Below are 72,089 nucleotides of genomic sequence, written 5' to 3' on the forward strand. Positions count from 1 at the left end.
TGCAGTTGCCCTCCCTCCTGCTGTACAGGTGGATGTGTCACAGCACTCTGTTGTGGAGCTCCACGTGTCAGAGGTGGACGGCGTGGCCGGCGAGGCTGGTGATGGTGTTCGCCCTCCGAGGAGGTCATGACTGCAGCTACAGCGGCCCCCATCCGGAAGATGTACATCTGAGGGGGTCCGCAAGGTAGGTACATATCTCTGGACACCGGGGTAAGTGTGCAAGTTGGTGAATTTTCTTGTTAGGAGGAGGGAGGTGGAGGCCAAACTTTGTCCAAAGTGACTGTGTGGCCTCCTGCAATGAATGAGGATCTCCCCCCCACCACCTGTCAAATGGACCTTTGCAGCTGCCACAGGCTGATAGCTGCAACACGTCCATTTGAACTGGGAGTGTTTCCCCCAGTACAGGAAACAGTCTCAGTTGTCTGTAAAATCCCAACCCTCCTAAAATATTTTGTTGATCAGGTCTGTAAACGACCTGAAATACCAAAATAAATACCTTAAGTGGCACCCCGCCGGCTTTAATTGCCGGCGGGAGTCCCACATGCGGGGGCTGCGCGCGCATGTCAGCGCATCAGTGGGATACCTGGAAGTGGGCGGGTTGGAGCCGGGCTCCCGACCTGCCCCGGGAATCCCCGATTTTCGTGGCCCCCCGCCAGGAACGCACCCGATCGCGGGTGCTAAAATCGACCCCAATGTTACAGGTCGATAACCCTTTGTCAGAACTGGAAGAAGTTGAAGATTAAATTGTTTTTAAGCAAGTAAAGAGCCATGGGAAAGGTGGGGGTGGGGGGAAGCAAGGAGAGGGGAGGAAAGAACAAAAGGGAAGGTCTTTGAAAGGGTGGCGGGCAGGAGTGATTAAATGACAGAAGGGATATTGGTGCAAGGCAATGAGGGTGGCAATGGGACAAGTAAAGAAACAAAAGATGGGTTTAGAGGAGCTGTAAATGGCAACATAAGAACCATCACCAGCACCTGCTGTCTCAAAAAATGGGAGCAGTGATTTTGATCTGAAGTTATTGAAATCAATGGTGAGTCCAGAAGGTTTTAAAGTGCCTAATCGAAAGATGAGGTGCTGTCCTTGAGTTTCCATTGAGCTTCATTGGAACAGTGTAGGAGGCGAGGACAAAGAGGTCAGAGTGGGAGTGGAACGAGGAATTAAAATGGCAAGCGACCGACAGGTCAGGGTCACGCTTGCAGACTGAGCGGAGGTGTTCAGCAAAGCAATCACCCAATCTGCGTTTGGTCTCCCCAGTGTGGAGGAGACTGCATTGTAAGCAGCGAATACAGTATGCTAAATTGAAAGAAGTACAAGTAAACTGCTGTTTCACCCGGAAGGAGTGTTTGGGGCCCTGGACTGTGGGAAGGGAGGAGGTGAAGGGGCAGGTGTTGCATCTCCTGCGCTCGCATGGGGGAGGAGAGTGGGTGTTGGGGGTGATGGATGAGTGGAATAGGTTGTTGCGGAGGGAGCAGTCCCTTCAGAATGCTGGAAGGGGAGGGGAGGGGAAGATACGTTTGGTAATGGGATCACGCTGGAGGTGGCGGAAATGGCAGAGGATGATATGTTGAATGTGGAGGCTGGTGGGGTGGAAGATGAGGACACAGGGGACCCTATCATGGTTCTGGGAGCCATGATGTGGAGATGCCGGTGATGGACTGGGGTTAACAATTGTAAACAATTTTACAACACCAAGTTATAGTCCAACGATTTTATTTTTAATCCCACAAGCTTTCGGGGGCTTTCCCCTTCCTCAGGCGGTGTGGAGGTGAGAATTTTGAATCCTTCGCATTTTAATGTGATCTTAAAATGCGAAGGATTCGAAATTGTCACTTCCACACCGCCTGAGGAAGGGGAAAGCCCCCGAAAGCTTGTGGGATTAAAAATAAAATCGTTGGACTATAACTTGGTGTTGTAAAATTGTTTACAATGGTTTTGGGAGTGAGGGGAAGGAGTAAGGGCAGAAGCGTAGGAAATGGGATGGACAAGGTCAAGGGCCCTGTCAACTACAGTGGAGGGGAAACCTCAGTTGAGGACAGAGGAATACATATTGGAAGTATTGGAAGGTGTATTGGTATTGGTCATATTTGCACAGGAGGATGTTGAATTCCATTAAATATGTCCTACTCAATGCTGTTTTCAAAAAGTATTGTGTTACCTCTTATAAATGAAGAATAGGGCACCAGCATACGTCACACCGAAGAGTTCTTTTGTGACTGAAATATGTCATGAGTACTAAAGGAACAAGCGAGCTATTTCTTTTGCACAATTATTGTGACTGTATACTTATTCTGTGCACTCTGAAAGGCATTTGCATTGCCAACTGTTAGGTGATAATTAACTGCAGTTATTTGTCAGTGTTATTTTCAGTGCAGTTAATTATCACTTCCTAGTGCTGCAGAATTATCACCTGTACGTGTATGATCATTAACTATTTGAACATTAAAAAACTCTTTCAAAACATGCCTTTTTTCTTTCACAGTACGTAACGTTTAGTGGTGATTTTTTTTTCTAAATTTGTGTTTACTTTGTTGGTGTTGGAGGAGGATGATGAAGGTGAGTAACATTACTGCTGAGGAGCAGAACACTTTTCCACTTTTGGTGCCTAAGGGATCATTTCACAAATCCACACTACTAGCCTCGCCCGCCAGTCACACATATTAGGAAATCAAGGGTGTGCTGCTCACGATCTCCCATTGTGTGTGGCAGAAAGGCAAGGCTGTCCACCAGTAGGATGATTTGTAAAATTGCCCTCTAGAGTCAGCATCAAGGACTCTCAGGTTCGGTCAAATTTGGGTGAAACTTCCCTGACATGGCTACAACAATGTGCCTTATCCCAACCTGACCCATTCCCATCCCCAGGGCCAAGTTGACATTCTGGGCTATAAATTCAACTGTGTAGTGCCTGTTTTGATGTTGTTACATGGCCTCCTCAGGTCCCAAAATGGCGTCCAGAATGTGTGCACTTGCTTCTAGCACGACGTGCACCGGACACCATCTTGGTAAAGAAGTTTGCGCACGCGCAGATAACGAACCATGTAAAGTAAGGAGAATATGCATTAGGTCGGTGTGCAATGCTGATATGAAGGGATAGATACCACTTTGGCATGCTCCAGCCAATGCACTGTCTTAACCACGAACAGCTGAATATGTCGTAGATGGCCTGGAGGACCCCCACCAGCGCTACTTAAAGGAACCATGCCGGTTTTACAGGTTAGTTGCTGGGTTATTGCTTCTGGTTGCTGATGTATTTGTACCTGTTTTTGGACGTCTCATATACTTGAATACTAGGAAGAGAGGACATAGCCTAACATTTAGAGCCAAGACTTGCAGGAGTGAAGTTAGGAAATGATTCCACATGCAAAGGGTGGTAGAAGTTTGGAACGCTCTTCTGCACATAGCAGTTGATGCTAGCTCAATTGTTAATTTTAAATCTGAGATTGATAGATTTTAGTTAACGAAAGGTATTAAGGGATATGGGGCTAAGGCGGGCATATGGAGTTAGGTCACAGATCAACCATGATCTCATTGAATGGCGGAATAGGCTCGAGGGGTTAAATGCCACTGCCATTTGCTGCCTCCTGTTATGTGCACCTTCTCCTGCAAGAAAGTGGGATGTGTCGGTGAGTGTCCTGCAGGATGTTTGGGTGATGTGCCAGTCATGGTTGAATAGCTGCCAGTGTGTGTGATCTATTAGTTGTGGGTGTGCAGCTTGCAACAGTGGTAATGTGTGAGGGTGAGAGGAAGCATCTGATTGGAAGAGTTGAGTACTGATTGAGTACTGATTGTTGGTAGGTGTGTGTTGGAGGGTTTAGTACATGGAGCAGTGGATGCGGCTAGTGGTGCAGTTGGTAGGAGATGCCACTTGACAGTTGACCTCACACACCTTGACCACTCGTGTCAAAGCATCAAACTTTTTCCTGCACTGCATCCATGTTCGTGGTGTTGTGCCTGGCATTGATTTCGTCCCCTACTGCCTCCCACTGCCTCTTGAGCATATGTCTGGAGGGCCTCTTGCCCCCTGCGGACATAGGATGCCCCTCCTTCTGTTCACCTCTTGCACCAAGGTCTCTAGTGCATCAACAGAGAACCTTGGTGCACACTCTCTCACAGGCCTGGTACAAACTCAAATTGGCAGATTGGTGAGGTCTGGTGTGCAAATTGGAGGATGTGGGATTTAGTAGTGCAGAACCTTTATTCAATGTTTTACTATAACTCAACAGTTTGTAAACATAGGGAAGGGATCTGCATCTGTGTTTTACATGTGTGATGTCTGATCTCTGTTCAGACTCCGTGCGTACCCGTATCTTATATTTTGCACATAAGAGGGGCAAGCTGCCTTTAAGAGGTGCAGGCTGCCTTTAAGAGGTGCAGACTGCCTTTTAGAGGTGCTGGGCACTCATGCGATATCAGGCGCCCCTGCTGGTGAGAAGTCATTCAACATCACAGCTAGGCCTGGCTTCTCGCACTGGAATCAGGTAAATAACCAGGCAGCATGAATCTCACATGCTGCCTGCATCGGAACGACTAGGTCAATCGCACACCGCGATCCCCGTGCCCGGATTCGGGGGTTATCGAATTTAACCACCTCTAACTTTCCACAATTACTTTGTGCTTCTCTCCCTGAAACTGCCAGACTAATGCCAGATACTTGAATGTTTGCATGCCGGATTGTGCCCAATAGGGATTGAATTTAGACTGGCCACATTTGTTTTATTTAGCCTCAGGATGTTTATAGCCATCGTGGAGAGCAGACTTTGATCTCATCATTCTTGGACCCCAATAAAAGGGTTGTGAGCTATTCCAATGTACTGCCCAGAACTCCAATTCTTTATATATTTCTAATGCTGAATATTTATTATAAATCAGAATCTGGCATCCATATTACAAAATGGATAAGCGATACTGGAGAAGGTGAAAAAAAGATTTACAAGGATGATATCAGAACTCAGAGGTTATAACTAGCAAGAAAGACTGAACAGGCAGGGGCTCTTTTCTCTAGAAAAAAGAAGGCTGAGGGGTGACCTGATAGTGTTCTTTAAAATTATGAAGGGGTTTGATAGGCTAGACATAGAGAAGATGTTTCCACTTGTAGGGGAGTCCAAAATTAGGAGCCATAAATATAAGGTAGTCACTAATAAATCCAATAAGGAATTCAGGAGAGTGGTTAGAATATGGAACTTGCTACCACATTTTTTTTTTATTCGTTCACGGGATGTGGGCGTCGCTGGCGAGGCCAGCATTTATTGCCCATCCCTAATTGCCCTTGAGAAGGTGGTGGTGAGCTGCCTTCTTGAACCGCTGCAGTCCGTGTGGTGACGGTTCTCCCACAGTGCTGTTAGGAAGGGAGTTCCAGGATTTTGACCCAGCGACAATGAAGGAACGGCGATATATTTCCAAGTCGGGATGGTGTGTGGCTTGGAGGGGAACGTGCAGGTGGTGTTGTTCCCATGTGCCTGCTGCTCTTGTCCTTCTAGGTGGTAGAGGTCGCGGGTTTGGGAGGTGCTGTCGGAGAAGCCTTGGCGATATGCTGCAGTGCATCCTGTGGATAGTGCACACTGCAGCCACGGTGCGCCGGTGGTGAAGGGAGTGAATGTTCAGGGTGGTGGATCGGGTGCCAATCAAGCGGGCTGCTTTATCTTGGATGGTGTCGAGCTTCTTGAGTGTTGTTGGAGCTGCACTCATCCAGGCAAGTGGGGAGTATTCCATCACACTCCTGACTTGTGCCTTGTAGATGGTGGAAAGGCTTTGGGGAGTCAGGAGGTGAGTCACTCGCCGCAGAATACCCAGCCTCTGACCTGCTCTCGTAGCCACAGTATTTATATGGCTGGTCCAGTTAAGTTTCTGGTCAATGGTGACCCCCAGGATGTTGATGGTGGAGGATTCGGCGATGGTAATGCCGTTGAATGTCAAGGGGAGGTGGTTAGACACTCTCTTGTTGGAGATGGTCATTGCCTGGCACTTATCTGGCGCGAATGTTACTTGCCACTTGTGAGCCCAAGCCTGGATGTTGTCCAGGTCTTGCTGCATGCGGGCTCGGACTGCTTCATTATTTGAGGGGTTGCGAATGGAACTGAACACTGTGCAGTCATCAGCGAACATCCCCATTTCTGACCTTATGATGGAGGGAAGGTCATTGATGAAGCAGCTGAAGATGGTTGGGCCTAGGACACTGCCCTGAGGAACTCCTGCAGCAATGTCCTGGGGCTGAGATGATTGGCCTCCAACAACCACTACCATCTTCCTTTGTGCTAGGTATGACTCCAGCCACTGGAGAGTTTTTCCCCTGATTCCCATTGACTTCAATTTTACTAGGGCTCCTTGGTGCCACACTCGGTCAAATGCTGCCTTGATGTCAAGGGCAGTCACTCTCACCTCACCTCTGGAATTCAGCTCTTTTGTCCATGTTTGGACCAACGCTGTAATGATGTCTGGAGCCGAGTGGTCCTGGTGGAACCCAAACTGAGCATCGGTGAGCAGGTTATTGGTGAGTAAGTGTCGCTTGATAGCACTGTCGACGACACCTTCCATCACTTTGCTGATGATTGAGAGTAGACTGATGGGGCGGTAGTTGGCCGGATTGGATTTGTCCTGCTTTTTGTGGACAGGACATACCTGGGCAATTTTCCACATTGTCGGGTAGATGCCAGTGTTGTAGCTGTACTGGAACAGCTTGGCTAGAGGCGCAGCTAGTTCTGGAGCACAAGTCTTCAGCATTACAGCTGGGATGTTGTCGGGGCCCATAGCCTTTGCTGTATCCAGTGCACTCAGCCGTTTCTTGATATCACGTGGAGTGAATTGAATTGGCTGAAGACTGGCTTCTGTGATGGTGGGGATATCGGGAGGAGGCTGGGATGGATCATCCACTCGGCACTTCTGGCTGCAAACGCTTCAGCCTTGTCTTTTGCACTCACGTGCTGGACTCCGCCATCATTGAGGATGGGGATGTTTGCAGAGCCTCCTCCTCCCGTTAGTTGTTTAATTGTCCACCACCATTCACGACTGGATGTGGCAGGACTGCAGAGCTTTGATCTGATCCGTTGGTTGTGGAATCGCTTAGCTCTGTCTATAGCATGTTGCTTCCGCTGTTTAGCATGCATGTAGTCCTGAGTTGTAGCTTCACCAGGTTGGCACCTCATTTTTAGGTACGCCTGGTGCTGCTCCTGGCATGCTCTTCTACACTCCTCATTGAATCAGGGTTGATCCCCTGGCTTGTTGGTAATGGTTGAGTGAGGAATATGCCGGGCCATGAGGTTACAGATTGTGCTGGAATACAATTCTGCTGCTGCTGATGGCCCACAGCGCCTCATGGATGCCCAGTTTTGAGCTGCTCGATCTGTTCTGAATCTATCCCATTTAGCACGGTGGTAGTGCCACACAACACGTTGGATGGTGTCCTCAGTGTGAAGACGGGACTTCATCTCCACGAGGACTGTGCGGTGGTCACTCCTACCAATACTGTCATGGACAGATGCATTTGCGACAGGTAGATTGGTGAGGACGAGGTCAAGTAAGTTTTTCCCTCGTGTTGGTTCGCTCACCACCTGCCGCAGGCCCAGTCTAGCAGCTACGTCCTTCAGGACTCGGCCAGCTCGGTCAGTAGTGGTGCTGCCGAGCCACTCTTGGTGATGGACATTGAAGTCCCCCACCCAGAGTACATTTTGTGCCCTTGCTACCCTCAGTGCTTCCTCCAAGTGGTGCTCAACATGGAGGAGGACTGATTCATCAGCTGAGGGAGGACGGTAGGTGGTAATCAGCAGGAGGTTTCCTTGCCCATGTTTGACCTGATGCCATGAGATTTCATGGGGTCCAGATGTCAATGTTGAGGACTCCCAGGGCCACTCCCTCCTGACTGTATATCACTGTACCGCCACCTCTGGTGGGTCTGTCCTGCCGGTGGGACAGGACATACGCAGGGATGGTGATGGAAGTGTCTGGGACGTTGGCTGTAAGGTATGATTATGTAAGTATGGCTAGGTCAGGCTGTTGCTTGACGAGACTGTGGGACAGCTCTCCCAATTTTGGCACAAGTCCCCAGATGTTAGTAAGGAGGACCTTGCAGGGTCGACTGGGCTTGATGTTTTGCCGTTGTCGTGTGCGGTGCCTAGTGGTCCGATGCCGGGTGGTCCGTCCGGTTTTATTCTTATTGTGACTTTTCGTAGCGAGATTTTACAACTGAGTGGCTTGCTCGGCCATTTCAGGAGGCAATTAAGAATCAACCACATTGCTGTGGGTCTGGAGTCACATATAGGCCAGACCAGGTAAGGACGGCAGGTTTCCTTTCCTGAAGGACATTAGTGAACCAGATGGGTTTTTACGACAATCCGGTCGTTTCATGGCCACCATTACTGGTACTCGTATTTTAATTCCAGATTTTTATTTAATTAAATTTAATTAATTCATTGAATTTAAATTCGCCAGCTGCCGTGGCGGGATTTGAACTCATGACTCTGGATTTTAGTCCAGGCCTCTAGGATTACTAGTCCAGTAACATAACCACTATGCTACCGTACCCGAGTGGCATAGTAGATGAGGGAGAAAGGAATAGAAGGATGTGTTGATAGGATGAGATGATGTAAGGCGGGAGGAGGCTTGTATGGAGTATAAACATCGGCATTGACCTATTGAGCCGAATGGCCTGTATCTGTGCTGTAAGTTCATGTAATTCTATGCATACAAAACCATATATATTGTGAAATTTTAAATAAACAGCTGAGCCTCCTCAGATCAGAATGGAGTACGGCCAGATTGTACAGGAGGGGGGAATTCAACTTTGGCTTCAGGTAAGAAAATTTGTGTATTTATGAAGCCAGGCATTAGTTCAAAAGATCATCAGGAAATATGAATTCAATCCTGCCTCCCCCCATCCCCCACATGATATCATCAAAATATAATGATGTATAGCCACCTCCACATTGCCAGCGACAAGATGCAGAGAAAGCAGCATCTAACATACTCTAACGGTAACTTTATTTGCAGTCAGCATTGGCTTTGGTGAGTGATGCACTCATTATCCAGCACTTCTATATTATCAAATAACATTTTGGAGCAAACTGGTGCTGGCAATCAGGTAATTGCTTCAGCCAATTTGATACTGGCTATAATATTCAAAAATAAAATATTTCAAGAAAGGTAAGTTTGAATTTCATTTACCGCATTACCATTTTCCAGTAAGTAAGGCAAGGGTACAATCTTCCTGGAGTATCCTTTAAACCTAACTCAGAAAAACAATTCCTAGTCCAACAGTATAACACAGGCATTGTGCACACTTTTCATCCTTGTGGTTTCTGTGAATGTAATTGTCAATTGACATTGAACATTGAGGGCAATTTTGTAGTGTGGATATGTGTCCACTGAGAACCATATTGACATGCCAGGAACATATATGACTTTAGACTTAATTACAGTCATCAAAGACTGGGGATTTTCATGTTGTATTCTCTAAGTTGGATATGAACTCATAACCATAAAGGCAAAGTTCTAGTGTGATGGCAGGTAATTCAGTGGGCCATTCCCTTAACTGACTGACACGCTATATGATCTGGTAAATCTTTTGAGAATGGCACAGAGGCCTTTTGAATCCCTGGTAGGTTATGGATTTAGATTGTTAGGCTTTTATTTGTTTTCTGAGTGGAAAAATTGATACTCAACTTTGATATATGGTCTTTTATAAATGCTATCTTGGTGAGACCATGCAATGCTACAAAATAGTTACAATAGTATAGATGGCACTTACTTGTTATTTTATATGCATCTTTTTAAAAATTAACTATTGAATAACACTGACAACATAGCTTATATTTTCTGATCCGGCGAAAGTGAATCGGGTCTGCAACTTTCAGTGTCCTGATCCCATGCAAAGTTCAGGGTGAGCCTAATATGATAGTGAGTTCCTGGCATGGGAAATACCTCTGATTGGGATCACTCATTGGGGAGTGGGCGAGGGAATGTATCTCTTAAAGGGTTTAAATACATGTTTCTCTGATGTGGCAGTAGAGAGTCTTCTGGAAAAAGTGAGACAGAGGAGGGAGTCTCATCAGCAGTGAATGCCACAGGTTTGAAGGAGAGCAGCCCAGGGGGAATGGGAGAAGGTTGCCTCCAGTGTGAATGCTACCTCCACAGCACCGTGCATATGGAAGTAGTGCAGGCAAAAGTTCAATGACTTTAATCAGGTCAGGCAAGATATGAGAATCCACTATGACCTTACATTAATGCAGTATTCTAAGCATTATAGCACTTACAATTTCCTCAAAAAAGTCTTTACATTACAAACCCTATTCTGAGTGTCTAAGAGGTAACATGGTGCTTCTTTCACCCCCAGCCTTCAGTAGAGAGTGTTCCTTCGCTCATATCCTTACATGCCCTTACATACCCTAGAGGAAATTTTGGGAAAGAACAGGGGAATGGGACTAATTGGATAGTTCCTTCAAAGAGCTGGCACACACATGATGGGCCGAATGGCCTCCTTGTGCGCTGTATTATTCTATGATTCTAATGTAAGTGTCTATTGCATGTAGATGTCATCACACCCAATATGAAATGCAAGCTGACATTTTGCTATTACTGATTGTCATCCTAACAATTGCAACTTCTCACTTCTGTGCTCTTCTTAAAAGGAAAAAACAGCCCATAACAACAGAGAGCGATCTAAGACAGGTGGTGGACACCCCTCCCCCCTAAAACTTCAGAACTCTTACCCTGTATTTGGAAGAAGCCCTTGAAATTATTGGAAAGGAAGCCATAGAAAGTAAGAGAGATGGAGTAGGAGAAAAGCCCGCAGCTCAGGGATCAGTATCAACTTCTGCTGTTCTTTCTTCTCTTCCTATTCCCTTACTCACTAACTGCTAGCAAAATATACACTTGAAGTCATTTATTATGTCAGTCCTTCTTCTGAAAACTCTATGTGAAGCCTGCTTATCAGGACACTATTGTAACCTGTTTTCAGCATATGCCAAACAACAGTGAACCAAGCTCCAATATATCCAGCCATACCATCAGTCACTCTCCCTCCTAAGCACCAGCTCAGATATATCCATCCAGTGGAATTTAGAGAATGAGCCAGAGGAAAGTGCAGTGGGTGAAATACACAAAATAATGTACGAGGAGTTGGTGGTAGCCCAGGAAGAGGAGGAACTTGCCATCCAGAAGACCAGCTTCTGTTGCACCTTGGCTAATGAGCCTGGGGATCTTCATATCATGGGTCCTGCTTTTAAAAGGCTATTTTCTGAACGTCAAATCTTGGTTCACGGATTTGGAGCCATGCAAAATACTGTGCTGTTTTTAGGATTCTAAAGGGACTAGTTAATGTAGACCATGACAAGCTGACCACCTTGTTCAGAACACTAGAACCAGAGGACATGGCCTGCATTTGAAGGGGGATAAATTCAAAACTAATTTGGAGAAACATTATTTCAATGAGAGAGTGATAAATGTATGGAACAGGCTCTCTAAGAAGATGGTGGAAGCAGTTAGTATTGATTCATTCAAAAGCAAATTCAGAAAATAATATTTTGGGATACAGTATATGAGTAATTTAAGGCATGACATATGGTATGGGCTGATAAATGGTAAGTAACATTTATGCCACACAAGTGCCAGGCAATGACCATGTCTGACAAGAGAGAGTCTAACCACTTCACCTTGACATTCAACGGCATTACCATCACCGAATCCCCCACCATCAACATCACCAATGGTCACCATTGACCAGAAACTTAACTGGACCAGCAACATCAATACTGTGGCTACAAGAGCAGGTCAGAGGCTCGTTGTTCTGTGTTCTGTAGCGAGTGACTCACCTCCTGACTCCCCAAAGCCTTTCCACCATCTACAAGGCACAAGTCAGGAGTTTGATAGATCCCTCTCCACTTGCCTGCATGAGTGCAGCTCCAACAACACTCAAGGAGCTCGACACCCTCCAGAACAGAGCAGCCCACTTGATTGGCACCCCATCCACCACCTTAAACATTCACTCCCCCAACCACCGGCGCACCGTGACTGCAGTGTTTACCATCTACAAGACGCACTGCAGCAACTCAACAAGGCTTCTTTGACAGCACCTCCCAAACCCGTGACCACTACCGCCTAGTAGGACAAGGACATCAGGCACATGGGAATAACACCACCTGCACGTTCCCCTCCAAGTCACACACCATCCCGACTTGGAAATTTATCACCGTTCCTTCATCGTCGCTGGGTCAAAATCCTGGAACTCCCTACCTAACAGCACTGTGGGAGAACCTTCACCACACGGACTGCAGCGGTTCAAGAAGGCGGCTCACCACCAACTTCTCAAGGGCAATTAGAGATGGACAATAAATGCTGGCCTTGCCAGCGACGCCCACATCCCAAGAATGAATAAAAATAAAGTATAGGAACTGGTAAAACAGATGACTTTGGACCTATGGTTCCCAATGATATCCACCACTGAGGGTTTCCTTACCCAATTTTTGGGCCTGTTTTAGACTAATTGATAGAAATTGATTGCCATGATTAGTCAACAACTCCATTATCGTTGTATCATGCGACTACTAGGATGGTAGAAAGCGAGCTAGCTGGAGCTTGGTTTCTTTCGTCTAGCAATTCTTATGTTCCTAAGGATTTGTACTGTAAATACATAATTAGAATGTATGTCTGTTACTTACGTTCTTGTTCATTGCTTATAAAATAAATTTGCTTGATATTTTAAACATAAAACAATGTCTGATGTGATGCTCTACTGCTTTTGAAGACTGAAGTAAGATCTTATGAAGGCATATAATAAGTCCAGTATTTTACTTTGGGTTGGCTGTTTGTTTCCTGGGAACAGTACCAAAAGCTGACCTACATCACAAGGCAAGGAGAGACACTCTAGTTGTTAATTAAGAGTGTTCTAAGATAGTATAACCGATAGTAATAATCTAGGATAGGCAGGTTAGAAAAGACCCAAAAATGTAAGAATGCCATTATCCTTTCATTTACATGCATCTGCCCACAAACTGATGGATGTTTCCTGAAACCAGCAGAATTCTGATTGAAAAATTGGATGGGGGAAAGGAAGAAAACAAATCTTATGTAATGGTACTGCTCTTTCATTGTGGGGCAGAAATTGCTCAGAGCGGCGAAATAACTGTTACCACCACTCCGTAGTTTTAAATTAACAAACTTACTTTACATCGGGTACTTCCTGTAATAGGAAGCGGAGCGGACCCATGCGTTAGTTCAAGCAAAGCTAGGGCCCTGGGAGAGGCGAGAGGGCCCACTCTCCCCTCGACCAATCAGATGGCAGCATTTTTGACATGCTGCAAAGAGTTTCTGCAAGCTTGGAACGTGAAAACCAGGAAGTGAAAGGTACACATTAAAATCATTGTAAAAACAGTTATAGACAACGAAAAAAGAAAGGGTAAGAAATAATCAAATTAAATAGAAGAGACTGAAGAGACAAGTTAAAAAAATAATAACTTTTTTAATTTTTAAAAACTTTTTTTTAATGACCAAAAACTATTAAAATAAGGAATAAAGTGACTCCACATTTCTAGAAGTTAATTTTTAATTGTTTGGTAGTCATTAAGACTTACCACGTAAACTTAGTTTAGACCTGGTATTTCTATTTTGTGATGATATTACTTACTTTCCAGCTGGGCAGATGAGCTAGTTGGCGCTTTTTCACTGATTGCAGCCAGCGATATACCTTTAATTCAAAGCTGTCGTATCGCCGACGAACCAGCAAGTTCCGGATTTCCGTGTTTCACTGCGCATTTGCGAACACCCAAACTTGCTCCTCCATTTTGCCACTAATAACGGTATGCGCTGTTGAGCTTATCATTCTATTCCAAGCAATTTCTGCCCCATTATTTTACATCAGCATCACAAGTGGAATACAATTCAACCCCTTGTTTTATAGAAGGACTGGTAGTACAGTGTAGTTGTAGTTTTTATGTTATTGAAGTTATTCAAACCACAGGAACTTATTTCAATTAATTACTTTCAACTTCAACAGAACCCAATAAAAGTTACTTTTGCAGCTGGCCACCAAAGGCTGTAATTCACCACTACATTGGAATTAAATTCAAGGGAAAATCTGGCTGCGGTTTTCATTGCACATTTCTAAAACATGGTATATTTTTTAAACAATATGTTGGATTACTGTTCTGGAGTTCTGTACCTCTTATGAGTATGGGAACTAGGCCTAATTAAAAAAAAAGAAATCTCCAGACACAAATGTCTTTTGCAGAGTTCCTTCCTCTGACCCTACCCTACTAAAAAAAATATATTTTTACAGCCGTTTGGATTGCTTATTTTTAAAGGCACTTGCATTGGTCTCTGGCCAAAGGGCTAGACCCATGAGGTGAGAAAATAGTTTGTTTAAAACCATCAGTACCCACAGATCTTTCCACGTGATTTTAATGCAATGAAGATTGTTTTTTTGTCTGTTACTGAGTTCCTCAGAGATTCAGTGGTCCATCCCAGGCCACTATTTACAAATTATTTTTGATTATAAAATTTCCCCTTATCTAAGTGATAATGGGAATCATGTGAGTGATATACCTTTTTGGGAATGGGAGTGACATAAATTGCACAGCTTTCCTTGGTAATAGGAATGAGACACCTTTCCTGGTGATTATGGAAATTAAGGAAAGTGGTGCTTGCCTTTCACATCAGGGAACAATTTTAATGAAATATTTGCTGATGGATACAGAAATGCTAGAACCTTCACAGTACAGTTGCAAATTTCTGTAAGAATTATCCAATTCAAGTTTGTGTTGTGCTTGTTTTCTATACTCTGTAAACTTTTAAGTTAGTTAACCTATTGAGTACTTTAGTTTTCAACTACAGCTTTGAAAACAAGCCATTTTTTTTAACATATTAGTTCATCGTCTGTGGTATTGCATGTTATGTTGGAGAATATGGTCTCCTTTACCTGTCACTGCTATCTTTGTGTTACTGTTTCTTTCTCCTCTTCTGCATCTGTCTCTCTTTATCTTCTCTTCTGCTTCTCTCTCATTAACTTCACTTTTTGCTTCTCTCTCTGTCTTTTGCTTTTCTTCTTTCCATTTGGGTAGCAGGTGGTGGGCATGGCAGAGAAAGGAGAAACCATGGGCATTTGGGTGGGAGTTGCGGGGAAAATGTTGTCCTCAGCAGCTCCCTTCCCATGCCCTCCTACAATCACTTTTGCATTCCTCCGCCCCTTGCTCCCATTGCATTTCCTACCCCTTCACCCTCTCACTACCCTTACCCATCTCACTACTCCCTTACTCCTATCACTATCCTAACTCTTCCCTTTCAAACCAGTCATTCAACACCTGTAACCTGTTCTCCCTCTTACTATGCTGTCACTGACCTCACCCTATATCCTCCATCCACTTCCCCTCCACTTTCACTTGCTCCCCCCAAGGGCAGGTGATGAGAGGCCAATTGCTCCCTTCCACTCAACCAGTTTCCCTCCTCACCTTCCACCTCATAGTCTCCCTTCCTATGTGTTTCCCTCAAAGAGGTTTTGTTTGCTTTCAAAATTCAACTTACATTTTTTTTCAAAGAAATCAAATTAGAATGTGGTAAAACTGTGTCTGCCTTTCTCTTTCTCTCTCTCTTTCATAGGTGTTAGCAATTAGAATCTCTCCCTCACAGATGTAAGTAATCAAAATTCGACTGTTTATTTTTTTGAAAATTGAGCATTAGCATGAAAAAAGACACTCTCTCACCTCTCTCTCTACCCCAGTGTCTCTCTCTCTCCCCCATGGCTCAGTACACTTCCTGAAGCTTATGGAACATAAAATAAAAGCTACAGCAGGTGTGTAATTGATAGACTGTCATTTTTACTCACTTCCTCAAATGTGCACGCACATACCAAGCAGCCCAAAATCCAGGGGCTATGATCACGGTGGTTATACTGGGAGCAGATGTACTGGTTCCTTCCAGCGCTGACCCTGGTGGAGTTTGTGGGGTTAGTGGGAAGGGACTAATTTCCATGAGTCAGATGGGCGCCTCCATGGTGCCTGCTTCATGTAGCTGGAAAATACGCTGACTGGTTATAATATGGTGGAATGATTGCCCAAACCCTTCCCTGATACCAGCCATGTTCCCTTTGGCCCTCTGTATAAGAGGGCTGATCAGTAATCTAAAAAGAAAATCTCCAGGTTGCCAGGTGGGGCTCACTTATACCCATCTCACTAGATGTACTGGCCTCCAGTTTTACACTTAATGAACCAGGGAAGCGTAAGGACTCCTCAAACCAGGTTCCTTGCTTCTCCCTCCCCCCGCCCCCCCTACACACACACACACACACACACACACATTTGCCTTTTAAGAGGCAGGCAGAAGTTCTGCCCCTTACAAGGCAACTGGAAAATCACAGAAATAGCAAATATCTGCCACAAAACAGGTCTCTGCCATTTCCCATTGAGTTCCACTGGTGTGCCACTATTATAAATTTTACCTTTATAAAAAGACAATTGGATGGATAAATTTTAACATGCTATTGTGAAATATGTAATTTTTTAAATTCTTTTTCCATTCGTTTAAACCCTTAGTTGAACATTAGAAATTTCAGTTACTGAAAAAAAATGGCAGATCAAAAATATTCAGATAAATCTGCTTAACAATACCACCCAGTGGTCCGAGTATGTACCTACATGCAGTCGCAAACCAGGTATTTTTAATATAGGAATTGCATCGAGTCAAAGGGGTTTTGTGACAGTGACAACATGATTAAGGGCTAAGTGCTCTAAATGACAAATCTCTATTAAAGCATCGCATACATCGCATACAGTGTCACATGCAATTACAACTATAACAGGGGTGTGGACACAATTAACACTGAGAAGTCCATAGGAAGTGTTTATAGGTAACAGAACATACCGATTGTATTAATATAAGCTGGATATAAACCTTATTTCCTATGAATTTCTAATGCTGAATATTATATAAAAAAGAACAATCTGGAGCTATAAAATGGTTCTTAATTGACAGTATACTCTGTATGAAGTGTCACTTGATTTCATAACTCTATCTATTATATAATGTGAATAGTTTGAGTTGCACAATCCTTATCCATGATTGGCACAAAGGGAGTAGGGAGGCTACGTGAGATGGCAAGGTCAAGGGGTTGGCCTTAAAGGGACACAGGTTTACTGTAGCAGAAGGCTGATACATTATGCATTACATCACATCAGCTCCTGATAATAGGGTCTTCAATTTCCAGACAAGGCTCCAATATGGTATATATATATAGAACAGAGTGTAGTTAATGCTAACCAGTAATAATGATACAAGTCAGTGACAGCAACAGCACCTTTTGTCTCTCTGGGGTCAATTTTAACCTTAGCGTGTTTTGGGGTGGCAGGTGGGTGGGGTGAGTTCAAAATGCGCTCACAGGGCTAAGTTTGAGGCCTAGGGTATCTTAACTCCTGATCATCATCTGCCAGTCAACTGCCCACGCCAAACGAGTGGAAAGCGGCAGCTGGCCAGCGGGCATGAGAGGAAGTTCGGGCAGCTGGAGGACGCTGGCTGACAACAATGGATGGCTCACTGGCAAGCAGGTAACACATGGGGAGTGGGTATCGGGAGAGTCTTGCAGAGGGTGCAGGAGGGGAGTCGGGGGCAGGGGAGGCCACATCTGCTCCTCCTGGCTCCACAAAGGAAAGTTTTCCATTTACCTTGGAGGGCTTCTGCGTCCTTCTCAACAACTGCCGACTTGCCTTTACCTGGCGCAGTTCAGGCTCGGGTTAAAATGCAATCAGGGTCCCATTGATGTAATTTTTAAATTAATTCTTGGGATCTGGGCATCGCTGGCAAGACCAGCATTTATTGCCCTTCCCTAGTTACCCTTGAGAAGGTGGTGGTGAGCAGCCTTCTTGAACCGTTGCAGTTCGTACTGTGAAGGTACTCCCACAGTGTTGTTAGGTAGGGAGTTCCAGGATTTTGACCCAGCGGTGATAAAGGAATGGCGATATATTTCCAAATCAGGATGATGTGTGACTTGGAGTGGAACTTGGAGGTGGTGGTGCCCCCATGCGCCTGCTGCTCTTGTCCTTCTAGGTGGTAGAGATCACAGGTTCGGGTGATGTTGTCGACGAATCCTTGGCGAGTTGCTGCAGTGCATCCTGCAGATAGTACGCACTGCAGCTATGGTGCGCCAGTGGTGGAGGGAGTGAATGTTTACGGTGGTGGAGGGACTATCACTCAAGCAGACTGCTTTGTCCTGAATGGTGTCAAGATTCTTGAGTGTTGTTTTAGTTGCACCCATCCAGGCAAGTGGAGAGTATTCCATCACACTCGTGGCTTGTGCCTTGTAGGTGGTGGAGAGGCTTTGTGGAGTCAGGAGGTGAACTGCTTGCCACAGAATGCCCAGCCTCTGACATGCCACAGTATTTATGTGGCTGGATCAATTGAGTTTCTGGTCAATGGTGACCCCCAGAGTGTTGATAGTGGGGGATTCGGCGATGGTAATGCCATTGAATGTCAAGAAGAGGTGGTTAGACTCTGTCTTGTTGGAGATGGTTATTGTCTGGCACTTGTCTGGCATGAATGTTACTTGCCACTTATCAGCCCAAGCCTGGATATTGTTCATTTCTTGCTGCATGCGGGCATGGACTGCTTCGTTATCTGAGGAATTGTGAATGGAACTGAACACTGTTCAATCATCAGCGAACAGCCCCACTTCTGACCTTATGATGGAGAGAAGGTCTTTGATGAAACAGCTGAAGATAGTTGGGCCTAATACGCTGTTCTGAGGAACTCCTGCAGCGATGTCCTGGGGCTGAGATGATTGACCTCCAACAACCACTACCATCTTCCTTTGTGCTAGGTATGACTCCAGCCACTGGAGAGTTTTACCCTTGATCCCCACTGACTTCAATTTTACTAGGGTTCCTTGGTGACGCACTCAGTCGAATGCTGCCTTGATGTCAAGGGCAGTCACTCTCACCTCACCTCTGGAATCCAGCTCTTTTGTCCAAGGCTGTAATGAAGTCTAGAGCCTAGTGGTTCTGATGGAACCTAAAGTGAGCATCAGTGAGCAGGTTATTGGTGAGTAAGTGCCACTTTAAAGCACTGTTGATGGCTCCTTCCATTACTTTGCTGATGATTGAAAGTAGGCTGATAGAACAGTAATTGGCCAGGTTGGATTTGTCCTGCTTTTTGTGAAAGGACATACCTGGGCAATTTTCCACATTGTCTGATAAATGCCAATATTTTAGCTGTACTGTAACAGCTTGGCTAGAGGCGCGGCTAGTTCTGGAGCACAAGTCTTCAGCACTACAGCGGGATATTGTCAGGGCCCATAGCCTTTGCTGTGTCTGGTGCGCTCAGCTGTTTCTTGATATCACGTTGAGTGAATCAAATTGGCTGAAGACTGGCTTCTGTGATGGTGGGGATCTTGAGAGGAGGTCTAGAAGGATCATCCACTCAGCACTTCTGGCTGAAGATTGTTGCGAAAGCTTCAGCCTTGTCTTTTGCACTCACGTGCTGGGCTCTGCCATCATTGAGGATGGGGAGGGTCATGGAGCCTCCTCCTCCCGTTTGTTGCTTAATTATCCACCACCATTAGATGTGGCAGGACTGCAGAGCTTTTGACGTGATCCGTTGGCTGTGAGATCACTTAGCTCTGTCAATAGCATGCTGCATCCTCTGTTTAGAATGCATGTAATCCTGTGTTGTAGCTTCACCAGATGGGCACCCCATTTTCACTCCTCAATGAACTAGAGTTGGTCGCCTGGCTTGATGGTGATGGAGGAGTGAGAGATATGCCAAGCCTTTACGTTACAGATTGTGGTGGAATACAATTCTGCTTCTGCCTCATGGATGCCCAGTTTTGAGCTGCTAGATCTCTTCTTGATCTATCCCATTTAGCATGGTTGTAGTGCCACACAAAACAATGGATGGTGTCCTGAGTGTGAAGATGGGACTTGTTCTCCACAAGGACTGTGCAGTGATTGTACCACCAATACTGTCATGGACAGATGCATCTGCGATAGGTAGATTGGTGAGGATGAGGTCAAGTAGGTTATTCCCTCGTGTTGGTTCTCTCACCACCTGCCGCAAGCCCAGTCTGGCAACTATGTCCTTCAGGACACGGCCAGCTCGGTCAGTGGTGATATTACTGAGCCACAGTTGCTGATGGTTATTGACATTTCTCAACCAGAGTACATTCTACGCCCTTGCTACTCTCAGTTCTTCCTCCAAGTGGTGTTCAACATGGAGGAGTGCTGATTCATCAGCTGAGGGAGGGCGGTAGGTGGTAATCAGCAGAAAGTTTCCTTGCCCATGTTTGACTTGAAGCCATGAGATTTCATGGGGTCTGGAGTCAATGTTGAGGACTCCCAGGGCCACTCCCTCCTGACTGTATATCATTGTACTGCCACCTCTTGTTGATCTGTCTTGCCAGTGGGAGGGGACATACCCAGGGATGATGATGGAGGAGTCTAGGATATTGGCTGATAGATATTATTCTGTGAGTACAACTGTGTCAGGCTGTTGCTTGACTAATCTATGGGACAGCTCTCCTAACTGTGGCACCAGTCCTCAGGTGTTAGTGAGGAGGACTTTGCAGAGTCGATTGGGCTGGGAGTGCCTTCATTGTGTCTGAATTCGATGCCTAGGTCACAGATGAGTGGTCCGTCCGGTTTTATTCTTCTTATCCTTTTTTGTAGTGGTTTTGATACCACTGAGTGGCTTGCTAGGCCATTTCAAAGGACAGTTATGAGTCAACCACATTGCTGTGGGTCTTGTGTCACATATAGGCCAGACCGGGTAAGGACGGCAGGTTTCCTTCCCTAAAGGGTTTTACTGAACCAGTTAGGTTTTTACAACAGCTTCATGGTCACTTTTACTGATACCAGCTTTTTATTCCAGATCTATTTTGTTTTTTTTTAAGCTGAATTCAAATTCACAAACTGCCATGGTTTGATTTGGACTCACGGCTCTGGATTACTAGTCCAGTAACAGCTGTTCAGCTAAAGTATAGGACCTCAATTTGCAAAAATTCATGACACTCCCGCCTGCTTCTGGCAGGCACCTCAGCCACCTAACTGCAGTGAGCAGTTAAAATGATGGTGAGTAGGAACAGGATGGTAAATCACAATGATCCATTTTAAATGCCCACCCATCCCATTCCTACGGGGCAGGGTGGGTCAAGATCGACCTGAACAAGATACAGCTATTAATCTTGTGGACTTAAATTGCACCCCAAATTGCACACAGCTATACTTTAGCTGTAGAATTTATTGTGCCTAATATGATGTAATGCTCCTGTCCTTATAAAGCAGCATACCGCTTACCATGAGCAGTACTACAGCCCTGTTAGTACATATATAGGAGCCAGAAATCTGTGGCCTTTGCAGTGCACTCCCAGCATAAGTCTGCCAGGAATGCAGTGAAAGGGTCAGAAATTGGGTTGTGACTTGATATGCTGGGACATGATCTTCCCTGCCTGTTTCCATGAGATATTGTTAAGAGGAGGAGCCTCCCTCTGTTCCAAACAAGGCCACTTACATTAGAGGGGACATGGCTAGGGGTGGGGACTCCCAGGCTGGGAGCTCCTTTGTCCCTGCCCTGGGAATCTGTTGGTACGCCCAGTGAAAGCAGGTGCACTGGCCTGCCAGCCAGCATTTATGGAACGTGCCTGGGGGTCTAAGCCTGGGTTGTGACTGGACCCCGAAAATTTAAAAAAATGTTGAAGTATTTTTTACTCCCTTATAAGAGGGGCTGACGGGGCACCATGGAAATGTGTCAGGGGAACGGACAGCCAGTGCTGCATTTTGACCTCCATGTACTAGTGGGCACCTGAGATGCGTTCCCGTGGGCCCCGGCCCTTGTGTTAAAATTAGAGAACCTTCTCCCGACCCTACATTACTCCGAGATGTTGTACTTGTGGATTTTCGGGGCCATAAAATATCTTTCATCTAGCATGCCTTTGTCACACCCCAGATGTCACACTTCGTTACAGATGTAAAACAATCTTAAAAAAGAGAGAAAGAATGCCAGGGATTTCATGATGGGTTTTTCTGACCTAGTGCCTGAAATTTACAAGCAATTTACTGACCTCTAATTCCTGTCAGGAATTTACAGCTGCAATTATATGGATTCTAACAGAGAGTACGTGAGCAATGCCCTTAAAAGGACAGGTCAGGTTAGCAGCAAAACATCACGACAATGCTCCAGACCCCAGACTATCCACAATCAATTACACCAAAGATTTGCTTGTATCTTTAATTTATTCTGGAAGAAATGTTGTTACAGATCTCAAGAGATTGCTTAACAACAGTAACATCCTTTGAGGAGCAGGAACACATTGGGGCAGAAATTGCTCCTGAAATAACGAAGAGCTCAACAGCGATCTCTGTTAGTGGCGAAATGGAGGACAAAGTTCCGGCGTTCACACGTACGCAGTGAAACACGGAAATCCAGAACTCGCTTCTAGTGGTTCGCCAGCGATATGACAGCTTCGAATTAAAGGGACATTGCACACTGCAATCAGAGAAATCATTGAAAAAGTGTAAACTTGCTTATCTGCCCAGCTGGAAAGTAACTAATTACGTCACCAAACAGGCACACTTAAAACTAAGTTTTAACAGCGCAGTAAGTCTTACTGACCGCCAAACAACTAAAAATTAACTTTAAAAATGTGGAGCCTCATTACTCCTTATTTTAATAGTTTTTGGTCATTAAATTTTTTTTTTTAATTAAAAAAATATATATTTTTTAACTTTTCCCTCCTCGATCTTCTGACTTCTCCCAGGACCCGAGCTTCACCTAAACTGACGCTGGGCTCTTCTCCGCTTCCTATTAGAGGAAATGGCCAAAGAAAAGTTTGTGGGTTAGTATAAATCTATGGAGCGGTAAGCAGTGTTGGTTCACCGCTCCGAGCGATTTCTACCCCATCAAGTATTTGTATGCTGGATTCTCAAACGGACTTTCAGGGCTGCTGTTTGTATAAACACATTTATAAATTCGTTAAAGCGAAAGTAAAGAGGAAAGTTTCAGTGATATTACCAGCTCCAAGCACAGCTTCCAGATCCCTCAATATCATTTATTTCTTAACACCAATAATATAAACAGAAGTCAGAGCTTCTTTCAAGTCATATCCATTTCAGTTATAAGAACACAGAAAATTAAACCTATGCCTAGCAAACGTGAACACGTGATATGGAGGTGATGAATATTCTGTGATTCTGAATGAGAAAAGCAATTATAACTGTCTGTGCCCTGATCTTAGCCCTGGACTTAACACTGTGCCTAATGTTTGTGTTAACCAAATTGGATCCAGGTGCATATCAGTCTTGAACCTAAATCTCATCAAACAACCTGTCAAACAAACGCTCATGATAGAGAGTCTAAACAATGCGGCCAGTCTTATCCAGCCAGGGGTTTGCTGCCCAGTGAACTTAGACCTGCTTTGAATCTGATGGGCCTACTAAGTGCAAAGTCTTTTGGTGACCCCAGACACATTTTTTTTCTCATGTTCTCCCCTCCTGTCCTGAAGGCATTGGCTGTTGTTGGTATGCCAGTTAATTCTGCAGGGTGGGGGGCTGTGCCTGGGGTTTCCTGATCGTCTGCTGAAACTTTAGCGTTTATATCGTTTCTCTGGGGTTTCTTTCAAAATTAGGGCTGGAGAACAGGGAGTTCTCATGGATGTTACACCCCCAGTCTTCATATGTGAGCCTACACAGTGAATTTTGGCAGGCTATTTAGTTATGGGGGCATCACAACAGAGTCTGATTCTTTGGGTGTTATACCAGGCAGTGCTTTAACCCAAGTAAATTCAGCTAAATGAATGCACAAAAAGCAAATACTCAATTAAATACATTGACGGCCTATCAGTGGAATGTAACATGGCATTTTGGGCCAGGTGGAGGTCATCGACACCCTTCATCTGCAAGTATCAGCATCAATACAGAGGGATTAGCATCTTTCTGGTTCCTGTATGTTTATTCAAAGTGGCTAGTCTTTTAAGTAGTTCAACTTAAAAGATTGAGCACCGCAGGAATAAGAAATGCTGATCCTGCTGAACAGATGTAGTTGCTCAGAGTATGGATGTTTGTGGCTGGCATCAGCTGTACATGCCTGATAGTCTCGCCTGACATGAATTTTCATATCCTCTGGTGGTACATTGTTAGTAAATAATATTTCTCCTCATACTTATGAGATTTTAACAATAAAAATTGCTAGGGGTGTTAAAGCAGTAAGTACTTTACATTGCAAGCACTGGTCTATAGTATATTATTCCCATTTATAGGAATATGCTGCACTTAAAGAGTTTTCAATAGGATTAAGCACTTGAGCCTGACTTTTGATGAAATTCAGATGGTTAAATAAAGTTTCCAATGAGCAGAGCCACTGGAAAATAGTCGCAAAAAGTTTCTTTCATTTCTTGCAGAAAAATTGTGGGTTATTTTCATTATGTATTGGTATTCTCCATTGTTAAATCTGATTGTTAAATTGTTTATTGATTACCACTCCCTTTCCAGTTCGCATAGCCACTCTATCTCCCCCCATCTCCCATTTCATGCTAATATTCTTCCCCATCTCCCAGTTCATTATGGTAGTCTTTTTCCTCATCCCCCAGTTCATGTTAACGCTCCCCCTCACTCCCCCAGTTCACGAAGCCAGTCTTCTCTGATACACCCCTTGTTATCCTTCCTTCTTTGCTTCCTTCTTCCCTCCTTCCTTTCCTTCCTCCCTCTCTCCCTTCCCTTCTTTCTCCTCCCCTTCCTCCCTCCCCTCCTTTCTACATTGACAAGGTGGAGAATACATTGTGATCAGTAGACAGATATGTCAAATATCTGTAAGTAAATTATAATTAACCTTATTAACAGAGATATTTATTATATTTCAGTACCATTCTGTTTCTAACTATGGGGAAATTTTACTCTGTTGAATCAAAATATTATATATGGCAGGCCCAAAAATACACAGGCCATCGATCCCGATAGTTGATCCCAGACTATATCCTGCCAGTGATCTCTACTGCTGACCCTGCAAGACTAGGCAGGGTCAGGGGGAGGTCACCCGATTTAAGTATGGGCGGTAGGCATCTCAAGCTAATGTTTACCCAGGGGTCTGAAAAATGAAGCATTAATGGCCAGACGGGGAGAAATGTCAAGCCTCCCACCCCAGAAATCTCTGGATTGTGTCCCCAGTGACCCCTGACCAGGCGGTTGCTCTAAAAGCAATGTTTAAATTTTGAACATCCCTCCTCTTTGAAAGTCCAGGCCACGACCCAGCCTAGGCCTCAAAAGTAGGCCCCACAACTGCAACTTCTGAGCCTAGTGTACCTCTTCCTTCTGAACCAATTCTCTAACTGACATTTTCCAGGCCATGGCTGCGGGAACATCTGGGCTTGGGAGTCCCTGCCCCAGCCCGTCCCCCTCCATGTCAGTGGCCTTGTTTAGGGTGAGCGAAGGCTCTACTTCAATCATAGGCCAAAATAAAATCCTGGGCAAAGAACATCTGGGTCCCGGCCTAGTTTGTAGCCCTTCAGCCACACTCCCACCAGAGGTGAGCTAGAATAGCCAAGCTATATTTTCCCTGTTTTTTATACTAGTGTTTACAGTTTGGCTACTTATAGCAAACAGAGAAATTCTTCACCCTATGGGGGTGATTATTGTCCCTGTTTGCAGGCAGGAATGGGGAGGTAGCAGGCTAAAAATTGCAGTGTAGCGCTTACTACCCCCTTCCTGCTCTCATCCAACCACATGATTTTGGAGTGGGCCAGGCAACAGTTGGGAAAAACGTCTCCACAGCTCTTAGATCACATATATGATATAAATTAATTTGTTTTGTGGGCTTGGTTTTCTTTTCAGAAATGCATTGAAGCATTGGTGTTTAAGCCCATTGATAATACAAGCATCTGAAAATATCAGTTGATAGGCACAGTGACACATTGTGTATATTCACCATCCAATATGTTCACAGCATTTGGGTCTCCTACTGGGTAAAATCATCAAAGATATTTAAAAAGATACTGGCCCAGAATTTCCTCAGAGCTGCTCTCACTCTGCTATCTTAAGTTCGCCGGATGTGTGACAGAAACCCCATTTATGCGCAAAACGGGTTTACCACCGCACTTCCGGTGAAGTTTTTATTGTTTATCTTTTGAATAACTGATAAAACTTATCACTATTCATCGGCAATGACGTGGTGCAGCACTTTGAAGCCCTTAAACATATTGTGCTCTGGAGTAGAAGGATGCCGCATAATGCCCATGATGCCTTACGTACAGAGATCCTGATCTCCGGCAGAGGCTTGCCACAGAGAGAGAGGACAAGTCAGAGGGAGAGTTAGCCCAGGCTTCTCTCACACCAGTCTGGTTTTAATGATGTGGAGATGCCGGTGATGGACTGGGGTGGACAGATGTAAGGAATCTTACAACACCAGGTTATAATCCAACAGTTTTATTTGAAAATCACAAGCTTTCGGAGGCTTCCTCCTTCGTCACTCACCTGACGAAGGAGGAAGCCTCCGAAAGCTTGTGATTTTCAAATAAAACTGTTGGACTATAACCTGGTGTTGTAAGATTCCTTACATCAGTCTGGTTTTAGATCAGGATACTTGCAGAGGCCTGGAGGTAGGTCAATGCTCCCTCCTCTCCTTCATGATGTATGGCAAAATGAGACCCTATTAAGAAGAGAGGAGGAAATGTCCCTCCCTCAAAAATCTATACAGTATATAGGATATTGAATTACCTTTGGTGCTTTTTAAACTTTATTCTTTTTAAGACTTTGTAATTGACTCACACCTGAAGAGCTTATGAATTATAAATCTTTGACTCTCAAGAAATAATCAGAATGAAAGCCCAAGGACAATTGATGGCTGGCGGTGCGTTTTAAGGCAGGAAATCAGTTGAGTAATTCTGATGACTTAATAAACAGAGGGAAGGTGAAGTGGTTTGTAAGTGTCAGCAGACTGACATACTGCTGAATCTCACTGCTATTTGTATATCTTTATAGAAAATATATCGTTTATTTTTTAACAATCATTTTGAGGTTATTTGACGATATATGGTTTGTGCATTGATCTAAGTTTTTTTTTAGTATTCAAGGGATGTGGGCATTGCTGGCAAGGCCAGTATTTATTGCTCATCCCTAATTGCCCTTGAGGTGGTGGTGAGCCGTCTTCTTGAACCCCTGCAGTCCGTGTGGTGAAGGTTCTCCCACAGTACTGTTAGGAAGGGAGTTCCAGGATTTTGACCCAGCGACAATGAAGGAATGGCGATATATTTCCAAGTCGGGATGGTGTGCAGGTAGTGTTGTTCGCATGCGCCTACTGCCCTTGTCCTTCTAGGTGGTAGAGGTCGCGGGTTTGGGAGGTGCTATCGAAGAAGCCTTGGCGAGTTGCTGCAGTGCATCTTGTAGATGGTACACACTGCAGCCACGGTGTGCCAGTGGTGGAGGGAGTGACTGTTTAAGGTGGTGGATAGGATGCCAAGCAAGCGAGCTGCTTTGTCCTGGATGGTGTTGAGCTTCTTGAGTGTTGCTGGAGCTGCACTCAACCAGGCAAGCGGAGAGTATTTCATCACACTCCTGACTTGAGCCTTGTAGATGGTGGAAAGGCTTTGGGAAGTCAGGAGGTGAGTCACTCGCCACAGAATACCCAGCCTCTGACATGCTCTTGTAGCCACAGTATTAATGTGGCTGGTCCAGTTTAATTTCTGGTCAATGGTGACCCCCAGGATGTTGATGGTGAGGGATTTGGCGATGGTAATGCCATTGACTGTCAAGGGGAGGCGGTTAGACTTTCTCTTGTTGGAGATGGTCATTGCCTGGCACTCGCCTGCGCAAATGTTACTTGCCACTTATCAGCCCAAGCCTGGATGTTGTCTTGGTTTTGCTAGGTTGTCTAGGTGAAGCGGACACGGACTCCTTCATTATCTGAGGGGTTGTGAATGGAACTGAACACTGTGCAGTCGTCAGCGAACATCCCTGCTTCTGACCTTACGATAGATGGGAGGTCATTCATGAAATAGCTGAAGATGGTTGGGCCTAGGACACTGCCCTGAGGAACTCCTGCAGCGATGTCCTGGGGTTGAGATGATTGGTCTTCAACAACCACTACCATCTTCCTTGTACTAGGTATGACTCCAGCCACTGGAGAGTTTCCCCCCGATTTCCACTGACTTCAATTTTACTAGGGCTTCTTGGTGCCACACTCAGTCAAATGCTGCCTTGATGTCAAGGGCAATCACTCTCACCTCACCTCTGGAATTCTCCTCTTTTGTCCATGTTTGGACCAAGACTGTAATGCGGTCTGGAGTTGAGTGGTCCTGGCGGAACCCAAACTCAGCATGGTGAGCAGATTATTGGTAAGTGCTGCTTGATAGCACTGTCGACGACACCTTCCATCAGTCGTGTGGTGGGGACGAAATTCATAATAAAGAGGATGCCCACATTGAACCTAACAGCACATAACATCAATTAAAATTAACGTTAAATTGAACCACCAATTATAATAGTGTGAATGAGAAGCATCTGAAGAATACAAGCTACTGTACAAATATTGAATATAATTCCAACTGTACCCTTGAATCTTCTCTTCCAGGAGCCCAAAAAATAAAAAGTTAAAAAAGAGTCTTTGCTCTGTGCCATACAAGCCCAGTATCCGCATTGTCAGTGGTTCCTGTACCAGTATTGTCTCTGGAAGGGGAATTCAGATTCTGTCCTGAACTGGAATACTGAAGGGGGTCTTTAGTTTGCCCAGGTTCACATTCTGGAGGACTGCATTCTTCCAGTGGCTGGTCTTTCAATTGGCATGCAAGAATAATGGCCTTGAATTTCCTTTGAATTTGGGCCCAGAGACCACCTTCGCACATCAAGTACATGGCCTAAAAGACCGTGGAATTTTGGGGGTTAGTGAGTTACACCCCTAAGTACAATATGGCCAAATCTCCTCGATCATGTACAACTGTCTCTCAATCCATCTGCCTGAGCTCATCTCCACCCAGAAAACTGAGCTGCCCCCAAGTTACAAAGCCTCATATACAAGTTTCCTGCAATTGCGCTTGCTCAGAAGCTCTCTTCTAATTACAACCAGGTTTTCAGATACAGCAGGAAACAAATTCATTTCTCTGCTTTATTGCAATTTTTTGACAATTTGAAAAAAAATATTCTCATTGAGACCCGCACTGTATTTTTTGTTTCTTTTAATGCATTTTTATGTCATGTATAAGTCACATTAAAAATTGAAAACTTCCCCAATTGCAGGTTCTTTAAACACACGTGCCTAATGTTCATGACTTAGATGAAACTGTAATTTTCATCCTTAAAGAAGTGAAATATGTGAGTTGGGTGCTTTCCTTGGGCTCGATTGTTTATACTGATTTACGCCCATTTTTTGTTCAGGCTTATTCTAATGAGAGTCACAGGAAATTTGTGCCTAACTTGACATCGGCAGAATGAGTGAGGGAATGGGCGCATTTTCGGGTCTAACTTCTGGATTGCGCCCATGGAGGAAATTCCCAGCCAAAAGGCTTCTTTTGCAATTGTAAACAATTTTACAACACCAAGTTATAGTCCAGCAATTTTATTTTAAATTCACAAGCTTTCGGAGACTTCCTCCTTCCTCAGGCAAATGTTTCAGGATCTCCTGAAACATTTGCCTGAGGAAGGAGGAAGTCTCCGAAAGCTTGTGAATTTAAAATAAAATTGCTGGACTATAACTTGGTGTTGTAAAATTGTTTACAATTGTCAACCCCAGTCCATCACCAGCATCTCCACATCTTTTGCAATAACAGTCATGACAGGATCAATCTGTGTCTATGGAACGTTAAGCACTAAGTGTGGTCCCCATGAATGTATCTTAGGGTCATCGATAAGGGCTATCCCATTCAGTTTGGATCTAGCACTCACTCCTGCTTTACAAAGGGGAATTATTTTGGAACAATGCCACACTATGCAAAGTCATGATGTGGAGCTCCTGAACATTTACCTGAGGAAGGAGGAAGCCTCCGAAAGCTTGTAGATTTCAAATAAAAATTGTTGGACTATAACTTGGTGTTGTAAAATTGTTTACACTATGCAAAGGAAAATATCCTCTTCTGAGTCACATCTATTCTCTAGTAATTAGTCCAAATTAACCTGTCTGTGAGAGGTACAATAGAATCTGCTGGGTGTCTATTGACACCATTGTGTCAGCCAATGAGTTGCACTGTATCAGCCAATGATTTGGAGGCGGGGTGGGATTTATGGCAGGACTCACAGCAAACGGTCTATTTTACAGCAAACAAAGTCCATGTACTTAGCAAACAGAGTTGGTTTAAACAGCCCTACAGCAAAGAGTCTACAGAGCCTATTTAAAAAGAGTCTCTACAAACTACAACAAAAAGAACTCATGATCGAAACTACAGTAACTTCTCCTGATAAAAGTAGGGTGATTTCTCCAGCAAAGTGCAGTGAGTGGAGAATAGTTACATACAAATTATGTGCATAAAATCAATCCCAGTCATGTACAGTAGTACGGTCTCCAGGCGTGATTGACGGGGGAATTACCCAATCATCTTCATTCTGGCCAGGAATAGTGGTGTCACTATATGCAGCCTGAAATCTGTGGAGGATCTTTGTTTGGATTCTTCATCGTCGCTGGGTCAAAATCCTGAAACTCCCTACCGAACAGCACTGTGGAAGTATCTTCATCATATGGACTGCAGCGGTTCAAGAAGAAGGCTCATCTTTTCAAGGGCAACTAGGGATGGGCAATAAATGCTGGCCTTGCTAGTGACGCCGACATCCTGAGAATGAATTTTTTAAAATGTGCTTATCTGCAATTTAGCTCAATTGTTATAAAATATACTGCTGAATCAAGGAAGATATATCTTCATACATGGCCCATGTATTATAATAGCCTAAATAGAAGTGTAATAAGCTTTTAGTCTAGATTAACATGAATGAAATTTCCACTAAACCTAGTACACAGCAGAGTTTTTGATATACTGTCTGTTTGTCTCTAAACTGAATGCAGAAGCAATTGGAGAACTGTTGTAATTTCTAACACTGCCTTTATCTGAAAGGCAGATTTCATTCTCGTACAGTTGCAGCAGAATGAAATGCTGTTTTGTAAGCTATTTGAGAACTGCCCTTTGTTCCAATGTTTATTTCTCTAACAGAACAATCTGTATTTCCAATGGTTGGGAATGATGATATTTGTGTTAGTTTTGACAGAAACTAAGGGGTTGAAAATCCAATCTGACTTGGGGTGCAACTCCAGTGTAAATGTGGGAGAAGGGCTAGAAAACAGAATGGAGCTTGGTTCATCATTCAAAAGAAATTATGGTGTGGGGGGCATGGGTAGATCTGCCACTCATCCTGTCCCCCACATCCTCTTGGCTGGGGGATCTCCCGGACCTCCCCAGGAATTTCTACCCAGTCCTCCTCCTGATACAGAGAGCAGGCATAAGTTCTATTATGGGCTTAGTAAAGGCCGCAGAATGCAGGAAGATGCAGGTAATTGATCCCAGAGAGGTTTGATTTCCTTGCAGAGATGACCCGACAGCTTCTTTGAAAGAGCTGCAGAGTTGGGCTGCTCAGTGTCTGAGGACGTTCGTCCCGGACGTCTGATGCTGTGTTGGAGTGGCATGGCACCATTGCAGGTGCTGGTGACCCTCCCCAAGTAAGGTAATGGCCTTGTCCCCGCAATTTGGGACAGGGTCTACAGTGAGCTTGATGGTTGGGTGGGAGTTCCGTTCTGGCAGAGAAAGCCTCATGGAATTTCAAGCCATACAAATATACCTCAGTATTTATTGCATTGGATTGGGTAACGGCTAAATCATCCCAGCTTATGGAAAGAAAAATATTAGGGGCAAATAATTAATTGTCCAGAGATTTCTGCTCAAACATCATGGGGTTGTAACTGTTTCCGCCGGGCAGGAAATGGGCAGCAGTGGGACAGCTACCCGTTTTACTCCCCGCCTGGTTTTCCACAGGAAATTTGGGTGGGTTGTACAGTGGGTGGCCGACCTGCTGTTACTTGTTTCCTGCCCAGTAGTAACAGTTAAAATCAACCCCATGTGAACATATATAACTTCACCCAGAATATTTCTTAAAATAAATACACAGAGTAAAACAGCTAGCTCAGATTGACTGTATGGCAGGAATCTCATCAAGGGGTTCAGCTGTCATTATAAACCAAAAGAACAAAGCATAAATGATTTACAATGTTATATGAACCCTGGGATTAGATTGCTGCTTTGTATCACTTCTGGGTAAATGTTATGGGCATACAGTTTTACTGTATTGATGTCCATATAAATTATCTCTGCCAATAGGCCACAGACCCAACTTGAACCCTTCCCCAAGGGAAAAACTTTAAGCAAACACAAACATAAGTTTAATTACAATTATGTAACACGAACCATATGATTAACAATATATTTCATGACAACCATCAGCAAAACAAACAATACAATCTGCCCTCTCCAACTAAAATTACACAACCCCAGATTTACTAGGGTAACTAAATTAGTGAGCAAACAAAAATGTGTTTCAACAACTAGTAAGTACCTTGTTATTATAAAAAAGCAAACCATATATTTCTTGCCTTACTCATTCTGAGGTGCTAGACAGATCATTATTTTCATCATCAAATAGACATGTCATTGGGGACACAGGATTTTTTAAATCCTTGAACAGTTCAGTCCAGTTTGACGTGTTACCATGGGCATGATTTTTACATGGAGCCAGGAACTCATCGGGTGGGTAGATTTTTGCGTGGGAAACCTGGAAGTAAAGAGAGCACATCGGAATATGTGATCGCAACTCAATTGAAGGCAAATATTTTTGCTTCCAGGTTTCCCACGCGACAGCCTGCCAGATTGACAGGCTGGCTGCTTGTCAGGAGGGAAAGCAGCTGGGAGCAGATGCCAGGTAAGTCTGAGATGGGGGTGGGGGGGAGGGTTGGGGTTGGAGACATCGCGGGGGATAGTTTGGCCATTGGGAGGGTTCTCGGCCACCAGGAGGGTGGGGTGTCGGCCATAGGGCGGGGGTGTCTTGGCCATCAGGGAGGTTCTCTGGGTGAATGTTGATTTAATATCCTAACCAGCAATTTCTGAGATGGGGGTGGTTGGGGATGAATGAGAGATTGTGATCCTATGCCAGAATTTCTGCTCAGTGGTGGGGAGCAGAAGGCTTGTGGTCCTATCCTAGAATTTCTGCTATATGTTTGTCGTCCTATGCTGTGGGGATGCATTTGGTCTTAAGGTCATTTTTTTTGGCAGGGGGGGTTTCTCGGATATATACTCATTGGCTTGGTTTCCAATTTTTGCTCAGTGGGTGGGGTTTGATTTGGTTTTTTTTGCTCAGTTGATTGGGGGCAATGTTTAATATTCTACCGGCGGATATGGAAAGTGATGCTGTGGGGGAGAAATTTCTTTTCATTGGTTGCAGTTTTTGCTAGTTGATCTCCGATGGCATTGCACATGGGGGGTCAAAACTAATGAAACTTTTCAGGTCAACCAAGGGAGATAATTGAACCAAGACAGGGAGGGATGGGTGAGAGAAAGAGAGAGGGTGAGAACAGTGAAGGCATACTGAGTAATGGGGAGAGGAAGGGTAGGGAGGGGAGAGGCAGCGAGGAGGAGAAATGGGGAGGGGAGAGAGGGTGAGGACAGGGGAGGAGTGATGGCGAGATGAGGGAAGAGGAGGATGGTAAGGGAGAGAAGAGAGGGAAAATGAAAGAGGAGGGGAGGAATAGAGAGGGAGCAGGAGGAGGGGAGAGGGAGAGAAGAAGGTGAGGTAGAGGAGGAGAGAAGTATGTCAGGGGGAGAGAGGAATGAATGGGAGAAGGGGCAATATGGCAGAAGGTTGAGATTTATCCAATTTCTGGATGAGGTGTCTTGATGCTTCCCAAGAACTCAGCAACTAGTCAGATTGGTAGTTCCATCGGCAGGTTGGAAGTTTGCCGAGTTATTTGCAGGACGTACACACGCCACCAGCCACAAATGTAATTCAGATAGATTTATTAACAACATTTTTCAATCATTTTTTTTGGCTTCTGTGTATCATGTTATTTGAGATTCATTCTTTGATGGTTGTCTATTGCTCTGAGGATTCTATTGTTGATTCTGTGTGTGTTTCCACCATCCTGGATTTCCATGGATGTTTACTCAATGTAGGTTCACAACTTGCTGTATTTATAAGGTACTCTACACTTTCTTATGTTTACAAACAACTTAAGGTTTTTAATTACTGACCATGTATTGGTGGGTAGAAGCCAGCAGACAACATATACCAATATTAAACAAGGAAAGACCTGCAGTCAACATACTGAAGTTGAGCAGGGAGCCACCAGCATCTCGCACCCACTGCAGTTCGTGCTGGTCTGCATTGAGCCTGCACAGGGAGGAGGGCATGAAGAGCTGGCTCCAGATTCAGGCCAGGAATAAGGAACATTATTTCAGGATGAGCAGGAGAGAAACACTTTGATGATCAGTGCAATATAAGTAACATTCATATTTTCAAATTCCTAACAGCATTAGCACCAGCATTAAAAGGTGAAAAGCACAACGGATGTCCCTGGCAGTTATTTTCTGCTGCATATGGGAAATGTGGTGGATTCAATCAAAGGGCCTGTCATTCACTGCTGAGGGAAGACTCAGCTGAGGAAAAAGAAGGGCTTTTAGAAACTCTGGTGTGGAAAATAGATTTATTAGAGCAGATATGACAGAGAAGGAGAAAATTAGAGAAAGGGATGAAGTATTTACTGGAAGTAGGAGTGAAGAAACACAGTCCAAACAGTTGTGAGAGTCCGAGCTTGTAATAAAATTCTATGGCAAGCCTATTGCCAAAGATGGAGAGAGAGAAAGCCAGAAAAAGAAGGGAAGAGATGGACCACAAAAAGGTAAAGAATGGATGAGAATTGGAAACATATTTGGAGTGCTATAATTTATATTAGCAAAAGAGCCAAGTTCTTATAAAATTTTATGATTCATCTAACTTGACTGCCGAATATTCCAATATTTCAGATTTTGTCATCATTCTTAAAAATATAAGCTTGTGCACATTCTCAAGGTTAATTCAGGATGTTAACAATTGATTATTTTCTGAATCTTTAATTTAATTGAATGATGGCTGGAAGAGTGAATGGAGGCCCAACACAAACAACTTTCAACCAAACGTTTGCCTGAGAGAACTGAGAGACCAGCTGTAATACCTGAGCTTTTATTGATTTGTGTCAATCGCAGGTTTAAAGGGCAAAATCGACTTCAGCTGCATCTCGCCTCCATTTCAATGGCGAGATTCAGAAGCCATGGGAAACTCGTGCAGGTGAAGTAAAATTTGTTTCAGTTCAGAATCAACAAGAAATTACCTACCCCAAGTATTTCAAGTAGGTAAATTGCTCCTTTAACGATCCACCTGCCGGCATTAATTGGAGATGCGACTTCAGGGGGTCGGCTGCGCACGAGTTAAACCTGGTGCATTGGAGCTGGGTTGCGGTCGTGCTTGAAAAAGCTGTTATTTTAACTTCCCACCCGCCCTCAACCCACCCATTCTTTGGAGTTTAATTTACCCGCTATATGTCCAGTATTCACTGCACCATCTCAAGCAGCCCAAGTTTCTGCAGACAGGCTGCTGGCGTCGATTTCATTGCCCTTGTAAACCCAATTGTGGTACTCGCTTCACAAAGCATGCTTTAATGGTTTGTTTATAATCATGTGCATGACTTGCATTTGGATGGTCATCCCTCCTGGTATTGTGGCCAAATCAGTGTTACACTGACTAATGAGCCACTAAACAGTGAACGTTAAATGACCACAGAAGGCAGACATCATTAATAGACCACGTTTACATAGTAGGCATCTGGCCTTTGATTCCACATAGTTCTGCATTAAACCCTCTATCATCCAGCTCTTTTTCTGGGACTGATTGTGTATGCAAGGTGGAATTTCAACCTTAGGTAGTGTTTCTACGTTTCAGCTTTAGAAACGGGGGCAACTTCCTGCCATCTGCCATAGCTGTCAGCATTATTTAATGCTCTGTTTTTTATTTGCTGCTGTTTGAATGGAAATAGTGGGATGGCTTCAATTGTCATTCAGTGTTGTGTTGCAGATCATATTAAGCTGGTGTTTCATCTGCATAATTTGTGCTAATGGGGAATTGTACCATTGCACAAGCCTTATGATGTGACACTGGTATTGTACCATCTACATCGAGTAATCACCAACAAGTGTTGGCTGATTATTGAATTACATTGCAATGAAAAAACAGTGTGCTTCATGAAACAATACATCCATCCTTGGCTGACCCTGAACTCATCCGAGATATTTTTGTTATGTGTACTTTGCCAAGCCTTTGCCTGCTCTGTTGTCAACACAAAGACAATTTTTCCACATACTGCTTCATCTCATGCTCAGTTTCGAGGTGAATCTCCCCTTTGCATCCTCAAAATGCTCTCTGTCCTGAAGAAGTGCCAGCCATGGTGTCTTAACTCAGTGGTAACACACTTGCTTCTGGTTCAGAAGGTTATGCATTCAGGCCGTACTCCAGAGCTTGAGGTTGACATGCCTGTACAATACTGAGGGAGTACTGCACTGTCAGAGATACTGACTTTTGGATGAGATGTTAAACCGAGGCTCTTTCTGCCCTCTCACGCTGATGCAAAAAATCCCATGACACTGTTCGATGAAGAGCAGGGGAGTTCACCAGGCTGAATTCACAAACAGCTTCATGACTGCTTTTCTTTTCTGTGTAAACTACAACTTGCAACTTGTAGTTTGCAGCGTTCTCCCATAGTTTCTCCTTCCCAGCCTTATTACCAACAGTATGTCTAGTTGTTTATTTGACTAAACTACCATTTACATATATCAGAAGTTTGTGTTATATAGGTGTTATGCTATAGTAAGTCAGACTAGCTAGTGAAGGAATCAGAATGTTAGTCCCAGTAATCTCAGCTCAAACCTCATTCTTTCAAAAAATTGTGGCCCATGTAGTGATATTCCAGGTTCGAGATGCCAGTGGAGAGTCTGGCCTGACAGCCATGCCCATCAGAAAATAATGGGTTAGCTGCCTTTGATTTCCCTTCCATTCATTTTAAGGGACAGAAAATCATGGGTAGCGCACCAGTGATTCTCCGACAGTGTGACCGGTGGGTCATGTTTCCACTGGCAGGAGAGGGTGTGTCATGGAATTGATGTGTGCTGATGCACTGAAGGATTGATGATCAACTTAATTACAATAATTTTATTAAAAATGATAATCAGTTGATTACTAGGAAATTAGGCAAATCTATGGCACGCATGACTAATTCTAGTAGACAAATGTAAGGAATCTTACAACACCAGGTTATAGTCCAACAATTTTATTTTAAAATTACAAGCTTTCGGAGATTATCCCCTTCGTCAGGTGAATGTGTGAAAGGTTCTCAAATCGCATATCTTATATTAGGCTGGGACACCATCACACCAATCAAAAGGTGTCGTTGGTGTTCAGACAGGTTAGCCACGGAAAACAGTAGGTCCCAGTACACTGAATACACATTGTGTCAAATTATACAGACAGAGAGAAAGAGACCCAAATGGCAGAGAGAGAGAGAGAGAGAATATTAAAAACAGATAACTTTTTTTTCCCCTTGCTGGTGGGGTTACGTGTAGCGTGACATGAACCCAAGATCCCGGTTGAGGCCGTCCTCATGGGTGCGGAACTTGGCTATCAATTTCTGCTCGACGATTTTGCGTTGTCGTGTGTCTCGAAGGCCGCCTTGGAGAACGCTTACCCGAAGATCGGTGGCTGAATGTCCTTGACTGCTGAAGTGTTCCCCGACTGGGAGGGAACCCTCCTGTCTGGCGATTGTTGCGCGGTGTCCGTTCATCCGTTGTCGCAGTCCCTGCATGGTCTCGCCAATGTACCATGCTCCGGGGCATCCTTTCCTGCAACGTATGAGGTAGACAACGTTGACCGAGTCACAGGAGTATGAACCGTGTACCTGGTGGGTGGTGTCCTCTCGTGTGATGGTGGTGTCCGTGTCGATGATCTGGCATGTCTTGCAGAGGTTGCCGTGGCAGGGTTGTGTGGTGTCGTGGACGCTGTTCTCCTGAAAGCTGGGTAATTTGCTGCGAACAATGGTCTGTTTGAGGTTGGGTGGCTGTTTGAAGGCGAGTAGTGGAGGCGTGGGGATGGCCTTAGCGAGGTGTTCGTCGTCATCGATGACATGTTGAAGGCTGCGGAGAACATGGCGTACTTTCTCCGCTCCGGGGAAGTACTGGACGACGAAGGGTACTCTGTTGGTTGCGTCCCGTGTTTGTCTTCTGAGGAGGTCTATGCGATTCTTCGCTGTGGCCCGTCGGAACTGTCGATCGACAAGTCGAGCGTCATATCCCGTTCTTACGAGGGCGTCTTTCAGCGTCTGTAGGTGTCCATCGCATCCCCCACGATGACGACATCGCTGCAACAGCCTCAGTACTCAACACCAACAACAGACAATCTCCAGACGTCATCCTACAACTCATCCGCTTCGTCCTGGATCACAATGTCTTCACCTTCGATAACCAGTTCTTTACCCAAACACACGGAACAGCCATGGGGACCAAACTCGCACCCCAATACGCCAACATTTTCATGCACAAGTTCGAGCACGATTTCTTCACTGCACAGGACCTCCAACCAACGCTATACACCAGATACATCGACGACATTTTCTTCCTATGGACCCACGACGAAGAATCACTGAAGAGACTACACCATAACATCAACAAGTTCCATCCCACCATCAAACTCACCATGGACTACTCCTCAGAATCGGTTTCTTTCTTGGACACACGAATCTCCATCAAAGATGGGCACCTCAGCACCTCACTCTACCGCAAGCCCACAGACAACCTCACGATGCTCCACTTTTCCAGCTTCCACCCCAACCACGTCAAAGAGGCCATCCCCTATGGACAGGCCCTACGAATACACAGGATCTGCTCAGACGAGGAGGAACGCGATGGACACCTACAGACGCTGAAAGACGCCCTCGTAAGAACGGGATATGACGCTCGACTTGTCGATCGACAGTTCCGACGGGCTACAGCGAAGAATCGCATAGACCTCCTCAGAAGACAAACACGGGACGCAACCAACAGAGTACCCTTTGTCGTCCAGTACTTCCCCGGAGCGGAGAAACTACGCCATGTTCTCCGCAGCCTTCAACATGTCATCGATGACAACGAACACCTCGCTAAGGCCATCCCCACGCCTCCACTACTCGCCTTTAAACAGCCAACCCAACCTCAAACAGACCATTGTTCGCAGAAAATTACCTAGCTTTCAGGAGAACAGCGTCCACGACACCACACAACCCTGCCACGGCAACCTCTTCAAGACATGCCAGATCATCGACACGGATACCACCATCACACGAGAGGACACCACCCACCAGGTACATGGTTCATACTCCTGTGACTCGGCCAACGTTGTCTACCTCATACGTTGCAGGAAAGGATACCCCGGAGCATGGTACATTGGCGAGACCATGCAGGGACTGCGACAACGGATGAACGGACACCGCGCAACAATTGCCAGACAGGAGGGTTCCCTCCCAGTCGGGGAACACTTTAGCAGTCAAGGACATTCAGCCACCGATCTTCAGGTAAGCGTTCTCCAAGGCGGCCTTCGAGACACACGACAACGCAAAATCATCAAGCAGAAATTGATAGCCAAGTTCCGCACCCATGAGGACGGCCTCAACCGGGATCTTGGGTTCATGTCACGCTACACGTAACCCCACCAGCAAGGGGAAAAAAAAGTTATCTGTTTTTAATATTCTCTCTCTCTGTCTCTGCCATTTGGGTCTCTTTCTCTCTGTCTGTATAATTTGACACAATGTGTATTCAGTGTACTGGGACCTACTGTTTTCCGTGGCTAACCTGTCTGAACACCAACGACACCTTTTGATTGGTGTGATGGTGTCCCAGCCTAATATAAGATATGCGATTTGAGAACCTTTCACTCATTCACCTGACGAAGGGGATAATCTCCGAAAGCTTGTGATTTTAAAATAAAATTGTTGGACTATAACCTGGTGTTGTAAGATTCCTTACATTTGTCCACCCCAGTCCATCACCGGCATCTCCACATAATTCTAGTGGCACATGGGAGGCACAAATTCCAACTAAACTCGCTTCCAGAGCACAGTATATATCCCAAATTTGGGATGTCCGCCATAGGAATCTGAAACCCGTAAAGCCAAAGTCTCGTGGTCAGATTCTGAACAATTGGAGAGTCACCTACAGAATTAGTAACAATAGTCAAATAAATCAAGTGCACGATTACACCCAGCTGGGACATGGTTAATGGGAATTTTATCAATATCTCTGTGCCTCCTCTGCTCTCAGTTGGCCACATTCTATGCACAACATTCCTCCTGGTGGACTTTCTCTCCCACTCCATTAAATTCTGGGTTAAGGAGAGAGTGGTAAACAGAAACGGAGAGAAAGCGAGATCCTGGAAGAAGAAGAAAGATAGCCTGGAATAGAGGCAGAGAGTGAGTGTGGAGCAGGGAGAGTACATAAATCAGCAGCAGGGAGAGTGAGAGCCTGGAGCAGGGATAGAGGGTGAACCTCGAACAGGAAAATACAGAGAGCCAGTAGCATGGAAAGAGAAAGTGAGAGAGAAATAAATATTGGGGTGGAGGAGGGTCCGGAAGACAGAGAGTAGTGGGGTGGGTGCGGGGTGGGGGGAGAGAAACAGCCTCGAGAAGAGAAAGAAAGAAAGCATAGTGGGGAGAGAGGGAGAATCTCAAGAGAGAAGGAGAAAGAGAGAACCTGGGGCAGAGAGCGAGAACCTGGGGCAGAGAGCGAGAACCTGGAGGACAGAGAAAGAGAAAGAAAAGAGAGCTTGGAGCATGGAGAGGGGAAGACATTGAGCAGACAGTATTCAATTTTTCATCTAAACGCTCCATATACCAGCTGAGAACTGCTGTTATTTTCACATAATCCAAAGAATCAAATAGAGGCAGAAGCAAAGTAAAATTCATATTGGGCCCCTGTCTCCAGTGAAATTGGAGCCTTGACAACCCTAACTTGTTCGGCATTTTGCCTAAATTTCTACACATGAAGATCAGAGTGTTGGCACTAAACTGATGTTATGCTCCAGAATTATACAACATGGCTGCCAAAGGCAAAAACACGAAGATTGTGTTTATCTGCTGGATTCTTTCTACATCATTAAATGGAGCAGCTGCAGCTCAGAAAGGCAGTACCAATGTTGCTTCCCAGTGCAAATGTATAGCATTTATGTTGCATTTTTCTGTGGAATAACTCTGGCAATATTAGAGCCGTATAAAATAGATTTGACACACGGAAACATTGGAGAAATTCAGGACTGAGCTGTTCAGGCTGCCAGCTGTGGTGTATCACTTGTGACTCTGAGTTACTTGTTATTAACCAGTCATGTAAATCTGAGTAAAAAGCACTTCTTCAACTGGCAGCCACATACTCTGTATTGAGTTCTCTCTTTTTTAATGTTATTTAAATTCTGGTGTGAATAATCTTCCCAGAGTTCTTCCTACTTAGAACTATGCACTCACATGTCATCACTAAGCATTGTAACATCTCAAGCTGCTTATATAACAGTGAATCAGGTATACCATCGCGATCACTACAAGACAATTTGCTTTCCACCCTTACGATCGACACAAAACGTGATTCTAGTACTCAGAAAATTTGACACAAATCGTGTGCTTATCAGATTCATTGAAAACAAAGGTGTCTCCCACCATGATGTGTTCCAAATACGGTGCCTGGTCAGTTTTTGGAATGATGTGGAGATGCCGGTGATGGACTGGGGTTGACAAATGTAAAGAATCTTACAACACCAGGTTATAGTCCAACAGTTTTATTTGAAAATCACAAGCTTTCGGATGCTTCCTCCTTCGTCAGGTCAGATTATTCACACCAGAATTTAAATAACATTAAAAAAGAGAGAACTCAATACAGAGTATGTGGCTGCCAGTTGAAGAAGTGCCTTTTACTCAGATTTACATGACTGGTTAATAACAAGTAACTCAGAGTCACAAGTGAAAACTTAGTTTTTGGAATGTCAGGTGTCTTCAATGTTAGGGTAATAAAATGTTACAGTGCATGACATGGCCATAATTTCTCACAAGTTGCTGAACTTTGCTGTTGCTACGTTTCTGTTCATGAAACAGTGCCAGTGCGGTTCAAGAAGAAGGCCCACCATTATCTTCTCAGGGCAACTAGGGATGGCCAATAAATGTGATCATGCCAGCGTCACCCGCATTCCAAGAGCAAATATAAAATAATTGCAAGGCCCCGATATTAATGTGGAGATGGGAACGGAGCGGGAGGGGCCGATAGCGGGCGACAAATGCACAACATTGCGGGACAGGTAGGAATGTCCGATTTCAATGGGGTGCTTGATTGTCATTTAACTTCTGGGTTTCGCATCTCCACTGCGCGTGAGTGGGCGTGACATGGACTCGCATGACATGATTTCCCCTCGGCTATTTAAAGGCCCAGTTCAGAGATGAAACAGAAGAGGAGGTTTCTAGGTTGGAGCTTGGTGGATTGGAAGGATAACACTTATTGAGATGGCTGGAAAGAGAGCAAAGGCTGCATCCAGCTTCAATGAGTCATCCATGGACAACCAGTGGGAAAAAGAAACGTGCAACCACCACAAAGAAGGCGTGGCTGGAGGTGGCACTGGAGGTGAGCAGCAGGAGCGTCACCATGAGGTCCTGGATCCAGTGCTGGAAATGTTTCAATGACCTGACCAGATCAGGAATGGTGAGCAAAGTTAGAGACGTACCTACATCCTGTAGTACAACCCCCTCACTCTGTCTTGTCAAGCATACTCCATTCATAGCACTCCTCACACCCACTTCACTTTCATCAGCACCTATTGTTCCATTTAAATGCACATCCTCTCATCCTCACTCACCTCACATCCTCACCTTCCCCCTTCCTCCATCCACCACTTCCAGTCACTCTAATCCTCATGAAATCTGATAATACCTCATTCAGCTCCCCCAGTTCTCAGCACACTTATGCCAGTGCCACTCGTGATGCATCTGCCTGATTGTCACCCTCACCGCATGCACTGCATCCATTGGATGCACATGTACCTCAGAACCACTCATAGGGCTGTCATGCCATCCTTGCAGGATAAGAGAGTACAGAATTCCAGGGAGAGGGCAAGGACCAGAGGCAGACACCCCCCACCGCCCCACCACCCCAGACTGTAGAACTTTACCGGGCGGATGAGGAGGCTCTGGAAATTAGTAGCATCTCTGCCTCCCTAAGCATCAGAGAAGGCGAGATTAGTTGTCTATTGGAGCAGGGTGACATCATTAATCTCTCAGACCCACATCTCCTACAAGACAAATTCATCTTGAGTTGACTTCAGCACTTTATTAAATATGATTGCTTTAATAATGTGCAGTTCAACATTTGTAAAGTTTCATGACTATATCTTATCCGTCTTTTCTCTCCTCCAACGCCATCATGCGAAGAACTGGAGCCCTTACCTGGAGAGGACAAGGACTCCTCAGAGGAGTTCATTCCTGCTGAGAGCGCACTGTCACAGGACACATGCGTTACAGGTCAGCGCAGATACAAGCACTTCAGTAGGGCCTGTAAGACAGTTAGGTGGGATGTCACCTGCTGATTGGCATGGCACAAGTGAGCACAAGCAGAGAGTGGTGATAGGGAGAGCTGTGGAGAGTCTGCGACGGAGGGCACAGACCGCCCCAAGCTCTGCTCAGCTGGACAGAGATGCTGAACCTGGAGAGCCATCAATTAAAAGGAGAATGATAGAGGGTCAGCAATAAGTCTGCGAGGTACTGGCAGTCCTGTCAAGCGCACTAACCACAGTGGCTCAGAGGATGGAGGAGTCCAGTTCGAATATTTGTGGAGTGATGTTGCAGGGCTTTTCAACCATAAACTGTTCCATTGAGAGTCTGGGGGGCCGCCTTTATGGAAGTTGTATCATGGTGCACAAATGAGTCCCTGCAGGACCAGACAGCGGCCTTGCAAACTATGGCTGCCAATATTTTTACCAGCTTCCACATGCTGGCAGATAGATTAGTTGAAAGTTCACATGGCGTCACTGATCTCCTCCAAGCTGCTCTCCTGCAGAGAGGCAGGAATGATGTGCTGTTGGTCCAGGAGAGGGAGGATAGTGATAAGGGAGAGGAAAGTGCAAACTCCTCTCACCTGTTGCTCAACCAATACCCAACATGCAGCCTCCTCTCCTGCTGACCCAGTCTACCCCTGAACAAGTGCAGGTGGAGCAGTCTTTGGCTGCCCTTACAGGCTCCAACATCCAGAGGTTATCGGCCGTGAATACCTCAAAAGACAGAGCAAAGAACCGAGCAGCCTGTCTCTATCTCTGCTGATGCCACAGGGGTAGCACCACGTAGAAGTGGTAGGGATAGGAAGAGAAAGGCTTTATAGTTCACCAGTGGTAAGCACATGGGTGTTTTTTTATACTTGTTACTGATGATCATTTGTTGGATCACATAAAATTTATGAATTCGCACCAGTTTCCCACGTGCCCCATTATTGAATGACAAGTGCCCATTCTGCTTTTCATTTGTTTGGTGGTGAAGGTGGAGAGATGAATTGATTGACACCAATTGGTGGATATGGAACCAATTGATGGATGATTACAGGACAGCTTATGTGCGGAGGGGATGTTATCGTAACATTGGTCCAACGTGAGTGAGTAACTGAACCTTCGATCTATCAGGGCATCCCTGGCATCTCAAGCAGCAATGTGATCGGCTGGTTCTTCCATTGGGTGCCCCATCTTCCTCCTCACCATTGAGGAGTGCTGAGCAGCTTGTTTCTCCTGCACCTCTCGTCCTCGCTGCTGGGCTATGTCGTGCAGAACACAGCACACCACGATTATCTTGGAGACCCTCGCTGGTGAGTACTGAAGGGTGCCTCCAGACCTGTCCAGGTACGAGAAGTGCAACTTGAGCATGCCAATGGCTTGCTCGATCACACATCTGGTTATAGAATCATAGAATCATAGAAGTTACAACATGGAAACAGGCCCTTCGGCCCAACATGTCCATGTCGCCCAGTTTATACCACTAAGCTAGTCCCAATTGCCTGCACTTGGCCCATATCCCTCTATACCCATCTTACCCATGTAACTGTCCAAATGCTTTTTAAAAGACAAAATTGTACCCGCCTCTACTACTGCCTCTGGCAGCTCGTTCCAGACACTCACCACCCTTTGAGTGAAAAAATTGCCCCTCTGGACCCTTTTGTATCTCTCCCCTCTCACCTTAAATCTATGTCCCCTCGTTATAGACTCCCCTACCTTTGGGAAAAGATTTTGACTATCTACCTTATCTATGCTCCTCATTATTTTATGGACTTGTATAAGATCACCCCTCAACCTCCTACTCTCCAGGGAAAAAAGTCCCAGTCTATCTAACCTCTCCCTGTAAGTCAAACCATCAAGTCCCGGCAGCATCCTAGTAAATCTTTTCTGCACTCTTTCTAGTTTAATAATATCCTTTCTATAATAGGGTGATCAGAACTGTACACAGTATTCCAAGTGTGGCCTTACTAATGTCTTGTACAACTTCAACAAGACATCCCAACTCCTTCATTCAATGTTCTGACCAATGAAACCAAGCATGCCGAATGCCTTCTTCACCACCCTATCCACCTGTGACTCCACTTTCAAGGAGCTATGAACCTGTACTCCTAGTTCTCTTTGTTCTATAACTCTCCCCAACGCCCTACCATAAACGGAGTAGGTCCTGGCCCGATTCGATCTCCCAAAATGCATCACCTCACATTTATCTAAATTAAACTCCATCTGCCATTCATCGGCCCACTGGCCCAATTGATCAAGATCCCGTTGCAATCCCAGATAACCTTCTTCACTGTCCACAATGCCACCAATCTTGGTGTCATCTGCAAACTTACTAACCATGCCTCCTAAATTGTCATCCAAATCATTAATATAAATAACAAATAACAGCGGACCCAGCACCGATCCCTGAGGCACACCGCTGGTCACAGGCCTCCAATTTGAAAAACAACCCTCTACACCCACCCTCTGTCTTCTGTCGTCAAGCCAATGTTGTATCCAATTGGCTACCTCACCTTGGATCCCGTGAGATTTAACCTTATGTAACAACCTACCATGCGGTACCTTGTCAAAGGCTTTGCTAAAGTCCATGTCGAGCCCTCATCTATCTTCTTGGTTACCCCTTCAAAAAACTCAATCAAATTCGTGAGACATGATTTTCCTCTCACAAAACCATGCTGACTGTTCCTAATCAGTCCCTGCCTCTCCAAATGTCTGTAGATCTGGTCTCTCAGAATACCCTCTAACAACTTACCCACTACAGATGTCAGGCTCACCGGTCTGTAGTTCCCAGGCTTTTCCCTGCCGCCCTTCTTAAACAAAGGCACAACATTTGCTACCCTCCAATCTTCAGGCACCTCACCTGAAGCGGTGGATGATTCAAATATCTCTGCTAGGGGACCCGCAATTTCCTCCCTAACCTCCCATAACGTCCTGGGATACATTTCATCAGGTCCCGGAGATTTATCTACCTTGATGCGCGTTAAGACTTCCAGCACCTCCCTCTCTGTAATATGTACACTCCTCAAGACATCACTATTTATTTCCCCAAGTTCTCTAACATCCATGCCTTTCTCAACCGTAAATACCGATGCGAAATATTCATTTAGGATCTCACCCATCTCTTGTGGTTCCGCACATAGATGACCTTGTTGATCCTTCAGAGGCCCTACTTTCTCCCTAGTTACTCTTTTGCCCTTTATGTATTTGTAGAAGCTCTTTGGATTCACCTTTGCCTTATCTGCCAAAGCAATCTCATGTCCCCTTTTTGCCCTCCTGATTTCTCTCTTAACTCTACTCTGGCAATCACTATACTCTTCAAGGGATCCACTTGATCCCAGCTGCCTATGCATGTCATATGCCTCCTTCTTCTTTCTGACTCGGGCCTCAATCTCCCGAGTCATCCATGGTTCCCTACTTCTACCAGCCTTGCCCTTTACTTTATAAGGAATGTGCTTACCCTGAACCCTGGTTAACACATTTTTGATGGACTCCCACTTACCAGACGTCCCTTTGCCTGCCAACAGTCTCTCCCAATCAACTTCTGAAAGTTCCTGTCTAATACCATCAAAATTGGCCTTTCCCCAATTTAGAATTTTAACTTTTGGGCCAGACCTATCCTTCTCCATAGCTATCTTAAAACTAATGGAATTATGATCACTGGTCCCAAAGTGATCCCTCACTAACACTTCTGTCACCTGCCCTTCCTTATTTCCCAAGAGGAGGTCAAGTTTTGCCCCCTCTCTAGTCGGGCCATCCACATACTGAATGAGAAATTCCTCCTGAATACACTCAACAAATTTCTCTCCATCCAAGCCCTTAATGCTATGGCTGTTCCAGTCAATGTTGGGAAAGTTAAAGTCCCCTACTATTACCACCCTATTTTTCTTGCAGCTGTCTGTAATCTCCTTACATATTTGCTCCTCAATTTCCCGTTGACTATTTGGGGTTGTCATATGGTTCGTGTTGTACAACTCCTGATGTTCATCGGTGGGGTTCCTCAGAGGTGTCATCAGCCGGTTTTGAACAGGGTATCCTTTATTACCTAGCATCCATTCTTTAGGGTTCGTTCCAGGTCGGAACATGTTGGGGATGTTGGACTGCCGCAGTATGAAAGCTTCATGGCAGCTCCCAGGGAACCTGGCACAGGCCTGAATGAATCTTTTCTTGTGGTTGTAGACCAGCTGCACATTGATGGAATGAAATCCCTTGCTGTTGATGAAAGCTCCTGGTTGATCAGGTGGTGCTCGGATTGCCACGGTGTGTGCAGTCGATGGCACCCTGCACCTGTGGGAAGCCATCCAGAGAAACAAATCCCAATGCCTGCTCATTCTGCCTGTTGTCATCACAGGAGAGGTTTATATACCTCCCAGACCTGGCAAACAATCCGTCGTCTGCCTTATGCACTTATGTGTTGTCGACTGCGAGACCCTCGCTATGTCTCCGGTGGTGCCTAGCAAAGAAATTGACCTATCGGTAATGCATGGCCACCAGGATCAGCAGGCAGCAGGTCTTCTTTGAGGAGGCTGCAGATGTCTGCGACCACCTGAAGTGACAATCTCAACCTTCGGGATCACTGCTTCTCTGACAGGTCAAGGGAGCTGAGCCTTTGCCTGTAGGCCTTGTTAGATGGGTAGAACCTTCTACGAGCTCATCCCCTCTGTTGCGCCCTTCTCTGTTGGCCACCTGCAGCTCCCTCAGCAACATGCCCTCGCTGCTGTTGATCTCATTCTCCTCCTCTTCCTCAGTTCAATCGAGAGCAGCCATGGCACCACCCATCATCTTCTGAACAACTCAAAACTCTCCAAGTAACTCTCTCACATCAAGTACCCTTACCAAACCGTGTTCCAGAAGGAACTGAGAAAGGACCCATGAGCATTGGACCTTTATTTACGCCAGCCCTCCTGACCTTCGACCACCCTGATAAAATGCCGAGCAAAATCTCGCCTCGGTTTCACTACTGAGCTCCCCGACTGCACCAATTAAGTTCAATTCAGAGTCCGTATTGCATTATGGGACCCCGATGGGTTGGGGTCAGGTTACATGATTTTTACATTTTAACACCCCGCTCAACCCTCTCCTGCCCATCATTGAGGGGGAGGGAGGGGTTAATATCTGTGTGAAATGCACATGCACATTGCATTTCTTAAAAAAATTCAGCAATTGATAATTGCATTTTTGCTATCTAATTTTCAATTATCAAAATTACCGGGTATCTACCCCTTAAACTATATTGTCTGGTTCAAAATCACAGGGCTGATCTTAACTTCTGCCGGTACCAGACGGCAATCCCCCGCGGGAGTCTTCATCAGAGGCCCGGCAGATTTTAACTGCCAAGCCTCATTTGAATGATGCTGATCAGCTGAATGCCTATTTTGAGCGGAAAGTGGCAGTTGGCCAGCGGGGGTGGTTGGGGGATGGACAGCGACTCTGGAGGGAGTCTCATCCGCTGCCAAAATCAGTGGTGATAAAACGAGGAATTTGCAAGAACAGAGTGGGAAATGGAGCATCTCGATTTTAACTGCTCCGCAACTCCTAACCCGCCAATCAGGAAGAGTTAAAATTCCCCCTTACATGTTTAGTCACCCTAATGGGGACCCATATTTGGACAGTTGAAATGCCCCCATGTGACTCACAATTTGGATAACTAACGTATCAAATGAGCACCTTCACTTCTCACTGGAACTGAGATAAAGCAGTTTAATTTAAATTTAATTACATTCACATGCTTCTAGATTCTGTTTTCTCTCCTGCACGCACAAAGACACATGCACGTATGCACAAACTACAGGTGCCAACATTTACAGATGACTGGGAATAATTTCACTGTTTCTAACTGTGATGAGGAATGTATTAATAATGTGGCTTATATTCCAATGATCATCTAACCAGCCATGAAACACAAATCATTCCGAAACAATTTCAAGTGGAAGTGCAACAGTGCTTCAAGAGACAGATTGTCATAAACATACCTCACCCCTCCAGAATATCCTAACATTAACAGGCGATTAATCTCACTATCATTACAGCAGGGATTGATACATTTCCAGTAATGGGAGATTTGCTCTTTGTTTCAAAGGATTAATTATTCTAGGGTGGACATTGGCAATAAACAGGATGAACAACCTTTCTTTTGCAGGGAAGAAAGATTTTTTAAAAATGAATTATCTTCTCTGATTTCTCCCCCTCTCTCCTGAAGGCATTTGCTTCTTGCTACAGCACGGTTCTGCAGGATTGGTATTCACTGGTACTTCAGAGTGTGGTCAATATTCATTTGTGACATTGAGAGCCAACAGGCTAATTGAAAATGGGAGGCATCACAATGGAGCCCAAATATGTTCTCCCCCAAAGCCCACATAAACACACTTCTTGTAGGGGTCATTGGATAAGTGATGAACCTTAAAACCCATCTCTTTGACCAAGCTTTTGGTCACCCCTCTTAATATCTCCTTTTTAGGCTTGGTGTCCATTAATTTCTGATTGCGCCTCTGTGAAGTGCCTTGGGAAGTTTTTCTTCATTAAAGGTGCTCTATAATGTTGTTGTCGTCATCGTTGTTATTGTTGTTAATGTAGGAGAAGCAAGGTATAATTGTAATCTCCCTATCGCTGCCTAGTTGAGAGCAGAAAAAGATTCCTTTTACAGACTTACAGCTGTAGTACAAAATGGAGATGGGGACACACAATACATTTCAAACATTCCATTTGACCCATAAATCATTAAAAGTATATGGGCACGTCTGTTAGGACAAGCTTAGGTCTGAGGGATTATACAAGTCATACAATAGATATGGATGAGAAAGGCCATTCGATCCATCTTAGTTCATCCACCTTGAAAGACTTTACATTTCCCACAAACCCACCATTGCATCCAATTTTTTCTTAAATCATTCCAGGATTTTTGACTTCACTACCCCACAGGAGGTTCATTCCATGTTTTGATCACTCTTTGCCTGAAGAACTTCTTGACATCAATCCTAAATTTGTCTTTCATTGGTTTGAACCCGTGTCCCTTATACTACTGTCAGAGGTTAGTTTGAAATAACGTTCCAGATTTGCCTTTTCAATACCGTTGCCTATCTTGTATCTCTATCAGGTTGCCTCTCAGTTGTCTCCTTTCAAGACTAAAGAGCCCAAGTTACATATAAATAGTAAAAGGGTAGTCAAAGGAAGGATGGGGCAGATTAAGGACCAAAAAGGAGATCCTCTTGTGGAGGCAGAGGGCACGGCTGAGGTACTAAATGAATCCTTTGCATCTGTCCTTATCAGAGTTGAGAATGCCACCAATGTAGCAGTAAAGGAGAGGTAGTAGCTATATTGGATAGGATAAAAATAGATAAAGAGGAGGTACTTAAAAGATTGGCAGTACTCAAGTAGAAAAGTCACCCGGTCCAGATTGGATGCATCCTAGGTTACTGAGGGAAGTAAGGGTGGAAATTGTGGATGCACTGTCTACAATCTTCCAATCTTCCTTAGATATGGGAGTGGTGCCAGAGGACTGGAGGATTGTAAATGTTACACCCCTGTACAAAAAAGGGGAGAGGGATAAACCCGACAATTACAGCCCAGTCAGCCTATTGTCGGTAGTGGGGAAACTTTTAAAGACAATAATCCGGGACAAAATCAATTGGCACTTGGAAAATTATGGACACATAAATGACAGTCAGCATGGATTTGTTAAAGGCAAATCATGTTTGACTAATTTGATTGAGTTCTTTGATGAAGTAATGGAAAGAGTTGATGAGGGTAGTGTGGTTGATGTTGTGTCTATAGACTTTCAAAAGGCGTTTGACAAAGTACCACATAAAATACTTGCAAGAAAAAATAAAGCCCATGGGATTAAAGGGACAGTGGCAGCATAGATACAAATTGGCTAAGAGACAGAAAGCAGAGAGTAGTGGTGGACGGTTGTTTTTCAGACTGGTGGGAAGTATACTGCGGTGTTCCCCAGGTGTTAGTATTAGGACCATTGCTCTTTTTGATGTATATTAATGACCTGGACTTGGGTACACAGGGCATAATTTCATAGTTTGCAGATGACATGAAACTCGGAAATGTAGTAAACAATAAGGAGGATTGTAACAGACTTCAGGAGGGCATAAACAGACTGGTGAAATGGGCAGACACATGGCAGATGACATTTAATGCTGAGAAGTGTGAAGTGATACATTTTGGTAGGAAGAATGAGGGGTGCAGGAAGAGAGAGACCATTGGAGTATACGCATATAAATCTATGAAGGTGGCAGGACAAGTTAAGAAGGCTGTTAAAAAAGCATATAAAATCCTTGCCTTTCTTAATAGAGGCATAGAGCGCAAAAGCATTAATGGTTTTGATAGAGTAAATAAGGAGAAACCTTTCCCAGTGGCAGAAGGGTCGATAACCAGAGGACACAGATTTAAGGAGATTGGCAAAAGAACCAGAGGCGACATGAGGAAAAAAAAATTAACGCAGTGAATTGTGATCTGGAATGTACTGCCTGAAAGGGTGGTGGAAGCAGATTCAATAGTAACTTTCAAAAGGGAACTGGATACTTGAAGGGAAGAAGAGCAGGGGATTGGGACTAATTGGATAGCTTTTTTAAAGAGCTGGCACAGGTACGACGGGCTGAATGGCCTCCTTCTGTGCTAAATTGGGCCTTGTAGTGCACACGCACATTTCCAGCGTGACGTGCCCCTGACGCCATCTTGGTATAGGAGTTAGCGCATGTGCAAATACCGAACGCTGGAAACATGTAAAGTAGGGAGAAAATGCGTGCAATCAGGGTGCAACGCTGATTTAAAGTGATAGACACCATTTTGGACCTTAATGCTCAACTCAACACACAGTCTTAACCACGACCATCTGAACGTGGCTTACAGTGCCTGCAGGACCCCCCCACCAGTTCTATTTAAAGGGGCCATGGAGGTGTTGCAGGTTAGTTGTTGGATTATTGCTTCTGGCTGCTGGTGGAGTAGGAAGTGTTTTTTGAAGCTCACTATTATTACTGAGAGTTCCTAGATTACATTGAAAGTGGTTTGGCAGATACTACCTTACGGTTCAGAAAGTTGCAACGGTGGTTGAACAACATTTCTGGCAACCATGGGTGCTCTGTTAGAGTTCCCACTGGGCATTGAGCACCGCTGGGAGCAAGCAGAGAGGCAACGCATAGCAGGTCAAGCTGCGAGGAGAGGGAGGACAAGGAGGCCCAGGGCACTGAGCAGGAAGCTTACCCAATGAGGGCCTTCCGGGACCAATTCTCTTACCTCAACATGACCGAGGAAGATTGCATCCGATGCCTGAGGTTCACCAATGAAGCCGTGACCGAGATCTGTCAACTGGTGCGGCCACAACTGCAGCCTCAGAGCAGGGTGAGGACAGCATTGCCTGTGGCTGTGAAGGTCACTGTGGCACTGAATTTCTATGGCTCAGGATCATTTCAGGCCTCTGCTGGCAACATGTGCAACATCTCGCAGTATGCAGTGCACTGCTGCATAAGGGAGGTCACAGACGCACTGTACCACATGAGGAACAGGTTCATCACCTTCCCTCATGACAGAAACAAGCAGAACGAGCGAGCATGGGGGTTCGCTCACATTGCTGGCTTTCCCATGGTGCAGGGTGCCATTGACTGCACGCACATTGCCCTGTGTGCCCCGCATATCAACTCAGCCATCTTTGTCAACCGAAAGGCCTTCCAGTCCCTCAACGTGCAGCTGGTATGTGATCACACGCATCGAATCAAGGAGGTCAATGCCCGCAACCCTGGGAGCAGTCACGACGCATTCGTCATGCGGCCGTCCAATGTGGCAGCTATCTTTCACCCCACTCGGCAAGTCAAAGGCCGGCTACTGGTTGACAAGGGCTACCCCCTCACGCCGTGGCTGAAGACACCGGTCAGTAACCCACACACATGTGCACAGCAGGCCTATAGTGAGAGCCATGCTGCCACACACAACATCGTGGAGCACACCATAGGCCTCCTCAAACAACACTTCTGCCGCTGGACCGGACTGGAGGAGCCCTGCAGTACTCCACTGAGCGGGTGGGCAGATTCGTGGTGGTCTGCTGCATGCTGCACAACCTCGCCATCATGAGGGACCAGACTTTGCCACCAATGATTGGGGAACACCCTGAGCTAGAGGTGGAGGAGGAGGAGGCTGAGGAGGAGGAAGTGCAGGAGGTGGAGCCAGAAGAGGAAGTGGAGGAAGACGCAAGGGTGCAACAGGAACCACACGCCTTGTCTGCAAGAGCTCTGCGTGCTCGCCTGATGATCCATGCCCACTATCAATAATGTCAACTACATCCCCCAACTCACCAACAATCCTACACTCCCCACCTTTCTGCTCCCACAAGACAATCAAATTGCCCTCCATCTGATTACACATTGGTTTCCCCCTCAGCTCATTGCATAAATAAAAACCACTACCAAATGCAAAATCAAAGTCTCATTTATCAATGAATAAATGAAATTATGCAAAAATAACAGAACTATTCACCCTTGTGCATTCCCTTGGTGCTTGTAGTTCGTGTGCCTTTACATATCTTAGTACTCCTACGAGGTGTTTCCCCAGTGGCTGGAGCATTGGTGTTGGGAGGCTGCTGGCCTTTAATAGAGGAGTGTGCAGATGGCTTTGGAGGATGACCTTCAGCAGCACTGGGCTGGGAGAGCCCGGCTTCAGACTGCACTATCTCAGCATGGGCTGCAGCAGTCTGGCCTGGCTGGCAGACAGGCAACAACAGGGGCACTGGAGGAATGGCAGGGGTGAGAGGCAGGAATGCTGTCATAGAACCATAGAACCATAGAAATGATACAGCACGGAAGGGGGCCATTCAGCCCATCGTGTCCACGCCTGCTCGAAGAACAACCAGGTGCTCATTCTAATCCCACCTTCCAGCACCTGGTCCGTAACCCTGCAGCTTACAGCACTTTAGGTGCAGGTCCAGGTACTTTTTAAAAGAGTTGAGGGTCCCTGCCTCTACCATCAATTCGGGCAGCGAATTCCATACACCCACCACCCTCTGGGTAAAAAAGTTTTTCCTCATGTCCCCTCTAATCCTTCTGCCAATCAGCTTAAATCTATGTCCTCTAGTTCTTGAACTCTCCACTAAGGGAAACAGGTACTTCCTGTCTACTCTATCTGGGCACCTCATAATTTTGTACGCCTCAATCAAGTCACCCCTCAGCCTCTTCTGCTCCAAGGGAAACAACCCCAGCCTATCCAATCTCTCCTCGTAGCTGCAATTTTCAAGCCCTGGTAACATTTTTGTAAATCTTCTCTGCACTCTCTCCAGAGCAATTACGTTCTTCCTGTAATGGAGTGACCAGAACTGCGCACAATACTCCAGCTGTGGTCTTACCAGCATTTTATACAGTTCCATCATTACACCCCTGATTTTGTATTCTATACCTCGGCTAATAAAGGAGAGCATTCCGTATGCCTTCTTCACAACCTTATCTACCTGTCACCTTCAGGAACCTGTGCACATGCACTCCAAGGTCTCTCACTTCCTCTACCCTTCTCAATATATTCCTATTTACTGCGTATTCCCTTTTACTGTTTGCCCTCCCTAAGTGTATTACCTTACACTTCTCTGGGTTGAACTCCATTTGCCACTTTTCTGCCCACTCCACCAACCCATTGATATCTTCTTGGAGTCTACAGCTATCCTCTTCACTATCAACTATACGGCCAATTTTTGTGTCGTCTGTAAATTTGCCAATCATGCCCCCTACATTCAAGTCCAAATCATTAATATATACGACAAACAGCAAGGGACCCAACACTGAGCCCTGTGGCACACCACTGGAAACAGATTTCCATTCGCAAAGACATCCATCGACTTTTACCCTTTGTTTCCTGTTACTGAGCCAATTTTGGATCCAATCTGCCACATTTCCCTGTATCCCATGGGCTTTTACCTTTCTGACCAGTCTGCCATGTGGGACCTTGTCAAATGCCTTACTAAAATCCATGTAGACAATATCCACTGCACTACCCTCATCAATCCTCCTTGTCACTTCCTCAAAGAATTTAATCAGATTTGTGAGGCATGACCTTCCCTGAACAAATCCATGTTGACTATCCCTGATTAAACCATGCCTTTCCAAGTGACAGTTTATCCTATCTTTCAGTATTGATTCTCCACCGAGGTAAGACTGACCGGCCTATAATTGTTCAGCCTTTCCCTCGTACCCTTTTTAAACAATGGTATTATGTTTGCAGTCTTCCAGTCCTCCGGTACCTCCCCTGTATCTAGTGAGGATTGGAAAATGATCCTCAGAGCATCCGTTATTTCCTCCCTGGCTTCCTTCAATAGCCGAGGAAACAATCCATCCGGCCCTGGTGACTTATCAACGTTCAAGGATTCCAGTCCCTCTAATACTTCCTCTCTCGTTACGTTTACCTTATCCAATATTTCACACCTCTCCTCTTTAACAACTACGTCTGGATCATCCCTTTCCTTTGTGACTACGGAGACAAAATATTCATTTGAAACCCTACCCACATCCTCTGCTTCTACACACAAGTTACCCTTATCATCCCTGATAGGTCCCACCTTTTCCTTAGCTATCCTCTTGTTCTTAATGTACTGATAAAACATCTTTGGGTTTTCTTTAATCTTACTAGCTAATATTTTTTCATGCCCTCACTTTGCTTTCCTTATTTCCTTTTTTACGTCATCCCTGTACTTTCTATACTCCTCTAGGCTTTCTGCAGTATTTAGTTTTCTGTGACAGTCATAAGCTTTCTTTTTCTGCTTTATCTTGCCCCGTATACTTCTAGACAACCAGGGGGCTCTAAATTTGGCAGTGCCACCCTTTTTCTTTGAGGGGACGTGTCTGCATTGTACCCGTAGAATTTCACTTTTTAGTGCCTCCCACTGGCTTGCCACTGATTTCTCCACAAGCAGTTGTGTCCAGTCCACTTCTGCCAAATCACCTCTTAGTTCTGTAAAATTTGCCTTCCCCCAATTTAAAACATTTACTCCTGATTTAACTCTGTCCTTTTCCATAATAATGCTAAAACTAACTGAATTGTGGTCACTATTCCCAATATGGTCACCCACTGTCATTTCACCCACTTGCCCATCTTCATTTCCCAGGACTAAATCTAGAATTGCATCCGCTCTTGTTGGGCTTGTCACGTACTGGCTAAAAAAGTTCTCCTGGACACCGATCAAGAATTTTGTGCCCTCTGTGCCTCTCATACTGTTTGAATCCCAGTTGATGTTAGGGTAGTTGAAGTCGCCTACTATAATTGCCCTCTTATTTTTGCACTCAGAAATTTGCCTACATATTTGTTCTTCTATCTCCCTTTCACTATTTGGGGGTCTATCGTACACTCCTAGTAGTGTGACTGCCCCTTTTTTATTTCTTAGCTCAACCCATGTGGCCTCAATTGATGATCCTGAGAGGACAGTAGGTCCAACTGCCATGGCGCCACTGCCACTCTCCCAGGGCGGCGCCTCAGCACTCCTGGTGATCAGCTGGAGAACGGATTGCTGGAGTGCTGTGATGCCCTGAAAACCCCATTCCACAGTGGTCCCCAGAGCCATGATAGCAGCAGTCTGAGCTTCCAATGCAGCAGTCTGAGCTTCCAATGCATCAGTCTGAGCTCCAAATGCAGCAGTCTGAGCTCCAAATGCAGCAGTCTGAGCTCCAAATGCAGCAGTCAGACCTTTGATGGCAGATGTTTGTGCTGCAATGGATGCTGAGACTTCGATCATCAGATGCCGTATCATGTTTGGTTCCACAGGATGGAGGTGACCACCCGTTCCATGTTGGAAAGCCCCATGCCAAGTTAGAGCTGGACTCCTCCATGCCCTTCTCATTGTGCGTAGGCTTTCCAGTGCCCCAAACATTTGTTGGTGTACGCCCATCAGCCGTCTTCCGTAGTCTGGCTCATCGAAGTCCTCATCCGACTCCTCTGCAGCAGAACTAGTGAGCGACCTCGTCCTCCAGTGAACTGGCACCTGTGATATCCGTTCCCCTCGGCCCGGCTCCTGCTAGGTTAGAGGAGGGATCTGCATGTGGTGAGACTTGTGTCTCACCACGTGCAGATCCCTCCTCTAACCTAGCCTCTGAAGGACACGCAGTGTCAGTCTCTGAGCTGGTGGAAGCAAGTGTCGGATCGAGTGACGGTGTGGCTTCAGTGTCCTCCTCTCCCTCCTCCTCCTCCTCGGACAGTGCCACCATGTATTCTTGGGCATCTGCAATGACAAAGGGAAACAGGTTGAGTTGTGCAGCGGGGAGAGGAGCAAGTAAGACGTGCGTGCCGACAGCATCTGCAGCACGTGAGTCAGAAAAGATTATGGGAGGAGGGAGATGTGCGAAACGAGAAGCAGCATTAGATATGCAGAGACCCTCTTCATCGGGACCTCCAGCACGGCATGTTGTCACGCCTACAGCGACGGCCCACCCAATGATCCGAAGCACAGTCTCCTCCAAGGAGTGAGGACGTGTATGCGTTCCCATCCACCCTCAGGTCCCTCCTGCTGCAGGCTGTTATGCGCCACCTTCTCCTGCAAGATAGAGGACAGTGTGTCAGTGAGTATCCTGCAAGGTGTGTGGGTGATGTGCCTGTCATGGTAGAATAGCTGCCAGTGTGTGTGACCTGTAAGTGGTGGTTGTGTGGCCTGCAAGTGTGGTACTATGTGCGGGTGAGATACAGCATGCCGAGTGCAGCATTGTGTATGGATGGGCAGTGTTTGTTGGTGGGTGAGTGACGGGGAGTGTGTTGCGTGGAGCAGTGGTGCAGTTGGCAGGATGTGCCGCTTCACACTTGCATTCACTCATCTTGACAACTCGTGTCAAATCATTGAACTTCTTTCTGCACTGCACCCACGTGCGTGGTGCCATGCTCCTGGTGTTGACTTCCTACGCCATAGCCTGCCAATGCCTGCGGAGCTGCAGTCTGCAGGGTCTCCTGTCACCCTGCTGGTACATGTTGACCCTCTTTTCGTTCACCCCTTCCACCAGGGCCTCCCGTGCATTATCGGAGAAGTGTGGAGCCCTCTCTAGTGCCGGTCCTGCTATCTTTGCGGCCATCTTTCCCTCCTCCTAGTGAACTGTATACCTGCCATTTGAAATGTGCACTTGTACCTTTAAAGGTGCAGGCTGCTGATGATGTGCGCTGAGCACGCCCTATTTCCAACTTCCTCATTCTCCGTGCAGCCTCTCAGCACAGGTTGCACTGGCTGCACAGAGATATCATGATAATTAGCAGGCAGCACGAAGTTCACATGCTGCCTGTGTAGGGGGCATTGGGCGTGGGCTACTAGCACATCACGCTACCCCTGCCCGAAAATGGCCCTTATCCATTTTTTTCCCCTATGTTTATAAGTTCCTCTAATCTTTCCTTATAACCCAGTCCTTTGATGCTAGGAATCTTGTGGCTCATCTCAGCACCATCTCCAGGGTTTGATTGTCTCCCTTGTGTCTCAATTACCAAAACTGGACACAGTTCTCAAGGTACTGTCTAACCAGAGCACTGCAGAGTTTAAGCGTGACTTGCTCTGACTTATCATAGAGTCATAGAATCGTAGAATGGTTACAGCACGGAAGGAGGCCATTTGGCCCGTTGAGTCCGTGCAGGCTCTCTGCAAGAGCAATCCAGCCAGTCCCACGCCCTGCCCTATCCCCGTAGCCCTGCAATTTTTTTCCCTCAAGCCCTTATCTAATTCCCTTTTGAAGGCCACAATTGAATCTGCTTCCACCACCCCCTCAGGCAGTGCATTCCAGGTCACAACCACTCGCTATGTAAAAAAGTTTTTTCTCATGTCGCCTTAGGTTCTTTTGCCAATCACCTTAAATCTATGTCCTCTGGTCCTTGACCCTTCCGCCAATGGGAGCAGTTTCTCTCTATCTACTCTGTCTTGACCCTTCATGATTTTGAATACCTTCAAATCTCCTCTCAACCTTCTCTGCTCTAAGGAGAACAACCCCAGCTTCTCTAGTCTATCCACGTAGCTGAAGTCCCTCATCCCTGGAATCATTCTAGAAAATCTCTTCTGCACTCTCTCTATGGCCTTCACACCCTTCCTAAAGTGCGGTCCCCAGAACTGGACACAATACTCCAGTTGTGGCCGAACCAGTATTTTATAAAGGATCATCATAACCTCATATACTTTACTGTTTTGGCTATATTCTATTTGCTTTGTTCATGGCGCAGTATTGCTGAACAATCAAGTCTACCAAAATCTGTAGATCTCTTTCAACCTTAACCTTAGCTATTTTGCTTTTATGAAGTATTAATGTCATCTATTTTTTTCTTCGTGATCAGAATCAGTACTTTACCACAAACCTGATAGTAAAGACATAAATGCCACCAAAGAAAGACTGTGGAGCTAAGGTGCAGCAATTTGTTCTATGAACAAAAACTATCCTGTAGGTTTGGTTACTGCCGAAAGAAACAGACAATTCGTCAAACATTTTTAAATGTTTGGACTGAACATTGTCTGGCAGCAGGTATGTTTAGTGTAACTGGACGATCACCAGAAACTGTGCACAACAGTTGAAGACAATACAAATATTGGAAAACATGTGGGAGAGTGCAGTGTGTTGTGTAGTGTAAAAACTGTACATACTCCATCCATCTTAATAACCATACATTTAGATTACTACCCATAATTCATTTTGAGGCGATATCATATAGTTTTGTTTACATTTTTTATTGAAATAATGTCGTTCTTTTATTGCTGTATGTCGTGGGTTTTGCAGCACCTGATTAAGGCTGAGGTGGTGTGATATATCTATTACCGCTGACTGTGATGCAGGGTTTGTTGGTAAAACTTTCACTAGTACAAGAATGCAATCCAGTGCATTCATAATTTGGCTGTCCAGGATTTTCAGTCCAAAATTACCAACACTTTTCCCGTACACGTTGTGGAATTCATGCATTGTTTCAGACCCATACTGTACCTTTATGCTTAGGCGAAGCAGATTTTCAAATCAGAATATTCAAAAGTGATGAGTTCACTTTTTTGTCTGATCTTAAAGGTAACACTCTCAGTTTTGGGTCTGCTGGTTTACTATCTATAGCCAGGTGGGTTGGGCGGATGATCTGGTCTCACACATCTGTCAATGTCCCTCTGAATCAGCAAGGGCTAGGCACCTGTTCTCATCTTCACAATTACACTGTCGTGAGCAACAGACGCAGCACAGGCTTCTGTTTAAAACAACTCTGATATATCGTGCATGTTGTTCATTACACTCTCTTCCTCACACATCTGACCCTAGCTCACAACTTTCTACTTCAGTCACCCAGCTGATTACATCCATCACAGAACATGGAATTAAATTTGTATAGAGTGGAATAGCTGCAAATACACCTGACCTGAAGAGCTCAATGGTGCTCCAGCATCTCATACTGTTTAACTTTCAGAATTGTGTAGTTTGGAGCTAAGGAACTTGGTCCTAAACCGCATACCATTTTATATAAGTGTCCATATTCACAAACACATTTTTGCAAATGGGCTCCTGTTCTGATTAGAGCATTGATTTCTCTCCTCCTTGGGCAAAATGGTTGCAGTTCCATTGGGTAAAACACCGTAACGTTGGAGAGCAGCCTCTTACCAGTCCAGGACTTCCTGGTCTAGAAATCAGATTGTGCCCAAAAATGGGCGCTCAGGGGATGGGGTAGGTACTACCCACACCAGTTAAGGCCAGTGCAGACAGCACGCAATATTTGTGCTGTCTGCTAGTTTTAATAATCCAGGTGTGCAGCGCAATTCATTGGCTGTACACCCATCAGGGGGCCGATATTGGGTGTCCATGGCGCTACTTAAAGGCAGCCAACACCTCTCAAAGGGGAGGTGCATGCAGACTGCAGACACCCAGGAACAACTCGAGGAACAAATTGCTGAAGGAGGGAGCTGGCACCAAGGTTCTCTGATGCTGCACTGGAGGCCTTGGTGCAGGCTGTGGAGAAGAGCAGGGACATCCTTTTTTCCTTAGGCAGCAAGAAGCCCTCCAGGCATCTCTCAGGAGATTCTCTGGGAAGAGATTGCTGAGAATGTCAATGCCAGGAGTATTGCCCCAAGAACATGGCTGCAATGCAGGAAAGGATTCAACGATCGAACTAGAATTGTTAAGGTATGAAGACTGCTCTCATACTTTATGATCACAGCTGCAGCACTCACAGCCTCATTACTTACAACACTGATAGCACTCAGAACACTGCCCTCTCCCACTACCCTGCACTCTCCTACAATCATTGCACCACACCTCACTAAACCTCCTTCTCCTCATGCTCACACACTCACCACTATTAGAACCCTCACTTACCCACAACTCACCTCTCACCTCTCAACTCTTCCGCCACATTCTCCAAATACCTCACAAGACTCTCACTAATACATTCCTCTCTTTCTTGCAGGAGAAGGTCTCGCACAACAGCAGGCAACAGGCTGTCACTGGAGGAAGAAGAGCTCGTCTGCGCACTTTTGAAGAGATCGTGCTGGCCATCAAGGGAAGGGTGCAGAGTGGAAGCTGTGGCCACTGGCGACGCTGGAAGAGACATCGCAAGGATTTCTTATATCTAATCCTCTTTGTCTCTTTTGACTTCGCCCTCACACCACATGCTCTGCACGACAAGCTGCAGTTGCTTTCAACACCCATTTCTATCTCTCTGCTCTCCCTTAGGCTAACACTTGTCTATCGGGGGCTCAGTAGGCCGGTTAGCACCCGAAAAATGGGCACGGCATGGCTGAATTCATAGCGGCCTGTATTTGTCTACTTGTTCAGCTTGAACTGTGCACAGAATGTGTGAATGAACATAAAAACTGTCAGAATTGTACACGGCCCCAAAACAATTCATAGCTACAGAAATAACATCAGGATCCACTGTGGTCATCTATGACTCCAAACACACTCTGCCAACACAGAGGCGAAAACTGATCCTCAACTGTATGTAGCATCATATAAGAGGACCAATCCTCTGTGTGTACCATCTACAAGATGCACTGCAGCAATTCACCAAGGCTTCTTCGACAGCATCTCCCAAACCCGCGACCTCTACCACCTAGAAGGACAAGGGCAGCAGGCACATGGGAACAACACCACCTGCACGTTCCCCTCCAAGTCACAAACCATCCCGACTTGGAAATGTATCGCCGTTCCTTCATTGTCGCTGAGTCAAAATCCTGGAATTCCCTACCTAACAGCACTGTGGGAGAACCTTCACCACATGGACTGCAGCAGCTCAAGAAGGCGGCTCACCACCACATTCTCAAGGGCAATTAGGGATGGGCAATAAATGCTGGCCTTGCCAGCGCCGTCCACATCCCATGAACGAATAAAAAAAAATCTTGTTAAGACTATTTCAGTAATCCTTTACTAATGCATATATACTGCTGTATAGGTTATTTAATAATTTCTGTATATTTATACATGCATTTTTTTTCTGGGATATTTATAGCATTCAAATTTAATCTTCTTGGTGACACATAAACACATTCCTTAGATCTGTCAATGTTGTTTATTCACTGAAATGGGGGCTATGTCGAGTGATATGTAACTGTTTGTGCAGGAGGGTTCCTGTTGCGTTAAGAACATACTTGCACTCAGCCAAGCATCGGACTGTTTGTAGGGAATCAGTCAAATTACATTTGTAGAGCAGAGTTATGCTATTTTTAACTTGTCTAGCAGATGCTTTAATTGGTGTCATGAACTGAAATCAGGAGGCATTTTAACCCCTAAATTAGAATGAATGCTGAAGTAGAATTGTGAGCAAATAGCTGAAACAGTAGAGTGCAAGTTGAAGAAAGCCCTGCTGCAATCATATAGTGCTCTGGTCAGAACTCAGCTCTCAAGGTATGGTCTGATCAGAGCACTGTACAATATTATCACGACTTCCTTTGACTCTATTCTACTGTGTCCAATTTTGGTCACTGAGACACAGAGACATTCAAGCCCTGGGGACATTGCAGGGAAGAGCAGTGCGGTTCACCCCTGGTGTCAGGAGACTGAATTATGGGCAAAGAGTGAAGATATTTGATGGGGGAGGGTGAATTTCTGCGGGTGTTCTCCCGATTGTCTGCCATAACTTAGATGGAAGAGCCGTGGACAAACGGTGCTTACACCATTTTTCTGGGGTTTTTGTGGCTCTTCTTCCAAAGTTATGGTGGATGAGCAGGAGAACCCCAACGAAAATTTACCCCCTTGGACTTTTCAGTATCAAAAGGGGGTGACTGACAAGGGACCTTAGAAAGGTATAAGATAGTAAACCTTGTGGAAAAGGTAAATCGTGATTAGTACTTCAAATTAGCTTGTGACAGGAAAACAAGGGGTACGGGTTCAAACTAGTGGAATGCAAATTTAGGACTAATATCAGTATGTTGTTCCTCACATAAAGAGCGACCAATTTGGGGATCAGGTTTCAAGTTAGCATAATGGACGCGAAATCCATGCAATCATTTAAGACACAGTGGATGCTGTAACTATAGGTTCTTTTGGGATGGATTGGTGGGAAGGTTTTTCTCATCTGTGATTCTTAAGGCAGAAAATTGCTGATATAAGCAAGCAAAGGTGTAGGATTATTCACTTGCACAGTGCCACTAAACCAAATACTCTTGAAAGCTGAATGTCCTTTGTGCTGGTCTTTATTGCTGCAGCTGAACTTGATGCCATTTCAGAAAAAAAAATTGCTTTAGCTATTTTCCCTCCCCAAACTATGGGAATTTCCTTGGAGCTGCTCCCGTTTTGCCACCATAACTTCACCGGAAGTAACAAAGGTTTCCGCCGCACTTCCTATGAAGTTATGGCTGCAGAGCGGCGGCAGCTCTGAGCAAATTCCCGGCTATATTTTTAATGTTTCCTTCGTAAGGCAGAACCCTGAATAGTCAGACTGTTCCTATCTCCGGAATCTGACGCCATCAACTCTGTACTCAGCTATCACGTTGCTTTACTCAAAAGCATTGTTTCTAAAGGTTTTGACTGAGTTGCCTTTAAAGCCATGCTCTCCCACTTTCAGAGAAGTGAAACCCTTTTGCAGATCAGTTCAATTTCTCTTCATTGTGTAACACCTAGGGATGCTCTGCTTCGAGAGTTCTTTGCACTTGGTATGACTCATTTGAAAACAGTATTATTACTGTCTTAGTCTTTTTTGATTTATCTGGGGCCTTTGACACAGTCCCTCACAGCACTTTATTAATCAAATTAGAAAATGCAACCATCCCTCAGCTTCTTTTAAAGTGGCTTTCCTCATATCTTAACTCATGTGTATGACTCAATGGGAGTCTCATCCAGCAAAGCACCTGTTATCCCTGGTGTTTTCTCTGCCCAAGGCTCTGTTTTGAGCCTGTCCTCCTCTCTGTTTTAAATTAATGATATTAATATAGATGTGATAAATTATTCAAATGCACTGCCCTAGTCCAACTGTCTAAATTCTTGTGTTCTCTTGTGCATCCCCCATCCCGAGTTTCAGCTCATTTATCTGCCACCTTCTGCTGTATACACTTTCCAATCAATTCACCAGGTTGTCTACAGGTCATCCTTCAAAGCTGAGTCTAGAATCTTCCATGTGAATCTTTCCTGTCTTATGTCCTTTGCCTAGGTCTAATGTAAGAACAAGTCTTTGTTGTCTCAGACATACAAGATGATCTGTTGCTTATGTGCAGCTCCTAAAAGCTTTTTTTTAAAACCATGCTATCCTCTCTACATCTCTTCCCCCTGCACAAACAGTCTTTTACATTTACCAGAAACCTCTCTTCTCTCCCTTTAAAGATCTAGCATCAGTATACTTGCATTGGGTTTCTCAGCCTGGAACCCCTTATCAATTTTATCACCCATTCAGATTCTTTCATTAAATTGGAAATCAGCTGTTTGCACAAATTGTAATTTAAGTTAGTGTTATCAGCATTTTTCTCTTCTTTTTCTATTTTATGACATTGTATGCTCATAAAGGTGAGGGATGTTAGTGTTGGGGCACATTTTTGGCATAGAGTATGGGTATCAATCACTACTAGATCAGGTAGAGAGCATGGTTAAATACTGAGTAAAGCTTTCTCTATCCTCGCCTAACAATGTGCTTCCTCCCAACACTCTTTACTCATTCTCACAGCAGCAAGACAGTTCCCAGAGGCAGAGGGATGCCCAAGGTTTCCTTGTGGGACCCAAAGGAGCACTCCCGCTGCTCCTGATCTACAAGGAAACTTAATTTAAAAAAAACTTATCTTACTGGATCTCTTCTGGCTCCAGATCCACTTCCTGACCGCTTTGGTCTAATGGAGAAACCACCACTGGTCGCCCGCTCAGGCCTTAGGTTATTATTGCAGTTGAGTCCCGATGACGACATCGGACACCATAGTTAAAGAAGGACCCCGCCTGCTTTTGGTGGGTGTCCTTGCCATCTCAATTTAAAATTGCAGTTGGCCAGTGGGTATGACCCCTGCTCCATTTTAACACCCTCCCCCTCTGGCTTCCACTGGGCAGGAGGGTTAAAATTCCCTCCTATACTTCAGGCCACAATGAATTGTTTATTATGAAAAAGAAGTAAACACAGAAGTAAGTAAAACAATAGATAAAATAGAAATACAGTACTTAACGCTTTCTGATACCAAAATAAGATGGTATTTCGAGATGCTTACAATACTTTTATCAGAGTACTTTAATCTGAGTCTTTTGATGAGTTTTTTACATGAGTGCATGTCATGGCAATCATGGAGTTCTGTCTTACTACAGTGACTTGAAAATATGGTTGTTCCAAGTGAACTAAAGATAAGCAACCATCTCAAGGACTTTATGACCAAAAAAGCCTTACATGTCACAGGTGTTACTTTTGTAATAACTAGGGCTTTTCCAGCAAGATACGCCTAAATAGGACAGCCATTATAGGTCTCTTTCTCGCAGAGGCAAGTTGCATATATTGAGTAACTAATTAAACCAAGTTTGTGCTGATAGGATTCTGTTTGCAATTAACTAATACAAGCAGAGGTGGTCAGTCCTTTGGAGCTCGTATCTATATTCCAGACATAGCCTGTATGCTTGCCTCCCCCAACAGAAGACAACAGAAACCCTTACCAAAAAGAAATTAACAGAAACCAGTTTAATTTATCAATAGTATCTAATTCCACCAGACGGAGGTATATATTTGCCTTGCCCACAGACTCTCGAGAGAAAACAGTAGAGAAATGCAGACTTGGTGTTAATTTTAAATATCTCAGAGCCTTAGCCTCTCTACAATTTAGACGAATGAATATAACATAGACGTTTTGTGACTTGAAACAGCACAGATCCCTCTTTCCGTCACACACCCTTATGCACCACAGCAACATCATTCCATTTCTCACATCAGCCTCAATTAGTGCTAATTAATAATGCTTCTTTGAAATTACAGTAAAAGTACTTGGCGTGCTACAATTTAATTGTTATTTTTCAAATATTCTAGGTATTTACTCATACATGGATTTTTTACATTTCATTTAGTTTATTTATTGCTGTACATTATATTGTAGTTAAAGGAATATTCTTAGGAAGCTCATTAAAAGTGCATAAGGACCAACCATTGGAAAAGCAGTATAATTGTAAAAGTAAGGTGATGTTGTAACCCTTACCATACCATAGATAAATTTACTACTTAGGCATGATCAGGCTCTGTGGTAACCATCAAATGTACTTACCTGCCAAGTTCCTTTGTTAGTTTGATGTACTGTAAGTGTCAGAGATTCTTCACTGTATCATCAGGTCAATTTTCAGACTTTTGATTTTTGACTGATAAAACATTTTGAGACAGCTTTCAGCCAATGAAAGCCCAATTTTCAGGGAGTTGCTCCCAACTCCAACAAGGATGATGATATTCAGGAGAGAAAAGAAGCCAGTCTAAAAAATGGACTTAGAAGTTTGATTTTCTTTAAAGGAAATAAGGTTAAATATGCTAGATTAAATAGAAAAACACAGTAACATTAAAACTTAAAAATTATAAAAATAGGAAAGGGATGGAATAAGGAAGAAGTGTTGTAAAATGCTTGACGATTTTCCTTGGATCTGCATTCAATGTTGGGCCAGCATTCAATGTTGATGGTGGGGGATTTGGTGATGGTAATGCCATTGAATGCAAGGGAAAGTGGTTAGACTCTCTCTTGTTGGAGATGGTCATTGCCTGGCACTTGTGTGGCACTAATGTTACTTGCCACTTATCAGCCCAAGCCTGGATGTTGTCCAGGTCTTGCTGCATGCGGACATGGACTGCTTCATTATCTGAGGAATTATGAATGGAATTGAACGCTGTGCAATCATCAGTGAACAGCCCCACTTCTGACTTGATGATGGAGGGAAGGTCATTGATGGAACTCCTGCAGCTGCAGCTGAAGGAACTCTTGCAGCAATGTCCTAGGGCCATCCTGATCCATGCAGTAAGGATGTATTTAGCTCTAAGCACTCTGCTAGAATGTAGCAACCATTTTATAGAGCCTTTCCCCAAACAAGCTCAATCTCTCACCTGTACTCCTAGTTACACAATCTAGTATCAGGTCATTTCTTTATCAGAGTGCTTATGGCCGATTTATTACAAAGATAATCCCTCATGATATTTTATTGGATATCTAAAGGAAACTCTGGTTATGAGACAATTTTTGATTGGGCCAAGTTTCCCATTAATATCATGCAAACTACCCTGTTTTCTAAAGACTAGTCCGTATCCATACTGACATCATCAAATGTTATGATGCAACATTTTACAAGTATTTTCTAAACATTATAAAAGTTGTAACAGAAAACTTGCATGCATGATTACAGCATCTATAGATACTATAATAAAAACCACCAAAGTCTTCAAAATATTGAGTTGTCCTTGTGGAGTCTTCCTAGTGTTACTACTAGTTTAGGCCTTTAGCGGAGATGCTAGTGCATAGGAACAGAAGCAGGCCATTTAGCCCCTTGAGCCTGTTCCACCATTCAATCAGATCATGGCTGCTCTATACATCAACTCTATCCCTTGATACCCTTACCTAACAAAAATCTATCAATCTTGAAAATTTCAATTGACCCAGCAGCCACAGCCTTTTAGGGAGAGAGTTCCAGATTTCCTTTGTGTGAAAAAGTACTCCCTGATTTCACTCCTGAATGGCCTGGCTCTAATTTTAAGATTGTGCCCCCTTGTTCTGGAGGATTCCCCCTACCGGAGAAAATAGTTTCTCGGTATCTACCCTAACTAATCCTTTTGTCATTTTGAACACCTCGATTAGATCACCCCTCAACCTTCTAAATTCAAGCCAAGTTTATGCAACCTGGTCTCATAATTTAACACTTTAAGCCCCGCTTTCATTCTGGTGAATCTGCTCTGTAACCCCTCCCAAAGCCAATATAGCCTTCCTGAGGTTCGGTGCCCAGAACTGAAGTCAGTATTCCAGATGGGGTCTGACCAAGGCTCTTTACAACTTGAGCATTATTCATCCCCCCACCGCACCCCCCCCCCCCACCCCACCACCTTGTATTCCAACTCCCTTGAGATAAAGGCCAACATTCCATTAGCCTTTTTGATTACTTTTTGTATCTGTCCACTAGCATTTCGTGATTTATGTGCCTGGACACAATAATCTCTTTGCTCCTCCACAGTTCCTAGTTTCTCACCATTAAGAAATTATTCCAATTTGTCTTTCTTGGATCCAAAATGGATGACCTAACAATTTCCTACATTGAACTCCATTTGCCACAGTTTTAACCACTCACTTAATATGTCTATGTCCCTTTGTAACTTCCTGCTCCCATCTGCCAATTTACTGTATCTCCTAACAGTGTCATCTGAAAACCTGGATATACAATCTCTATCCAAGTCATTGATATATATGGTGAAAAGCTGAGGCTCCAGTACAGATCCCTGGGGAACACCACTTGTCACATTCCGCCAATCAGAGTATGTTCCCAGAGTACATTCTCTGTCTCCTACTTCCCAACCAGTTTCTAACCCATGCCAAAATGTTGCCTTCAATTCCGTGCGCTTTCATTTTTGCTAATAATCTCTTGTGTGGAACCTTATCGAATGCCTTCTGGAAGTCCGTATAGATAACATCCATAGACACTCCCCTATCCACCATGTTATAAGTTAGTCAGACTTAACCTATCCGTCACAAATCCATGCTGACGCTCTCTAATCAACTTGCACTTGTCCAAATGCTCAGTTACTCTGCCCCTGATGACAGATTCCAGTAACTTCCCCACAACTGACAGGTCTGTAGTTATCTGGTTTCTCTCTCCCTCCCATCTTAAATAAAGGAGTGACATTTAAAAATTTTCCAATTCAACAGCACAATGAATCAAGAGAGCTTTGGAAAATTATGATTAATACTTCTGCAATTTTGTCACCCATTTGTCACCCTGAGGTGGAAACCATCATGTTCTTGAGATTTGTTTATCTTAAGTCCCATTATTTTTTCCATTTCCATTTATTAAATCCAATAAGTTCCTCTACTTGACTTATTTTTAGTTTTCTTTGTAATGCTGGTATTTCATTTTCTTCCTCTCTTTCTGTTAATATATTTAATAATATCTTAATATATTTATAAAAACCTTTACTGTTAGTTTTCATATTCCCTTTTTGTACATTTTGATAGTTTCTTTGTATCTCTTTGTTGCTTTTTATAGCTCTCCCACTACACTGGATTTTGACTTTTCCTTCCATTTGTGTGAGAGTTTTCTTTTAGCTTGATATTGTATTTTACCTCATTTGTTGACCATGGTTGCTAAATACACAAATGGAGCCTTTGCCTTTTAGGGGTGTGTACTGGTTTTGTATCATACCAAATACTTCTTTGAATATTTCTCACTGTTTGTCAGTAGGTTTACCCGTTAACAGTTCAGCCCAGTTTACTGTGATCAATTTATTTCTCATCCCTTCAAAGTTTGTCTTATGTAAGACTATAAATATGGAAAATACTGTAAAAACACTGTAAAACTGCAAGACATGAAACAAGCTGCAAGATATGAAACAGTTAACCCCAGGTGCCAGTCAAAGAGACTCCAGCCAATGATCAGTTTTGGAGACTCATTTACATCAAACAATGAGGCCCTGGTGAAGACACATTAACATCGAGACAATGTATAATCAAACTGATCCTCTGAGCCACGCTCATGTCTCAGACAAGAATGGAAGGCCTTTCACACCTAAACAATGCTGCGAGCCAAGGGCCCATCACAGTGAGGAATACAGCATTTTCCTGTTGCTGTGCAGATAGTGGGGAGGAGATAAGGAGTTGTCTCTCAACCTCACAGCTCTGCACAACTAAGGAGTTTTGAATCACCGAGATGCCCAGGTGAAGAGGTGTGAATGTCAAGCAATCCAACAGATTGATAGCTGAAACCATGGATGAGGCCCAGGTGGGGGTTTGCATGACTGGAACACTATATGAAGGTACAACAGCAGCACGTGGAGGCTGCAGTCAGGTGAAGATGGGTGGAGACCAGTCACCTCCAGATCCAGGCCTACAATCAACATCGGTAACGACCAGCCACGTGGGTGATTGTAAGTTCCAGGCAAACCACTAAGGGGTTTGAACTGCGGAGGCTGCAGTCAAGGGAAGAAGGACCAGGCCTACGATCAGCATCAGTAACGAATGGCGCATGGGTGATTGTAAGTTTCAGTCAAATCATAGAAGGGTTTGTACTGGGGTTTTGTTGATCTAATAAACTAACAAGTTTGGGTTGAGCCAAAGCCTGTTTGTTCTTGTAATTCCGAGGTCCAAGAACTGGTATAAGGCGGAAGGGAATGGAACACCTTACACTTACTTAAATTTACAACAATGGTTTGTGACTCTCCCTTTTTCCTTTCAAACTTAAAATCAAATTCGATCATATTATGCTCACTGTACGCAAAATGTAAATTTACCATCAGATTGTTAACTAATTCTGGCTCGTTACTCATCACTCAATCCCTTATCGGTTCTATAACATATTGTTCCAGAAAACTGTCCTGAATACACTCTAGAAATTTGCTGCCTTTACGACTTGATCTGTTCTGCTTCTCCTAGTCTATGTGAAAATGAAAGTTACCCATTATAACCGCATTGTTGTTGCTGCATGCTTTGCTGATCTCCATATTTATACGTCCTGCCACCATATCACTACTATCAGGAGGTCTGTAAACAACTCCTACCAGAGTCTTGCATCCTTTGCTGTTCCTTAATTCTGCTCAAAGTGTTTCCACTGACTGCTCACCCTTACTGCAATACCTTCTTTCTACCGTGCTAACTCTGCCTCTTATCAGTATTGCTACTCCTCCTTCTTTCCTAATTTCCCCATCCTTTCTAAAGATCTTAAAACCTGGAATATTTAACTCCCAGTCATGCCCATCTTGTAGCCAGGTCTCTGTAATGATGACTACATCATAGCCTTTAAACTGAAATTGTGCTTATTCCTTATTCTTCATTGGCTGTAAAGTGCTTTGAGATGTCCTGAGGTCGCAAAAAGCACTATATAAATGCAAGTCTTTCTTTCTTTGTTATGCTATGTGCATTTGTGTACAGAACTTTTATTTGAGTAATTGTCCCCACCCTCCCCAGATGGTACTTTGGTCACACTTTTTGACTTGTTACACTTTTAGTTGCTGATGCTCTGTACATTGTTATACCAGCAATTTAATATGTTCTTATTTTTCATTACTCAGGCTTTATTTTT

The sequence above is a fragment of the Heptranchias perlo genome, chromosome 1, assembly GCF_035084215.1.
Source record: "Heptranchias perlo isolate sHepPer1 chromosome 1, sHepPer1.hap1, whole genome shotgun sequence".
Classification (NCBI taxonomy): Eukaryota; Metazoa; Chordata; class Chondrichthyes; order Hexanchiformes; family Hexanchidae; genus Heptranchias; species Heptranchias perlo.